Consider the following 72089-nt stretch of genomic DNA (forward strand, 5'->3'; position numbering starts at 1 on the left):
GGTCTTTGGAGCAGAGACAAATTCTGACATTGGACATGGCTGTGAATGTTGAATATGCCATGGATGTTCCTCTTGGTGGTTTCACCAGTTTTTTGATGCTGTACTTTTCCAGACAAGACTCTGAATGAGGTCCAGAAGCACAGGAAGCAGGACGAGGAAGAATTTCAAACATCTCTCCAAGTTTGTTGACTATCTACATTTCATACATGAGTAAACTAAGTTTCAGAGAGAGGTTAAGTAAGTCATTTAAGGTTACTCGGTCAGTTAAGTGGCAAAGTCAAGATTCAAACTCCAAACCTCTCCCTTTTTATTATGTCTCTGAAGTGGAGCTTGGGATAGCCTAGCCTTTCTGGATGGACACCAAACCAGAGTTTTGTGATGGCAGAGGGGTAGAAGTAACTCCTCACGGGCACACTAATATTTGTCCTCAGGGCAATGCATTTGTGAAGTGAATGCTGACAAACTGCAGCTGTAGACTAGTGAGCTCACTTGGAGCAATTACTCAGTGGTTGTCAGGTGAAGTCTAAGTCACCCATAGAATCTAAAGGTAGTGTCTATAGCCTCAGAGCAGGCCAGACCAAGGGCTTCATGTATTTTGTGTCATTAGCTATATGTTTGGTGTGTGCGTGTTTATGCATGTGTATGTGTTGTTAGTGTTATGATTAATTATGAGATTAACCTGATCCTTATTTACTTTGTAATAAACTTAAAACATAGTTTCACAATAGTAAGCACCAAATCCTATTGGCTCTGCATTCAAAACTGACCTGAAATCTGATTACTTCCCACCATCTCCATTATTACCACCTTAGGTAAAGCCACCATCATCTTTGGCCCAGATTACTCTAAGAACTTCCTAACAATTGTCTGTGTCCTCCTACATTCTGTTTTCACCTAGCAGCGGGAGTGCTCCCTCTAAAACCTAAATCAGACTGTCATGTCCCTTATCAAAGCCCTCCAAGGGGCCCCCTTCACATTTGCATTATATGCATCCCATGCAAAGACGATTAAGAGCCTCCAAGCCTCTGAATGGTCAGAATTCTGCCCAGCTTTACATCCTTCTCTTACCACTCTGTGCTCATTCTCTCTGCTCTAGCCACACTGCCTCCTTGCTGTTCTCCATGTACATCAAACATGCTTGCATGTCAGAATCTGCATTTGCTGTTCCCCTAAGTGGAACGCTCTTCCTTCCATGTTTGCTCTCATTCACTCACTCATGTTATTCAGGTCAGAAAAGGCTCCCTTGAGCCCCACTCCTGTCCCCGTCCCACCACACACAAACATTCACTTTCTATCCCTGGCTCAGAATGACTTTTCTTCATAGCGTATAACACTGATGTCATATTGTAGATTTACTTTTTTTTTTTTTTTGCTTTGCTTTGCTTTATTGTATGTCCCCCCCACTAGAATATAAGCTCTAGAGAAGAGGGACACTTTTTGGCTTGTTTATCATTCTGTCTTCTGTGCCTAAAGTGCCAGACACATGAGTTTTACAATATTTTCAATGGATTAATGAATGAATGTAATTTGTTAACAACCTCAGAAGAAAAGATGCACATTTGCTTTGTATCTCTGTCAGTGAGAGAAAAAGTAGTTTATCAGCTCTCCATTACACACTTATTAACAAATATTTAACAAAATTAGACTAAAAATTAGGTACAGATAAGGCAGTCTAGATTTGAGGAACTCTTGCTGGAGGAGGAGACATATAGATAAGTGTTATGACAGAAAGAAGCAAAAGTTACTGTGGAAGTTGGAAAGGTTCTAATCTGGTCAAAAGAGAGGAGAAGCTTAAAGTGAGAGAAAGACGATTAGAATTTCTAGAGGTTTCTGAAGGAAGTGACAGCTCAGCTGAGTGCTAAAGGATCCTTAGGATTTATCTGAAAGAGAGTGTAAGGAATGCTGACCTAAGGGGCAAGAGTAGCTACACATGAAAGTTCAGAGAGAGAGAGATTGAGAGTGAGACAGATAAATAGACAGATAGAATGATTGACTTTAAAGAACTTCAGTTGATCTCATTCATGTCCCATTCATCCTCCAGTGAGAAAGAGGGGAGAGAGGCAGGAGATGGTGCTTTAAGGTGAATACAGACAGGTAGCAGGTTTCTTGGTGAAACAAACAAAAGAAAATCTCTTTTTTCAAAAAGCTTTAGAGAACTGTATATTTACCTGAATCTTTGGAAATTGTTAGAACTGCTTCATGGTTCTATATGCATTTCGAAGGTGAAAACTTGGCCAAAATAGATTCTTCTCATTCTAATGTAGGGAGACGTTTTTTGGAGCACTTTATTTACTCTAGATATGTAAGACAGTTTGAGATTTTAAATTTAAAAATGTCTTTTATTATTAATCTGAGATTAGATATATATAGCCAAGTTCTCAATGACTCCAGAATTTCAGCTGAGTCCCAGAAATTTTGGCTGAGAACGCTAAGGCACGCCTCTCCTGATATCAAGAATACCACGGGATCTTTAAGACCGAAGTTCTGTGTGCATCGTATTGATATAAAAGTCTCATCCTAAAGCCTCCTCTAGCAGACAACACTATACTCCATGAATGTACCTTGTAGTGTGAGGACTAAGTGGGCCTTTTGGGGATTTGAATTTGATTTCAGAGCCTCTTAAGTTTTTTTTGTGTGTTTTTTTTTTTTTTTTGGGCGGTACTCGGGCCTCTCACTGTTGTGGCCTCTCCCGTTGTGGAGCACAGGCTCCGAACGCGCAGGCTCAGCAGCCATGGCTCACGGGCCCAGCCGTTCCGCGGCGCGTGGGATCTTCCCGGACCGGGGCACGAACCCGTGTCCCCTGCATCGGCAGGCGGACTCTCAAACACTGCGCCATCAGGGAAGCCCCAGAGCCTCTAAGTATTTTAACTGATACTCCGACAACTACACGATTCCTTCAGGGCTTCCCTGTTCTACCAGTGAAGGAACTCAACATAAATAATCTATGGACACATTCTGGCTCTTCTGGGTGGATTTGTTAGAATCCTGTTGGAACTTACCCACTTCCAGAGTTGAACTCAAGCCTGCTGAACTGACCTAAAACATTAGTGTTGACCCTTCTGAAAGATCATATTATGTAGCAAAATCTCAGACATTTTTATTATATCCAGTTGGAAAAACAAAAAACAAAACCAAACTCAATGAAAAAAAATTCACCGGGTTGAGTACATTTTTTTTTTTTTTTAACTTCTGGGGAGAAAGCTCTCATAGCCTTTCCAACTGCTTATTCCCTCAGAGTTCATTGTGACCAAATTCATAAAGCTGTTTTCTGGCATTACTGATAATTACATAAGCAGATGTACCACTGAATGCTTTGATCTTAATGGTTGTGAATTAAATAGGGTTGAGCTTTGTCAATACTTTAAGGGGAGGTCTACAAGAAATTTTATAGGTCTGCAGCAGTAAACCTTACTTTTTAATACAGTCATGCTCAAAAGTGACCTGGAGTACAGTGATTGTACCAGAACGCTTTCTGGGTTGTCCAGAAGTTTATTCATGAAGCCATTATCCTTGATATCAATTTTTAAAAGATGATAGTAATCAATTACAGCAATTTTTAATTTAAAAATTTTGGCAATAAATGATACTTGGTGCTTAAGAAACAGATATGCTTAAGAAACAGAGCCTAGGGGCTTCCCTGGTGGTGCAGTGGTTGAGAGTCCGCCTGCCGATGCAGGGGACACGGATTCGTGCCCCGGTCTGGGAAGATCCCACATGCCGCGGAGCGGCTGGGCCCATGAGCCATGGCCGCTAAGCCTGCGCGTCTGGAGCCTGTGCTCTGCAACGGGGGAGGCCACAACAGCGAGAGGCCCGCGTACCCCAAAAAAAAAAAAGAAAAAAGAGAGCCTAATCCAAAGATTTGACTATCATTTCTATGTGAGTAGTCCCCTTCATCTTCATCATCATCATCATCAAAAAACCTTCATATCTGGATCTGTTCTAAATCCTATATTTCCAGCTGTGTACTAGAAATACCAGACTTAGAGCACGGATAGAAAACTCATTATTTTCTCTCCTCCTCTAGGCCAGCTACTGTTTCTCAACTATGTGGCTTCCAACCTAAGAAATAATAAAGCTGTCAGGGTACTACAGATATAAATGAGGTAGTATCTTTGACTCTACAATTCCCTTCATCTCCAAAATCTATTAAGTCATTTCAGTGTGTCATTTCCTTCATACAGTGGCTCTTGAATCTACCTTTTCCTCTCCATTCCAGTGGTCTTGATTCAAACTCTTATTACATTCTGTGGGATGCGGAGGACAAAGACAGTCTCAAAGAGTCTCAGACTCTTCCTAAACAGTCTTATTTCCTCCCCCCACCTCTCTCTCCTGTATACTGCTAAAATTATAGGCTTCCTTAAATCTTGTTTTGTCATGACACCCTTGTCAAAAAATTCTAAAACTCTGTGCCTACCTTTATTTGTCCCCCAGTGATCCTTTATAGCTGTGCCTGCTATTCCCCATTGCTCCGTGGCTCTTATCGTTCATTCCATTCTGGCTCTCGTCTGTTCTCTGTACCACATCCTGGTCATTCTACTAGAACACTTAGCAAGAGTCCTGGAGTGGGAGTCAGGAAGTGTGGGTCCAAGTTCTACTTCTGTGAATTATCTGTGTGAACTTGGGCCTGTCATGCAACCTCCCTGGACTTCAAGTCAAATACTAACCAAAAGGAAGCTGCTATATCAATATCATGGAAAGTAAACACGAAGGCAAAATAATTACTTGTGATTTTGAGAAGCACTGAAAATGATGAAAGCCTAAGTTCATCAAAAAGTTAAAACATTCTCAATTTGTATGTTCATCGTTACCTCAGAAATTTAAATCGAAGATTGACAAAATTGCGAGAAATGTTCACAAAACACCATCAATGTTGGTGATATATCTCTTAGTCTTTGATAACACAAGCTAACTAAGATACTTTTATATCTATGTGTATAGAAGATTTAAACAGCAAAATCAGACAGCATATTCTAATTTACCTATATGGAACATTGCCCCCATCAACTGGATAACAAGCATTCTTTTCAAGTACATATGAAACATATATGAAAACTGACCCTGTGCTGTACCATAAAATTAGCCACAACAAATTTCAAAGGATTGACAGCATAAACAACATATCATCTGATCACAGTGCCATTAACTTAGAGGTTATTAACCCTCTAAAATAGAAAAAGGATTGAAAATTAGAATATATGTTACCAAATATATTCATGAATCAAAGAATAAATGATAAATTTAGAAAATACTGAGCATTTAATAATAATAAATATCCTACTGTCAAAAGCTTTTTATGTATTTGAAGCGGTGTTAGAGGGAAATTACTGGCCTTAGAGAAGAAGTTTCAAAATTAATCAGACAGCATTTTAAGCATTGACATTAAAGAGATAGAACAGCACAATAATAATTAAAAAGTAGAAGAGAGAATGCCAGTCAGCCTGGTTCCTGGTTGTTGGCCCCAGTGGAGCTCGAAGATCACTGGGCTGGCCACTTGCCCCTGGGAGTGGGTTGGGTTGTGGTGTCCTTACAGTGAAACTCGGCACGAAGAAAGCCATGTGGCTGACAGGGTCTAGGTGCTCCGGCTGGCTGTCAGGCCTGTGCCTCTGAGGTGGGAGAGCCGAATTCAGGACATTGGTCCACCACAGACCTCCCGGCTCCATGTAATATCAAATGGCGAAAGCTCTCCCACAGATCTTCATCTCAATGCTAAGACCCAGCTCCACTCAACAACCAGCAAGCTACAGTGCTGGACACCCTATGCCAAACAACTAGCAAGACAGGAACACAATGCCACCCATTAGCAGAGAGGCTGCCTAAAATCATAATAAGGTCACAGACACCCCAAAACACACCACCACATGCGATCCTGCCCACCAGAAGGACAAGATGCAGCCTCATCCACCAGAACACAGGCACTAGTCCCCTATACCAGGAAGCCTACACAACCCACTGAACCAACCTTAGCCACTGGGGGCAAAAACACACAAAAAATGGAAACTACCAACCTGCAGCCTGCGAAAAGGAGACCCCAAACACAGTAAATTAAGCAAAATGAGAAAACAGAGAAATACACAGCAGATGAAGGAGGGAGGTAAAAACCCACCAGACCAAACAAATGAAGAGGAAATACACCATCTATCTGAAAAAGAATTCAGAGTAATGATAGTAAAGATGATCCAAAATCTTGGAAGTAGAATGGAGAAAATGCAAGAAACTTTTAATAAGGAACTAGAAGAACTAAAGAGCAAACCAACAGTGATGAACAATACAATAAATGAAATTAAAAATTCTCTAGAAGCAATCAATAGCAGAATAACTGAGGCATAAGAATGGATAAGTGACCTGGAAGATAAAATAGTGGAAATAACTACTGCAGAGCAGAATAAAGAAAAAAGAATGAAAAGAATTGAGGACAGTCTCAGAGACCTCTGGGACAACATTAAATGCACCAGCATTCGAATTATAGGAGTCCCAGAAGAAGAAGAGAAAAAGAAAGGGACTGAGAAAATATTTGAAGAGATGATAGTTGGAAACTTCCCTAATGCGGGAAAAGAAAGAGTCAGTCAAGTCCAGGAAGCTCACAGAGTCCCATACAGGATAAATGCAAGGATAAACATGCCAAGACACATATTAATCAAAATATCAAAAATTAAATACAAAGAAAAAATATGAAAAGCAGCAAGGCAAAAACAACAAATAACATACAAGGGATTCCCCATAAAGTTAACAGCTGATCTTTCAGCAGAAACTCTGCAAGCCAGAAGGGACTGGCAGGACATACTTAAAGTGATGAAGGAGAAAAACCTACAACCAAGATTACTCTACCCAGCAAGGATATCATTCAGATTTGGCAGAGAAATTAAAACCTTTACAGACAAGCAAAAGCTAAGAGAATTCAGCACCACCAAACCAGCTTTACAACAATGCTAAAGGAACTTTTCTAGGAAGGAAATACAAGAGAAGGAAAAGACCTACAATAGCAAACCCAAAACAATTAAGAAAATGGTAAAAGGAACATACATATCGATAATTACCTTAAACATAAATGAATTAAATGTTCCCACCAAAAGACATAGACTGGCTGACTGGATACGAAAACAAGACCCTTATATATGCTGTCTACAAAAGACCCACTTCAGACCTAGGGGCACATACAGGCTCAAAGTGAGGGGATGGATAAAGATATTCCATGCAAATGGAAATCAAAAGAAAGCTGGAGTAGCAATTCTCATATCAGACAAAATAGACTTTAAAATAAAGACTATTACAAGAGACAGAGAAGGACCTTACATAATGATCAAGGGATCAATCCAAGAAGAAGATATAACAATTATAAAAGTTTATGCACCCAACATAGGAGCACCTCAATACATAAGGCAAATGCTAACAGCCATAAAAGGGGCAATCGACAGTAACACAATCATAGTAGGGGACTTTAACACCCCACTTTCACCAGTAGACAGATCATCCAAAATGAAAATAAATAAGGAAACACAAGCTTTAAATGATACATTAAACAAGATGGACTTAATTGATATTATAGGACATTCCACACAAAAACAACAGAATACACTTCCTTCTCAAGTGCTCATGGAACATTCTCCAGGACAGATCATATCTTGGGTCACAAATCAAGCCTTGTTAAATTTAAGAAAATTGAAATCATATCAAGAATCTTTTCTGACCACAATGCTATGAGACTGGATATCAATTACAGAAAATAATCTGTAAAAATTACAAACATATGGAGGCTAAAAAATACACTACTTAATACCCAAGAGATCACTGAAGAAATCAAAGAGGAAATCAAAAAATACCTAGAAACAAATGACAATAAAAACACGACTACCCAAAACCTATGGGATACAGCAAAAGCAGTTCTAAGAGGGAAGTTTATAGCAATACAATCCTACCTCGAGAAACAAGAAACATCTCAAATAAACAACCTAACCTTACACCTAAAGCAATTAGAGAAAGAAGAACAAAAAAGCCCCAAAGTTAGCAGAAGGAAAGAAATCATAAAGATCAGATCAGAAATAAATTAAAAAGTAATGAAGGAACTGACAGCAAAGATCAATAAGACTAAAAGCTGGTTCTTTGAGAAGATAAACAAAACTGATAAACCATTAGCCAGACTCATCAAGAAAAAAAGGGAGAAGACTCAAATGAATAGAATTAGAAATGAAAAAGGAGAAGTAACAACTGACACTGCAGAAATACAAAGGATCGTGAGAGATTACTACAAGCAACTATATGCCAATAAAATGGACAACCTGGAAGAAATGGACAAATTCTTAGAAAACCACAACCTTCCGAGACTGCACCCAGAATAAATAGAAGGTATAAACAGACCAATCACAAGCACTGAAATTGAGACTGTGATTAAAAATCTTCCAACAAACAAAAGCCCGGGACCAGATGGCTTCACAGGCAAATTCTATCAAACATTTAGAGAAGAAGTAACACCTATCCTTCTCAAACTCTTCCAAAAGATAGCAGAAGCAGGAACATTCCCAAACTCATACTATGAGGCCATCATCACCATGATGCCAAAACCAGACAAAGATGTTACAAAGAAAGAAAACTACAGGCCAATATCACTGATGAACATACATGCAAAAATCCTTAACAAAATACTGGCAAACAGAATCCAACAATACATTAAAAGGATCACACATCATGATCAAGTGGGATTTATCCAAGGGATGCAAGGATTCTTCAGTATACGAAAATCAATCAATGTGATAAACCATATTAACAAATTGAAGGATAAAAATCATATGATCATCTCAATAGATGCAGAAAAAGCTTTTGACAAAATTCAACACCGATTTATGATAAAAACCTTCCAGAAAATAGGCATAGAGGGAGCTTACCTCAACATAATAAAGGCCATATATGACTAGCAGCCAACATTGTTCTCAGTAATGAAAAACTGAAACCATTTCCACTATGATCAGGAACAAGACAAGGTTGCCCATTCTCACCGCTCTTATTCAATATAGTTTTGGAAGTTTTAGCCACAGCAATCAGAGAAGAAAAAGAAATAAAAGGAATCCAAATCAGAAAAGAAGAAGTAAAGCTGTCACTGTTTGCAGATGACATGATACTATACATAGAGAATCCTAAAGACTCTACCAGAAAACTACTAGAGCTAATCAATGAATCCGGTAAAGTAGCAGGATACAAAATTAATGTACAGAAATCTCTTGCATTCCTATACGCTAATGATGAAAAATCTGAAAGAGAAATTAAGGAAACACTCCCATTTACCATTGCAAGGAAAAGAATAAAATACCTTGGAGTAAACCTACCTAAGGAGGCAAAAGACCTGTATGCAGAAAACTATAAGACATTGATGAAATAAATTAAAGATAATACAGACAGATGGAGAGATATACCATGTTCTTGGATGGGAAAAATCAACATTGTCAAAATGACTATACTACCCAAAGCAATCTACAGATTCAATGCAATCCCTATCAAATACCAATGGCATTTTTCACATAAGTTGAACAAAAAAATCCACAATTTGTATGGAAACACAAAAGACTCTGAATAGCCAAAGCAATCTTGAGAAAGAAAAACAAAGCTGGACAAATCAGGCTCCCGGACTTCAAACTATACTACAAAGCTACAGTAATCAAGACAGTATGGAACTGGCACAAAAACAGAAATATAGATTAATGGAACAGGATTGAAAGCCCAGAGATAAACTCACACACATATGGTCACTTTATTTTTGATAAAGGATGCAAAAATATAAAATGGAGAAAAGATAGCCTCTTCAGTAAGTGGTGCTGGGAAACTGGACAGTTGCATGTAAAACAATGAAATTAGAACACTCCCCAACACCATACACAAAAATAAACTCACAGTGGATTAAAGACCTAAATGTAAGGCCAGACACTATAAAACTCTTAGAGGAAAACATAGGCAGAACACTCTATGACATAAGTCACAGCAAGATCCTTTTTGACCCACCTCCTAGAGAAATGGAAATAAAAACAAAAATAAACAAATGGGACCTAATGAAACTTAAAAGCTTTTACACAGCAAAGGAAACCATAAACAATACGAAAAGAAAACCCTCAGAATGGGAGACAATAATTGCAAATGAAGCAACTGACAAAGGATATATCTCCAAAATTTCCAACCAGCTCATGCAGCTCACTATCCAAAAAACAAACAACCCAATCCAAAAATGGGCAGAAGACCTAAATAGACATTTCTCCCAAGAAGATGGACAGATTGCCTACGAACACATGAAAGAATGCTCAACATTACTAATCATTAGTGAAATGCAAATCAAAACTATAATGAGGTATCACCTTGCACCAGTCAAGAATGGCCATCACCAAAAAGTCTACAAACAATAACTGCTGGAGAGGGTGTGGAGAAAAGGGAACCTTCTTGCACTGCTGGTGGGAATGTAAGTTGATACAGCCACTATGGAGAACAGTATTTTTTAAGGAAGTTCCTTAAAAAACTAAAAATAGAAGCACTGTATGACCCAGCAATCCCACTACTGGGCATATACTCTGAGAAAACCATATTTCAGAAAGAGTCATGTACCACAGTCGTCATTGAAGCTGTAATTACAACAGCCAGGACATGAAAGCAACCTAAGTGTCCATCGACAGATGAATGGATAAAGAAGATGTGGCACATATATACAATGGAATGTTACTCAGCCATAAAAAGAAACAAAATTGAGTTTTTTCTAGTGAGGTGGATGGACCTAGAGTCTGTCATACGGAGTGAAGTAAGTCAGAAAGAGAGAAACAAATACCGTATGCTAACACATGTATATGGAATGTAAAGCAAAAAAATGGTTATGAAGAACCTAAGAGGAGGACAGGAATAAAGACACAGATGTAGAGAATGGACCCAAGGACATGGGGAGTGGGAAAGGTAAGTTGTGACGAAGTGAGAGAGTGGCTTGGATTTATATATACTACCAAAATAGATAACTAGTGGGAAGCTGCTGCATAGCAGAGGGAGATCAGCTCAGTGCTTTGTGACCACCTAGAGGGGTGGGATAGGGAGGGTGGGAGGGAGATGTAAGAGGGAGGAGATATGGGGTTATATGTATATGTATAGCTGATTCACTTTGTTAGAAAGAAAAAAAATTAAAAATAAAATTAAAAAAATAAAAAGGAGGAAAATTAATAGTGTGATGATCCAAATAAAAAAATAAATAATCTATAACCTCAGCATCCAGAAATGAGCATTGTTATATTGGAGTTTATTCTTCTAGTCTTTGTTCTATGCATTAGAGAAACATAAACTCTATTCATGTACCTGAATAAGCAAAAATTTTAACGTAATGTGAATATGTATAGCTAAAAGAATAGTCACAAAAGTAAATATCTATGTAACTATCACCCATGTTAAGAAACAGATTATTGCAAACTCCTAGATGACCCTCCTGTGCTCTCTCTGTGGCTATCTTCTCCCCATCTCCAAACATTTCTATTCTGACTTAGAATATTATAGTTTGTTTTGCTTGTTTGTTAAACATCTATTTAAGTGAAATAATATGTATTCTTTTGTGTCTGGCAAATTATTTTGTTCCATGTTATGTTTGTGAGATATATCCACATTATATGTGGGACAGTGGTTTATTCATTTTCATTATTGTGCAATAGTCCATTGAATGAATATGCCACAATTATTTATTCACTCTAGTGTTGATTAGCATTTGAGTTGTTTCCAATGTGAGATTATCTCGAATAGTGCTGTTATGAACGTTCTTGTGTATGTGTACATTTATTTCTCTTTCAAATATGCCTTAAAATGGAATTGGTTAGTAGGACATATATGTATTCAACTTTTAGAACCCACGAGCAGTGTATGAGACTTTTGTGTGTCCCACATTCTCAGCAACACTTAGTGTTACCAGTCTTATTTTAGCTACCCCAGCTGGTATGTGCTGATATATCTTATTGTGGTTTTGGTTTACATTTTCCTGATGTGTCATAACATTGAGCATCTTTTCATTCTGATGCCTTCTTTTGTGTACTAAGTCTCTACAGTATCTTCTCCCAGTCAGTGAGTTACATTTTTGCTCTCTTAAAGTATCCTTTAATAAGTAGAATTTCTTAATTCTAATGTCTTTTTGTTTAGCATTAGTGCCTTATGTGTCCTAGTTAAAAAATTTCTTTACCTCAAAGTACTGAAGATATTCTCCCAATGGTTTCTTCTGGAAGCTTCATTGTTTTATCTTTCACATTTGGATTTACAGTATACTTACTGATTTTTCTATATAATATGAGGAATATTTTCTTTTACAATATCTAGACCCAGAATAATTCATTGGAATGACCATCGTTCCTACACTGTTTTGCACTGCCATCTTTGTCATGAACCAATTCTATTTATATGTAAGGGTGTTAATGGACTATCTATTACATTCTGTTGATCTAGGCATATACCTTGTTGGCAATACCATGCTCTCTTAATTACTGGAGTTTTAAAATAAGTCTCAACATCTGCCAAAGTAATTTAATTCTGTTCTTCAAGTATGTCTTGGCAAACTTTTGCCCTTTAAGTTTTTACTTTATCTTAGAGTTAGTTTGCCAATGTCTACCAAAAGCCCACAACAAAATAACAACAAAAACAGCAACGACGACAGAACTCAACTTCCTGAATTTTGACTGTGAGAGATTTAAATGTAAAGATCAGTTTAAGGAGAATACATATCTTTATTATATCTTCATTATATATTAATATATTTTTTCCTCTGATTATTTAAATCAGGAAGTAGTGAACTACAACCCATGGACTAAATACAGTCCTCTGCCTGTTTTTGAAAATAAAGTTTTATTGGCACACAGCCACACACATTTGTTCACCTATTATCTATTTCTGAATTGGCATTACAGTGTAGAGTTGGGTAGTTCTGACAGAGACCGTCTAGAATGTAAAGGCTAGAATATTTATTACCAGATCCTTTACAGAAATATTTGGTGGCTCCTCACTTGGATACTGCTTATTTTTTTCCATAATGTTTCCTATTTTTCTATGCTTTAGAAATGCTTTACATGCTTTACATATTTCCTTAGGTTATTTCCTAGAAATGTAATGTATCTGAATGCTATTGTAGATGGTGTCACATAAACTTTCATTTTCTATTCATTGATGATTAGAAAAATACCGCTGATTTTTAAACACTGACTTTGTACTCAATCTGTAGGTTCTTTTTGATTTTCTATGTACACAGTCCTATCAGTTTTTTTTCTTCTTTGTTACTTCTCATACATCTTTATAAAATTGGTGACAGCGGGAAGACTTCTTTTGTTACTGATAGCAGATAGAACATGTCACTATTATGTAGGGTGTTTGCTGTAATTTTTTAAAATAACTTTTTATCAGATTAAAGAAGTTTTCTTCTATTGCTAGTTTACAATGAGCTTTTATTATGCATTGTTGTTGAATTTTATTAAATATTTTCTTTGCATATATTTTCTCATATCATATATTAGGTAGTCATATGATTTTATTCCTTTTTCAATTAATGTGGGAAGTTATATTGATAAGTTTTCAAATGATAAACCTCACATTGCTGAAATAAACACAATTGGTTATGAGGTATTATTCTTTCGGTGTTTGTTTGCAAATAGTTCATTTATATATTTTTTTATTTTGCCATTATAATTATTACAGAGTGGGTCATAAGTTACCTTTCTTGTAAGGTTTGATATTAAGGTTATGCTGCCTCCAAAAAGTGAGTTGGAGAGTGTTTTTTTAAATTATTATTATTCTCTTGAAGAGTTTTTTTAAAATTGGCATTACTGCTTCCTTAAATATTTGGTATAATTTATCTATAAGGTCATCTATGTATGGAGTTTTCTAAATGGAAAAAAAATTAATTGAACTAAATTATTTTATAGCTATAAGAACTTCTACTTTCCTTTAAGATATATAAGGTACTGGCAGAACATTGCTTCTTCTGCAACAACTAGAAAAATCTGAATGAATTAAAAATTATATATATATTATATATAAAAGTCATTAGATAATTGTGTAGTGGTCTAGAGGAATCAATTTCCAGAGATTGAAGAGACCTTCTAGATGGGCAAATTTGGCAAACATCTTTCTCTCTGAGGGCTTTTATCAAGTCTGATCATAGGCTGAGGTTTCAAAACAGACAGGCAGACATTGCTGAGGGAAAGAGAAATCAGGAGCTTTTAACAGAGGGATGGCATAGCTACTTGGAAACTGGATGAGTCTTAAATGCATAGCTGTTTACTCCCCACCATTTTTCCCCACAGGATTCTTGTCTAAGGTTGTACAGTAGGGAGACTGGGCTAAAATACCCAATAAACACTATTTCTGTGTCTCAACACTTAGAAGTCAAAGTTCTGCAAGGTGGAGAGGTTTATTAGGAACACAGAATAGCTCACACCTTTGTTTAAAGTGGCAACCCAGCTCTCACCCAGCTCAATTCCTAATTACTTCAAAATGGTCTGCTTGTCACCCTGTCTGCCTGACAAGGGAAAAGGCATGCATTATATACGTATATATATATAATAGTTTGCATCTGCTAATCCCAAACTCCCAGTCCTTCCCTCCCCTACCCCCCTACCCCTTAGTAACCACAAGTCTGTTCTCTATGTCTGTGAGTTTGTTTGTTTCCTAGATAAGTTCATTTGTGTCATATTTTAGATTCCACATATAAGTTATATCATATGGTATTTGTCTTTGATTATTCCTTAGGATAGTTTTGAAAATAGAAATAATTGTTCATTTCTGACCTAGATATCTTTGGGTCCATGATTCAATCTACTACAATATTTATACCAATTGACACTCTTACTAACAATATATTAGAGTTGCTATCTTAACATACCCTCACTAGGATTAACTTCTGTCTTAAAAAACATTTGTAATTTTATAAGTGAAAAATAATATCATGAATTGATTTAATTTATATTTCTTTCATTACTATTTCTTTTAAATATATGTTCATATTTTTTTGGTCACATTTTTTCTTACATTGTCTATTCATCTCTATTGCCTATTTTTCTACTGGATGGATAGAAATGTTCTCAATTAATTTAAATAACTATAGAGAAGTTATATTTAGTCTCCTTTTGCAATAAATACGTTGGTTGATATTAATTTGGTTGACAGTAGTTTGTAAGCAGAGTTGTATTTAAGTGTAATATACTTAAATTTAAATATTTTCCTTTGTGTTTTCTTCCATTATTTGCTTTAATTGTTCATCATCCAAAAGAGATATTTACCTATCTTTTCTTGTAGTTTTTTTTTCATGATTTCATGCATTTTTAAGTAGGAACATCTTTCACACATGTGAATTTGATTTTACACTTTATCTTTAAGATGAGGACCCCTCAGAGGGCAAGGTCCAAATTGTCATCATATTTTTATCTCTAACGTAGAGTACAGTACTTGGAGTGACAGGTACATAATACCTGTAGTTAAATAAATGTATACAGAATGAAGTTGTCTTTGTGTACTTATTTCTTCAACTACTTTTTTTTTCTTTCTTTTTTTTATTATCTTTTATTCTTTATAGAAAAATGTATGACAGTATTGATGTATTATGAAGAGGTGATTAAAAAATAGTCACAAAATGTAAGAAATGTATCAGGTAGTTAATTGTAAAGAATACCATGCTATTTTTCTGAATTTTGTGATGTTTGTGGTATTTCTCAGCCTTTTAAAATTCGTAATTTGTTGTGATGTCTTTTCGACATTCTGAATAGCTACTCATTTTTGTACCCAATTTTTGTATTTGTTACTATGTATTTTTTTTTCTTAAAGAGGGCCTTCCCAAATTATAGAAACTTCAGGCCTCATAAAACCTGATTTACCCCTGTATTCTCCCTTATGCAACATTATCGACTAAGAAAAATTGGTGGAGAATTCTTCCAATTTGTGAGCCAAAGTCCTTGGATCTACAAAGTCAACAAAACTCAAATCACATGAGACTTCTATTTTTAGTAACAGTAGTGCTCCTGTCTCTTTTTTGGGCAGTATAGGAGGAAGGGGAGGAAGACCTACATTTTGGCAGGTGAAACTGCTTAACTGATCCTGACAGTGACAAAGATTGTCAGCCTCTCAGGCTGCGACAGTCTCATCAATCAACCCATGCTTGAACTATTAGCACTGTCAGCTTCCTCTTAAGGGATGACAATTGAAGAGTAACTTCCTCACCCACTGAAACTTCCTCAATCAAAAGAGCAAAACACTTAATCAGAAGGAGGGGCAGGAATGCAACAAGAACTGGCCCCATCTACTTTCAGTCTACAGAGGTTGTACTCATTTTTGCATGACTGTGAAAGAGATCCTCAGCAGAAGCCCTTGACTTGCTGGTACAAGAATTGGGGCAGGGCTTGTGTCCTTTGCCTTGGAAGGGAGTGGCTGTGATGCCAGGAACAAGAAGGTTCCAACAACTTTGCCTATATACTCTCACAAATGATGCCTGATTAAAAACAATAACAATAAACACATGCCCATATTTGTTCGTACATGCATTATCTTTGTAGGATGGGCAAAAATGTATTGCTGGCTGAAGGTATTAGAAATGAAAGCCAGCTATTAAGCTTCACCCTCACCTGGTAATAGGAGGAAGGCTGTAATAGTCTATCTTTTGGGGTTGTGAGGATTATTTAATTCTGAAAGCAGAGTTGAAATTTTTTGACCCTAATGCAAATAGGATAGATGTCTAGAGAATATCATGTGACCCCTGCTATTATGTTTTTAAAAATTACATGATTTGGGACTTCCCTGGTGGCACAGTGGTTAAGAATCCGCCTGCCAGTGCAGAGGACACAGGTTCGAGCCCTGGTCCGGGAGAATCCCACATGCCGTGGAGCGACTAAGCCCGTGTGCCACAACTACTGAAGCCTGTGCTCTAGAGCCCGCGAGCCACAACTACTGAGTCCGTGTGCCACAACTACTGAAGCCCACGCACCTAGAGCCAGTGCTCTGTAACGAGAGAAGCCACCACAATGAGAAGCCTGCGCACCGCAACGAAGAGTAGCCCCCGCTCACCGCAACTAGAAAAAGCCCACGTGCATCAATGAAAACCCAACGCAGTCAAAAAATAAATAATGAAAGAAATTTATTTTTTTAAAATTACATGATTTAAAGAGAAATCACAGTAGAAGCTTCTTAGAGTTCTAGCAACTCAGATGGTGTCATTTCTACAAACATTTACAGAAATCTGTTATTGATGGATTTAAGATTCTTTGTGCTTACATATTCTATTATTTTGAAAGTAAAGGGCTGAAAATCTGCTTCCTAAGTTTCTATTTCTCTTAAAGATCATGCTACCTTTTTGCTATTGGGAGTCTTTTAACTAATATCACTTAGTTTTATTTTTTCTGCTGTAGAAAGAACAGAGATCCCATTTGGGGGTGAAACAAGGGGAAAGCATCTCAGTTGGCCTTTTACTAAATCCTTTTCTCCTTACCTCCACTTCTAAATCACCCAGGGAATTAAAAATATGCCTGTTGGCCACTTAAGTTAATGAAACTGTTAATATCTAATGCAGGAACATTGCCTTTGTGTGCTCTAGATACATATATGAATAGAACTGCTCTGGATGCACACCTGCCCTGAATGTCAGTGTAATCCACGTCAATCAAGGATTGGCTTTAAAATCCTCATTCTCAGAAAACTAAATTAAGACGTCGAAGAGATATGGAACAGGAGCAAGCTGTTTTGGAGGCTAGAGATCAGTCACAAAATTGTCTGATTAAAAAATAAACTCTCAGAAAAATAACAAAAATAAATGAACGCTCAATTGTTCTTTTAAAGAAGTCTATCTTTTGTGTTCAAGGGGGTCCTTGTTGGCCTGCCTTACAACTTTTATGATTTCCTTTAAAGCAAGACCAATGTAAAAGAGGCATTAGCTCCACTCTTTGTTTCTTAAATTATCCCATTTCAGCAATTGGTTATATTAATTATTATTTATGCTTGTTCTAAATCAGTATTTTCAATGGGGATTGATTCTGTTCCCCAGGGAACATTTGAAAGTATTGGAGACATTTTTGTTTGGGGGCTAAGGTGAGGTGGTGCGACTAGCATCTGGTAGATGTGCAGATAGCTTCACCTCTGTTGGCCATCCTATCACAGAGTAATCTAGTTGTGGTTTCAGAGTAATCAGTCAGGTTGGTGTAAAACCTTCCAGAGCTTAGGACAAGTAAGTGTATCTGTAATTTTTATAATTTTCATAAATGGACTAGAGGTCATGATGTCCCCTGTATTTTCTGTTATTCAAAATCTTGTCTACCATCACTAAGTAAATATATGTTGTTTCAATTTGTTGTAGTACCTTATAGATTAAATTCTCAGTATAGAAATCACAGATGCTATTATCTAACAATTTTTTGACAGTCTATTTGGATGACTAGAAGCAATTTGTGGAACTGATAGAAATGCCTGTAGAATAAATAATTAATGTTAGAGGAATTTTGACTAAATTAATGTAAGTATTTATAAGTTGAAGATCATTATTAATTCTGAAAATCACACAGCTACACTCACCCCATTCCATAGCTCTCTCCATTATGCTTAGATCTTGAAAAAAATCTAGTTTATTGGAAATCTGGAACCATTTCTGAGTTTTGCAACTATAGTGGGACTTCAGAGGAAAACTAGAAAGATAATCCTAACACCAGAAATTGGTCCTGTAATAAAGAGACTAAATAAATGAGAATTATTCATCCTGTGAAATTTAACAGTGATATGAAGTCATTTAGAGTATGGAGGACTTTCATAAAGGACAAAAATAAACTAATATCTCTTCCTATAGAAGGCAGAGCAAAAGGAAGTATATGATTTATAAATTAGAAAGAATTATTTCCAAGAGTGAGATGGTCAAATGTTGCAGTGTGTTACTGAAGGAAAAAATTTAAAAATCTTTAGAGTTTTTAAAAACAAGAACATTTAACTTATGTTCAACAGTTTAACCATTCTAATTTCAGCCTGTATTAGTTCTCTACGGTTGCCATAATGGATTACCACAAATTAATTGGCTTTAACCAATAGAAATTTATTTTCTCACAGTTCTGGAGGCCAGAGTATGAAATCAGTATCACTGGGTCAAAAATCAATGTGTGGGTAGGGTCATGCTCCCTCTGGAGGCTCTAGAGAAGAATCCTTTCTTTTCCTCTTGTAGTCAACATCCCTTGGCTTGTGACCACATCATTCTAATCTTTAAGGCTGGTGTCTTCAAATCTATTTTTGCTCTCTTTTCTCATTACCTTTTCGTGTGTGTATGTGTGTGAAATCTCCCTCTGCCTCCATTTTAAAAGGGTGCATGAGATGGCACTTAGGGCCCACCTGGATATTCCAGGATAATTTCTCCATCTCTCATCTCAAAATCCTCAACATAATCACATCTGCAAAGGCCTTTTATCCAAATAAGTTAACATTTATGAGTTCCAGGGATTAGGACTTAATATCATTTGCAGGGGAGGTTTTTGTTTGGTTGGTTTTTGGGTTTCTTTCCTTTTTTTTAGTCTACTACACAAATTGAGGGATAAACCGATTGAGTGCTTCATGAGCCCTTCTAGCATTAGGGTTTTGTAATTCAGAGACTGTGACCTTTGGCAATTTGCTTTACCCCTCCCCTGAGCCTTGGTTTTCTCACTTACAAAGTGAGCCTAATAATGGTATTTAGGCCAGTAAGATTGTTATAAAGATTAAATGACTTAATACAATTAAAGCATTTAGAAGAGTGAGTAGTATATATGAAGTCTCAATACGTGTCAGCTGTCATTACTTGTTGGTACTGTTTGTGTTGATATCATCATTATCATAAAAGAAGGATTAAGTGAGATGATAATTGGGTACTTACTTGGTGGTCTATTATATACTCCATATTTCTTTACTGTTACTTTATTTTGTTTGACAAATTTAATGAAGGTACGTCATGGAAGTAAAGTAGTGACTTGGTGTCTAAAGAATGTATTTGGTCTGCTTTGTGGAGCTTATTGAACTTTGTCTACAATAGGGACAGACTAAATTAACCCCCAAATTGAGATGGTAACTCAGAAATCAAGTCTTTAAAAAGTTCCCATTAATACTAATACCTTCGGAGTAGCAGACATGAACTATATGATCAGAGAAGAAATTATTCTATACTTAAAATATCTGAGTTACCTTTTCAACTTTTTATGGACATACGTAAAATTAGACTGTAACAGAAGCCCCTTCTTGCTAAACTGAGTACCATTGTTATGTAACCTGACTTTATAACATCAGTCTTCATTCAGGTTGACTTTTCTACTTCCAAAACTTTAGACTGTCCATCCCCACACCACCCCCTATCATTACTATAGAATAAGCACATCTAATTTTTTAATAACAAAGCAACATATTGTCTACAAAACATTTTCTAGTTAAAGGTTTTACTAGGTCTTATAAATAGTGACATTCTGTGTTCTCACATACATTTTAGGTATCATAATTTTGAAGAAGGAACTGCTATGTCTACTGAACACACTAATTGGTAGGGTGTAATTTCTTCCAGGGGCTACATTAGGCCAATGACAGAGTCATTGACTGACCAGACTAAAAAACAATATTAATTTGTTTTTTATTATTAATATGTTATGATTTAAAAAATAAAATTTCAATAATGTCAAGGGTACACCAATGGAAACAATACTTTCATTTTTTTCTGTGCATTTCACCAATAAATACCATATGTAGCTTAAGAGAAATGGCCATCTGTAGACTTTTTGCTATTTGAAATACTATTAGGTTAAACAATATGAAATTGCTGTTTTTGTAGGTCAAAAACTGTTGAATATGGTGGTTTCATATAGTACAAAGCAAACTACCCCTGTGAAAAAGGAGCTCAATTTTCCAGCGCTATTAAATGAAAGTGGCTAGATGAAACATTCAGGTATATAGGGAAAAATTTGTATTTTCAAGTTACTTATATTTCTCCAGATAAATATAAACTAAGTCCTGTTTCAGATCCTTTACTTTAGTATCCGCAATTATGGGAACATACATTATTAAAAGAAGGGAAATGAGCAAGAGAAATGCATAGTGGGGAAACTAGGTAAATAGAAAGCAATGAAAAATGCAGATTGTTACAAACTTTGTCATCATTTCTGTTTGACAGTGTTTATGTCTTTAATGTTTATCTTCTTACTCATTTTTATTTCATTTTTATGTGTCTCATAAAATTGGATATCACTCAATGTTTAGCTCTTTGGTGTCTGAGCATGGAAAGCAGATTGCCCTGGCATTTTTATATACTGTAGGAAAAGAAACTCATTTTCATTTATTGAGATTTATTATTTGAATATGTTTTCCAATATAGCAAAGCACACCTACAGAATTTAATGGACATGCATATGCAAGTACACTATTCTGGAATAGCATCAGGTAAAATTTTATACTTCCTGTAGGAGAAAATACAGAGAATCAAATAGATGCACGTCCTTCTCCCCTCCTCCCCTCCACCTTCTTCTTAGTGATCAGTAATATGGTATTATATGGTATAAAATAGAAAGGTATTATATTTTCCATAAAACACTGCAAAACATCTATTCATCACTTTTGGGGCTGGGGGTTGTTCTGGAATTCTAAGTAGCTGAGAAGATGCCAGATCTCTAATAGAAGAGATTATTCTGTTTAGGGAATGTTTGATGACTCAAGGAAGAATAACTTTAGGGAATTAGGCATACAGACCTATTATTATGGGTTTCACAAAGAAGTTAAATTTTATATTCATGTGATGTTTGTTTTTATATTAATTTTTTTATATTCTTGTATCAATGAAGTTTCACTATTAGAAATTTCACATCAAGAAACACATTAGCTTGTCATTGATCACCTCCATGAATTCTTATCATAAGCTTTTGTTCTGTCAGAATTGTCAGATTCTTATGACCTAGTAGGCAATTTCATGTCATACCTTGCATTTGGGGGTGGATGCAAATGAGTAAACTGAGACCACCTTGTAACTTAAAATGCAATCTCACTCTGAGTCAGCATGTGTACTGCATACAATCAAAAATGAATGAAAAAAGGAAATGACTGTGGTTCAGTAACTTATGAAAAATGTTATAGTTTTATTATCAATGTATGTATGCATTTTTTTTACAACACCCATCACTGTAGCACAAGGGTACTCAGATGAAAGATTGGATTTAAGCTCAGAAATAATGGGGAGGAATGTCTATTTTACATTTCTTCCTTAGTGGCTTGACAGATGTGTCAGTGATTAAAAAGATAGAGACAAGAGAATATCAGTTAGCTAGCTAATTTATATGATGCTTTCTGTAGTCAAAAAAACATTGTAGATGTTTTGGGAGAATCAAAAATCTTGACTGGAATGTCCTGCATAATTACATGGGAAGCAGGAAAGTGGGTGGAAATGAAACAAGATTGGTCATGAGTTCATATTTGTTGAACTGGCTGATGGGTACATGAGGGTTCCTTATTCTTATCACTCTACATTTACATGTGTTTGAATTTTCCCATAATAAACACTGTTTTCAAATCCCAGGATTTAACTGTTTCCCAGGAGGAGTTTATACTCTAAATATGGAAATAAGAATGTTCATTGTGCACCTAAACCAGAGGTTCTGCATTTCACAAATATACCTATTTCCATAAAATCTTGATTTCCCCATCATTCTTGAACTAGCTCATAAATTTTCCCAGCAAGTAAACATCCTCAGTGTTTCTAACCCTGCTTTCTGTACATTGTCAGGGTGATTCGTCATGAGAGGTCAAAGGTAATAAAAATCACAAATAAAGAATCAAGAGAGGTACTCTAAGCTATAGACTGAAAAGAACAGAAAGACTGAAAATTTGGATTAAAGTCATTCTGAGTTTCTGGACCCATTTTTCCCTGTAGCAGTTTAAAGCCTACATTGTTCAATAGTCACTAATTTGGAAGCTTAATGTGCTTTATTAGCTTGCCTGGTGAGGTACCTGGAGAACCTAAAAATGAAATGAATGCCTTGAAATCATGTAAGTGTGGTCATGGAGAACTGGAATTGTTCTGGTCACTGCTATGCCTGTCACTGAGGTATTCTTTAACTAGACGTGAACAGCACTGCCAAGAAGTGCTTCCCAGCTTCCATGGTATATCCATAACATTAAGATGTTAAGATTGAACTTGTACATAGTAACTTCCTGTCAATTGAAAATCAAAGGATATACCCAGGTCCCTGTTTCTTTTTGTTACTGATAGGATCTGTCAAAACAAAGTTCTAAGCAAACTTTTTTCATTATGTGTAGCTATAACAGCTTTATTGTTTATCAAGAGAAGGTTATTGATTCCTAAACAACTTATGTTTCAGAGTCAAAAAATACTATGTAAGTCCCTCTAGTAGAGATTGATGATAAAATATTACAAACATGGATGTATATGAAAACATTGTTTAAAGCTTGTTCCATTAACAAAGGCCACATCTCTAAATTAGATTTTGCAGAACTATATTTAGTGGGGCCTGTGTATATTCTTCATTAACTCTTCCTTGACTCTTATCCCACATAGAATTGGCTAATTTTTCCTTTATACCATACTGTATGCTGCAATTCTATTATAGCCCCTAGACTGTTGAGTTGCCGTCTTTGGTTTACATATCTGTCTCCCCCTACTGGACTCTGAATTTGATTGAGACCCAGGGATCCTTTTCAATGCCCAGTACAATGACTAGCTCTTTGTAGGTTTCAGTAAATGTCTGTTTTAAGAGGATGGCTAACTGAATAAATGTCATCGTGGCTAATCATTTGAGTGAACTTGAGCTAATTTCACAAGGTAAGCAAATGTCTTTGACTTTTTCCTATCCCCTTTCTCCCATTTCCCATATCCTTTCACTGGGGGCTGCATATAGAAAAACAGTATTTTGCCCACTGACTTCCAATTTCACATCCTTTCCTTGAACCTCTACATTCTTTATGTTTCTCTGTTTTTCCCAATATACATCTGTTGTGATCAAGGAATCAAATGCTATTGATTATGCACTGCCCCCCCCCAATATTTATTACATTTATTCTAAATCCAGCTCTGTCTTCCATCTTTTCGCTTTGCCTCCTGTCTCCTCCCAACACGCAAAGCCTACTAATTCCTTCTGGAAGAGTCATTTTGTCACACAAGAAAACTAATAGCTTTGATAGCTCTTTTGAGACCACAGTTCTGGATAGTAGGGACATGTTTCTGTGTAGGATGAATAAAACAAAATAGTACCACACATATTGGCAGCCATTGACTTTTGTTAAGCCTTCAATTTGACAAGCACGTTATCCACTAAAATGTCAGTGGTTTTCCTCCTTTGTTATTGAACATTTATCTATCCAATTCTGGTCCAGGAAACTTAGGAGAACAATTGTTTTATAGGATCGGAAGTATCTGGGCAGCTTTTCTTTCTGTTCTCCCTAGAATCATGGAAGGTACAGGAGTGTGACGTGGTGAATAATTTATCGTTAAGTTCATGCTTTTCTAGAGGGCTCTCGAGCAGGTTCAGTTCAGCTTTGAGTTTGGGCAAAGATTCAGGTTGATTATTATCATTCTTTAGGCAAAATTTGCCAATTTCTAACATCCCCAATTACAGGTAATCTTTCCTGTTTTCCACGAAGTAACCAAAATTTCCTTAAAGTCAGGTAGAGCAGGTAGGTAATTAATACTAAAATTAGATCTGACCTGCCAGGAACTTTTTTTATCCAAAGAAGTTTTTATTAGAGGGAATCTATTGACATTGGCAGGTCTGAATAAACATCATCCAAGATTGCTTTTTATTTTGAGCATTTTTTTAAAAAAGACTAAGTTTCTTAAAAGTATGACTATGTTATGACTATCTCAGCCACCAACCTGAGATAAATGTGGGAAGACATCTTTAGCTCCATTTTATAGGTAGAGAAATCAGTTCAGGGGTTTGCTTTTGGTCATACGGACCTGTATGGCCCCAGAAATAGATTGAGTCAGATGATTGTCAGAATAAGACATCTCTTGATAGGAGGTGAATGCCAATTTTTGAGTAAGCTGGTGTTATTTAACATTTACCAGGAAGCAATAGAGATTATGCTCTGAGGAATTTGAGGTCTTAGATTTGTGTATCATTTAGCTCATTACTAATACAACAATCATAAAGAGTATTGTTTCTATTTTGGGAAGGCAGATGTTGAGTCCTCAAAACATGATAGAAAATTCCCTTCAGAAAACAAAATAAGACTATTCAGGAATTTGTATACATCTATTTTTTAAATAATCATTTAGCTAAGTAGTTGTGTCTTGATAAAAGATACCAGGGTCCATCTAATAAATGAGGCTGAATTTTAAAAATAGATTTGAATTTCACGTCTTATATTTTCTCTTTAGAAGACATCTAAGGAGTTGTCTTCTCATCTCATCTACTCTCCCTTAGAAAAGCATAAGGATTCACTTAATTGTACAAAAAATTAGTCTTCAAAATTGAAATGGGCATGGAGCAATAATTTATGATTATGGTATTCTGCCATTAGCCCAGTTGGACGGTTTTATGTATGTGTTATATATTAACTTATTCTTAACTATTACCTTAATAGCACCAGAGGCTTGAAAGGTTTTGAGAGATTATCTTATGGGCTTCCCTCTTTACCTTGAGAATAGGTCCACTGATAACATTTCCATAACCTCCCTTGGTAGCATATCTGATTGTACAATCATCCTCATTGAAGGTATCTTACCCCCATATCAAACATGGATTTTTCATGCTACAGTTAATTCTATTAGCTTCACCATCTCCACTGAGCTTGGAATAGAATATTTCCTCTGTGCATTAGTATCTACTGATTCTTAAGAGAGGTGGTGTGGCATCCTTTGCTCTCAGTGGGAACAAGCTACATTATTACTTCTGGAATGGCATGAACTGGCGTGTATGTTAATACATTTTGTCGTGTTCTGTGTTCATGTACTCAGCGTATGAGTGTGGTGATATATAAGGGATTTTTTTTAAAAGCTACTATAAAACCATTTATAAAGTATGACCTACTTTATTTTAAAACTTAATATCATCTGGTGGTTTCCTATGAGCTGTGGAATGAAACAAAGTAGAGGAAAAGTTGTTCCAAAAATGATGACTGATTTTGATTATGTTCCCTTGTTTCTTTTGGTCTATTGCATTGGGTCAAGGATTTAGGGAGAATGAGGATGTTGAGTCAAATTTTTGGAAAAGAGAGGGTGAGTTCAATTTGTTCCTTCTGAGGGCTTTTTGTCCTGAAGGAATTCACCATGTATAACTTTACAGAGTGTTCTTCTCATCTATTCCACTACCCTCCATCCAACCCTGCTGTCTCTAGAGGTTAATAAACTAGTCTCAAAACTAACACTCAGAGAGCCTCATAGCACCTAAAGAGGTTTGACCAGGTGGGTTGGGGACTGGCCATCAGTTTAGATCTAGATCAGGTCAATAGCAAATGAAGGCTGTTGTCTCTTAACAGCTGTTCAGTGGCCACTGTGAAATGCGGTGCTGGCATCCATCCAGTTTCTGGACAGCTGTCTTCCTCACAAAAAGCATTGCCACAATTGGCATTAATTGGCTCTCTGGCTGGCAGCCTCTGCAGGCAATTCATCGAATCTCCTCCTTTTTTCTACTTTCCTCTTTCTCCTCTCCACCCTCCTCATCTTCCTTCTCTCCATTTCTGCTTTCCCCTCCTCCTGTGTTTTCCCTTTTCTTTTCCTTCTCTGTTTTGCCAGTAGGTGGCTTGGAAGAAAAAAGAGCAGCAGCAGTTCCTGAGGGAAGAATGCATTAACACCTCAGACCGCGCTCTCTGCCAGGGCTTGCAAGGGGACCTAAGAACGGCTGGGCTGTTGGGATAGAATTCTCATACCACCCAGAGCGTCCGCCTTCTCGACCCCAGCCCTAAGCTGCTTTGCTCAAGGTGTGTCAGAGTTTACTCTGGGGTTGTCTGTTTTATCCATTGAGCTTCTCCTTTCATCACAGGGCAGGGAACATGGCTGTGTTTGTAGAATGGATGGGCCCACAGGGAATTTTGAGTGATTCAGTAGTTGTGGTGTAAACCCTTCATTATAACTCACTCTCAGCACAGTCAGGGGTCACTAGATATGGGAGGTTGTACAGTTTGTGATTTCCTTCTCTGGTAAGAGGCGCACTATTTGGGTGGGGGGCAGGGGGTTATATGTACGGCAGTCATATTTCCAAACCCAGAATCAATGCACCTGTCCTGACCAGACATTATTGGATTTATAATATATTTATTAGACAAGTTTTTATTAAAGTAAAATTTAATCTCCATTCAAAAATTATATTTAGCAAATCACTTGAATTGGAAGGAATAAAATTTTATGAAACTAAGACCACTTGAAAATCCACAGCATGAATTCCGTAGTGTTCTTGAATGCCCTTTGCTGCCTTCAGATAACAGTAAGGAAAGAGTAGTGGTAGCTTCCATCCTTGAAATCTCCAGGTGTGCTTTCAGGTTATCCAACTTCATTTTCTTAATCTAAATTTAAGAGTCAAAAAGTGGACCAAAGGAAGCCTTATCACTCATATGCTTATTTTTCCAAACGGAAGGACGCTATGGTAGGACATGCTGCTCTCAAACTATGAAAAGGGAAAAAAATTAAACAATTTTACAGTGGTTCTGTTCTTATTAAAAAGCCTAAAGCATTTTTCTCTAGGCTACCTCTCTTTGGAATTTAAAACCTGTGTACAGCATTGTGTGGGGAAATTCAACCAACATACCACACATTGGTTTGCATTTAACTCATTACAGTGTTACAGTGTTGATTGCTAAGAACACTTACATGACCAAGAAGATATCCAAGCCTTTCAAATGGAACCAGGAGCTTGAATTGGGGCAATATTAAACAAATGTGAAATCCCAGATATCCTTTGGGCAAGGGTTTTCATTCTCAGAGTTACGACCAGGACCAATAAAATAGTCATATAGGAAAAGCATTGAGGTTTAGAGTTGGGAAAAATATCCCAACACCAGCTCTGACTTTACAACCTTGATGATCTACTTTCTCTCATTTACATGATGGGACAAATCATACTCTATCACCTTATGGGTTGTTTTTGTTACTTAATTGGTATAAAATTACTTGAAGATCAAAGTGCTATAAAGTGCTAAATATTATTAATAATTAGAACAAGCAGTTGTGAATCATGTATAAAAAGAGAAATAGCTTTGGAGAAATGTAATTTCTAGATTGGACAGACTGTCTAACAAGTAAAAGAAAGGCTCTCGGTTTTGTGATTTATTTATTCATTCATTTAAAGAAAATGACAGAAGAAATCTGAGAAATGTCACAATCAGATTGGCTATCTGCCAATTTGTTCTTTTTTTAAAAAAAAAACCTCTCAAACACTTCTGACTTTGTAAAAAGAAAAAAATTTTGATTTATAACCATTTGTAGTCTGCACGTGCCTTGAACTTTGCATTTAAAAAGAAGGCATTTTTTCTGATTCTCTACCAATCCTCCTCCTTGTCTTGCCATTTCCAAACATACGCCTCTCATTGAAAGCAAATGACAAGTGAGGGAGAATTGGTTTATAGCTGCCAAGAAATCTCTACCTTAAAGGAGCACTGGTTTAATTCAAACAGGGCAAAATGAATGTCTGAGAAGGGGTGAGATTTTAAGGCTTGGGCGGTGAGTGGAAGTGTCATTTCCTGAGTCCACACCTTCTTCTGTCGTTGTTGGCTGGCACTCCGTCTGGCACCGTAGCTTTCCCATCTATACCAGTTAAAATACCATGTTGCCACCTCCCTTTTTTGTCCTTTTTTTTTCCACAAGGAGAAGATTGCGAGAATGAATGGAGTAAATATATATTATGTATACAAATAATATCCTTTGCTAACAATGTATGCTAGTCATAGGAAAAATATTTTTCTATGTGGTTTATGTTCATTTTTCTAGGCTTTGAAGTCTTCTCTAAAAATTTAGTCCATGGGATGCAAATCCAAAACTTGTCATGGGCTAAACTGATGATAAAAATGAAGGAATCAGGTTTTTAGGACAATAGGGAATGGTGAGGGTTGTGTCAGTGGGGAGGGCCACACCCAAGTCCACCAGGATGCACACAATTCTGGGGTACCCCAGTCATGGTCACAACATATGGTATGTGAATGGTGCCCCTGGTGTGGAGCAATGCATGCCTGGCCCATTTATCCATTCAGGACACCTTCCTTGCACTTACTACATGCCAGGCATGGTTCTAACTGCTGAGAGATAGCAGCGAACAAAGCCGACAGGAAACTCTGGTCTCTCGGAACCGAAAGGCACTCTCATTCAATTATTTTATTAAAGGCAAAAAGCACTGTGCCAAGCAAATAAAATGCATATGCATGCAGAATTTGGCCCATGGGCCCACCAGTTAATGACCCCTACTCTAGGCTTTTAAATTAGTTCTCTGATCTTGCAGGTTTTAACCACAGGGACAAAACACAGAAATGTACTGACCATATATTTGCACCCACTGCTTAACTCATGCTTAATGAGAGCTCCGTGAACACGAAGAAGTCAGCTAATTAATTTTCAATTTACATTCTATATCTCCACCCCAATGTCTGTACTTGCCACTCCTTCTTCCAAGAAAACATAATTCCTAGAGGTGATCTGTTAGGTAAGTGAGGAAGGAAAACTAGAACGGGATGGGGGCCGTGGCATTCTGCCAAAGCATTGTCTGCCTAAGTACCTGTCAGTTTTGGAGGCTAGTGGGAGAGGCAAGCCACTGAGCAATGGTCAGTGTGACTCTTGAGCCAATTCAAAGTCTGCTCTTAACCACCTACAAATTTAATTACATTTTTTTTTTCAAGCAAAAAGAAGGTTCATTAAAGTGTCAGGTCTCTTAGGGGCTAGGTTAACAGAAGCAGGGCAATTGCAGAAATTAAAGAGTTCTCTTATAAAGAATTTATTTCTTATCCTTATGCTTAATGCCACTTAATAAAAATTTTATGTAATCTGCATATAGGCAAAATGGAACTAAAAGAAGGTCTGGTCACCCAGCTACTTTCATGTCTAGAAGATTTTCTTTTTTTTCTTTTTTTCATTGGAAGCTTCAGTAAAACTAAAAAGAAAACTTGTACTAATTTTCAACAAGAAGCTTTAGAAAAATGCTGTGGTGGTACTCAAAGAGTTTAAAAGTTTTCCACCTCACAATTCACTTTGGATTTTCTTAAATAAGGTTATGACTCAAAAATATTTAAAGAGCTTAGGTCACAAATCTGACGGGAGACAGTCATAGTATATAGGTGTAAAGATGGAAGGTAAGCATTCACATCTTCCAAGAAATAGAACAGAGACCATCTATGATTAATCTTCCTCTTTTCTACTCGCCTTGCAGGATCCTTTCTTTCCCAAACCCCTTATAAATAAACAATAACAATAATAATAATCAGAGGAGAGAGAGTTTCCCTGTCAATCTACACATTGTATTAAGTAACTTTCCCCAAAGTTTGGGAGCATTTCCTGAAAACCCTCAAAGGTATTAATATTTTTCCCTCTCTCTCTTTAAATCACAAAGCAAAATTCCACTGTCCCTCTGCCCCCCACCCCACCTCCTAAAAAAAAAAAAAAAAAAAAGTTGCCGAGTTTTGCTTTTCTATTCACTGCAGTCCTGGCCAAAGTAAAGCCCTCTTTCTCAATGACGTCAAGATCTTTACCAAGATTAGGCTTTCATTTCTCTATTGCAGCAATTAGCCAGGGAATGTATAAAAGGCTTCAGGGAGACTCACTGGGCTGCAGAGAGAGGCACTTTGCACCACAGACAGATAGCACGAAGGAAAAGCCAGAGGGAGTGAGGAAAAAGAGAGAAGTCAGTCAGTCGCTCCTGAGGAAGGGAGAGAGTGAGACAGGCTGGGAGAAGGAGAACAGAAAGTGTGTGTAAACGGAGTAAAGAAGGGAAAAAACTACCCTTAAAGCACATTTTAAAAACTCTGGCAATTCTAGAAAGAAACAGGCTACGTTTCTGAACATAGAGACAATGAAAAGCTAAAGAAAATTTTGCAATCTCTGCCACAGTCTCATAGGTGCTTGGAAATGAAAGTAGAACTGCCTGTCTTTAACCGACTCTGAGAGGGGTAACTGGATTAGGGACGGGTACGCCAGTTTTTTTTTTTTTTTTTTAACATCTTAAATCCTGAAAAAAAAAAAAAAAAAGCAGCAGCTCCGAATTGAATGAATTGATGGGCACACTCCAACTGCTGGGCTGGAGAGACTGGACTTGGTCTTGCCATTTCTGCTTCTTTGAAAAAGGAGACAACTTGGGCTTCCTTTTAATTTAGTTTTTCTCCCTCTCCCCCCACCCCCAACCTCCCCCCTCCCCTCCCCCACCCCCTCAATCACCACCCCCCTTTTAAATAAGAGGGTGAAGGGGAACCAGAGCGCACAAGGCAACTGACCCAGGAGGCAGAGAAGATGGGCATCCTCAGCGTAGACTTGCTGATCACACTGCAGATTCTGCCAGTTTTTTTCTCCAACTGCCTCTTCCTGGCGCTCTATGACTCGGTCGTTCTCCTCAAGCACGTGGTGCTGTTGCTGAGCCGCTCCAAGTCCACTCGCGGGGAGTGGAGGCGCATGCTGACCTCAGAGGGGATGCGCTGCATCTGGAAGAGCTTCCTTCTCGATGCCTACAAACAGGTGAGCTGCGCCGAGAGGGGCTTCTCCGCAGGGCGGCCGGGGCAGGGGCTGGAATGTGGGGGGCCGGGTGCCAGCTGGAGCACTGGCGTGAGAACGGTGCAGCCCTATTTGGGGGCCTAGCGGTTATGCTCAAGGTTGCTCCTGTGTCTGCTCTCTACACCTGTCACACACAGTAGATCTGGGGATGACAGGTATTAAGTCACAGTGACTGCGTGACCTGAGAAGGAGTCTTCCTAATAAGGGTCGTTAATGGCTTGCTGTGACTTTGGAGTGGGAGGTATTGGTGCCTGTAGAATAACTTTGAGAAAAGTCAGGAAGTGTTGGGGGAGGGCAGACGGCTGCATTTATTCTGCTCTTGTCACGAACTGGCATTTTTTGCTTGATGAAAGGCTATGTGAGGTGCATTAGGAAAGACAGTTCAATGGGTAGGCATTAAAAAGCAAGAAAAAAAGAAAACACCACTCAAAACTCTCAGGGAGCTGGCAAGATTTCACAAAATAATAACAGCAGGTATCATTTAGCAGAGTGGCTGCTTCGTTTCTGGTAGAAGTAAGAGTTAATGAGAGCAAGCCTGTGTGCACCATCATCTACCTTGATTTGGATTAGAACCTTTTGAAGCAGTTATTAGGCACTGAGTCTGGACTTACTAGATATCTGTTTGAAGAAGAAAGATCTGAGAACTAGCTGTCAAAAATCCAGACTTTGTTAGAGAAACCACATTTGCTTTATTACTCAAAAGTTAAGTAAGTTGTCTTAGAAAGAGCAGATAAATCTATGGTTCATGGCAATCTCAAAGCTCTTATAACTGGTGCCTGGAACACTGTAGCAGTCGCCTCACTTACCTGCAGAAGCTGCGTCCCAGGGGCTGCCCTTTCAAAACCAGAGTGATCTTTGTTTCTAAGTGAAGCATGCTGTTTGGAGATGGTGACGCATCCTCAGCTCGGATCTTCTTAAGGGGCAAAGAGGAAAGGGCACTGGTCCTTTGTCAGTTTGCTGTCTCTCCCTGTGCCCGTGGGACTCCTGAATGTCCCTGGGCTTAGGAAGAATTGACTCATCTGGCAAAAGCTAGTATCAAAGCAGACATTCTTGGTTTTCCCTAACAGTATTGAGAGACCTTGTCCGAGATGCCAGGAAGGGAGTTTGAGAAGAATATGGGAGCTAGTGAAGTGGTGTACTATAGGCAGGCAATACCTCAGAAACAGAGCCGGAAAACTCAGAATAAGAGGGGGAAGGAGAATGAGTCCTCCATAAATAAATACTAGAAAAATAAGTCTAGAGAAGGAACTTATGCTTACCAAGGGGGGTAGGGTGGGCGGGAAGTGTTAGATTGGGAGTTTGGGATTGACATGTACACACTGCTATATTTAAAACAGATAACCAACAAGGACCTACTGGACAGCACAGGGAACTCTGCTCAACACTCTGTAATAACCTGAATGGGAAAATAATTTGAAAAAGAATAGATACACGTATTTGTATAACTGAATCATTTTGCTGTACACCTGAAACTAGCACAATATTGTTAATCAACTGTACTCCAATATAAAATAAAAATTAAAAAAAAAAATCTATGCACCAGGAATGGAAAAGAAGTAATTTCTAGTAGCAAGGAATCCAGAGTAGGATCCTTCCATTGAAAATCAAATAAGTGTTCAAGACGAGAATACTCATGGTGGATTAGGGAAGTGTTCCTACAGTACATGTCTTTGTTATTGAGAGCAACCTGCAGAAGGTTGGCATTTGTTGTCCTAAAGACAGGAACATAGTAAGAGCGCTTCTTAGTAAGTGAAAATTTCTTTATAGTAGTTCGAAACGATGCTCAAAGTTCTAACAGTAAAAACTCACTTTATATTATGTACATGGGGTGAATGGGAGATGTGGGAAGGACATACTGAGATGATCATTTCATTTCCACAAATGCATACGCTGAATGTGAAATGTTCACATTTTGTTCTGGGGGTAGAGAATTTGGAGGAGGGTGGGGTGTGCACGCACAAGTATGTCAGCCATGTTATGAATTAGGAAGTTCCCTCATCTATACCTGTATTTCATAGGTGTTAGGAGATAACAGGGCAATGTCAGTTATTTGGTCTCAGCATATTAAACTCTTACTTTTTGCAAAGACAAGTGACTTCTGCCTATAAAAGAAAAGGCACTGCTTTGGAGAATTTTACCTGTATGCATGTATATTCTCACATAAAATATGGGGGTTGATGTTACCCACAAATATTAAGTGAGGTCGTTTCTCCTATTAAGCAGCTTATTGAAATAAAAAGGGAAAAGGAAACAAATGCCTCTAATAAACTTGATCATTTGTTTATTTTTTCACCAATGTATAGTGTTTCATTGTGTCGCAATATTTCGTTATCCCTACGCTGAGAGACTGAGAAGGATGAGTAATTTGTTTTCCTTTTTGCACACGGTTCGTGTATTCTTCTCCTGTATTGTTTCTGTCTACTGATTTGATTAGTGACCAAGTTCATGACTGACATTATTATGTTTGCTTTTATGACTTATATAATAGCTGCCAGGAGAAGAAGCAACACAAGAACCCATATGTCCAGAGATAAGGCTGGACTGGGTGTGTGATGGATGGAAGCATGGTGAACACAGCTTGCACTGAGTTTAGGTCTCCTTCTGTCTCCAAGTGTAGCAAGGGCGGGCGTTCGCGGCTGTGGTGGCACTTGAGGGTCACTCAGAATCTGTGAAACAGATTGAATCACTTCCCCAAATGCTACTGTCACCTGTGCCACTGCCTTTGGGTGTAGCCCTGTCTAGAGACACACTGGAGGAGTCTCTGTTTGAGACGGCATCACAGTGTTTCACAATCCTGACTTGCGTTATTTTGAGGCTGCCACCCCCAGAAACGGAGTTTTGCAGGGTGAGGCATGTGCACACGCCATACGATGAGGCATGTCATTTCCAATTCTCCCTGTTGTTGAATGGCAGATACTTGGGAAGCTATTTAGAGAAAGTGCAGTAAAAGCGCTGTGCCTGTGTTTGGCTCCTACAAGAGGCAACAAAGAAATGTAAACAAATTAGAACAAAATAAAACAAAAAACCCTTCTTCATTAAAATGTTGAATGGGATTTAAAATTAACTTTATAGGGAAGCCTTTAAAGACAGTTTGGGTTTGGTTAGAGGGAGGTCCATGCAAGATTTGGAGGAAAAAGAAAATCTACTGAATTTTGTGAGAGACTGAGGTGTATAACAGATGTTTATTATTTAAGTTTTCCCTAGTCAGTGTCATTGCATCTAACACTGCATCCTTGTGCTGGTGCTCAAAGACTCAAAAATACAACCAGTAAACAAACTACTCTGTCTGGGAGCCTGGCTCCCACCTAAATGAAGTGTAAAAGTAAACACACAGTATAGATGCTGACAAGCAGTTTAGCTTCTACATGGTCAATATTGCTGTGGCACAGAAAACATATTCATTTGAACATATAATTTTGGTTTTGAAAGGGTCTCTTTAACATTCTCTTCCTCCTCTTCATTCACCTCAGCCTTTTGACACTCGTTTCTACAATGGAAAATGGCTCTTTTAAGAAAGAAACATTCCGAAAAGCACACAAAGAAGGCTACAGCCAGAGCTTGTCCATCACTTGGATAAAACACTGGGAAGTGATAGAGCTTAGAGCTATATTTTTCAAGTTACAAATCAACAAGAGAATAGCTAACAGGGAATTGAACTCAGAGGAAGGAGTAGGTAGCTTATCCTTCAACGCTGATTTATTGGGCCAATTTGAATATAAATGGTTAAAATGCTGCTTAATAATTGTTTGGCCACATTTGTAAGGACATTGATGTAGGCTGGTCATTATTGTCAAAGAATTTGAAATTTCCTGACAGTTAATAAAGCCATTCCAGGGCTTTGGAGAGCAAAAAGGATGTGTAAAAATAATTCTGCCACATACCTACCCCATTTTTATCATCTGCTTTGCTTTCTATCATGAGATTAGGTGATATTTTGTCCAGAAGCCTTTCTCAGGCTGTGGAAGAGAAAAAAAAAACAAGGTTAGTAGTATATGCTCTATTTCCAGCTTCTCCTTGATGAATGGTTCTTTCTTTTTTTTCCCCTTGCCCTGCATTTCACAGTCCACATGCTAAAGCAGCATTATCCTTTTCCCCATGCACTGAAAACTGTCAGCAAAAGGAATCCCATCATCAAGGGAATCAAATATATGTCATATATTTACATTCTTGTTCATATTTATAAATATGGCTATCACAACATTTGAGCTTGGCCCAGAGATGTCTTCTGTTGTAAAAATACAAACCCTTTATTTTCCTCCCTTGTTGGTGTTGTGTTCATGTTGATTATAAAAACATAAGAAAGGACAACCGTAATAGTGCAGATGAGAGAGAGAAAAGTCAGTGATGACGATATTACATTTTACGTATGTCCTTTCTGATCCTTGCAAAATAAAGAGACCCTTTGGGAACATCGGAACTTCAAGACCAATTAGTGGAAATGATGCTTGTGTTTGGGCATTAAATACTGGGCAGGGTTCTCTTTAGAGCGGCTAATGCTGGCAGGGAAAGAGGTACCGACCTAATTACTCTTCCGCAAGAGTAAAAAATGCCTTTTGAATGCCTCTTTGGCAAATATGTCTCATTAAGGACAAAAACCAAACACAAACCCTCTAAGAAGGAGAAATTAAGATGATAGGTAACTTGTGGCCAGGAGACTTTCTGTGCCACTGTGGGAAATTAAAACAAAGTTTGGGAGTACCAGGGGATAACCTGTTTTTGTCGAGCTTCTTTCCTGCAGCCTAAATGTTATTATGGGACCAACTTTATTTTCTTCATCATTCTGGCTTTTTGTCAAGGAATGATTTGCTCCTGAGGAAAGCAAAGATCTTCCATCATTGAAGACAATGGTGGTTCTCCCATTCCATCTCAGCAGGGTGAAAAGCCAAGCAAACCAAGAAACTCTCCATTTGTAACTTTGGTCACAATACGTATTTAATTTTCATGGTGACCGAATAGGAAGACGAGAAATGAACAATAATGTCCTTCTAAAAGATTCTTTTTTTTCAGTTTAAGACAGACTTTCACTTTTTTAATTGTTAAAGTTTTTTTTTCTTTATTGTTGCTAAATTGTCCTCTATCAGCAGTTTTTAGCAAAGATGGACAAATTTTATGATTAGTCTGTGACACTTATAAAAGCAGACTACTGGTCTACTCACATCTGGACTTCCAAAAAATGGGTGTGTGTTTTTCCCTTGTAGTTTTATTAATAGCACTGTTCTTACCTGTGCATTTTCTCTTACCTAGTCATGCTCATTAAAAGGATAATTCTGTTTATGACATTCTAACCTGCAGTCAAGTCCTACGGCTGCTCAACAAAATGAAGAGGATTTGGTTACTTTCATTTTACGCACTGACCAGCTGAGATAATCAAGAACAGATCAACAGCATTAGGTGTCGATCGTGGCGGTACTCTACAGTGGGATCCAGGATTCGCTCTTCTAAATAAGCTGCCTCAGTTAGCTCATCCATCACCCAAATGTGATTGTGTTCAGTGTAGGTTAAGGTTATTATTAAGCCTAAAATTCTTCACTGACCTCTACCTAGGATTATAGCAACAATTAATAGTAACAATAATGTATGTAATAAAAAATTTTAAAGTGTATGTATAAAATTTCCCCCAGTTTAACAAAATACCAACACCTCCCACCACCCCCCTCCCCCAAATACCAAAGAGCATTACGTACTTGGTAACTTTCCTCACTTTTGATTTTAAAGTTAAGATGTTGTACTTGTTCTAAGTTTTCTAAGTTGAACTAGTCTGTTTGTATTTTGAAAAGAATTATGTGGCTGGATGATACATTGTCACTAAGGAGAAGGAGAAGGTGCTTTACCTTTCCAAGAAAATTAATTACAGGTAACAAGAGTGTCACCTGTGACTGAAGTCAGATTAGATTACTCAGTTGAATAATCAGGAATAATGCAAGGATCAACAGTTCAGCTTGGGTGAGAGTCAGGGGCGACAGAGGCCCATTTAACAAGGCAGCACAGTTGCTCAGAATTCTTAAAAATGACTCAGAAATGCAGGTGGATGTTTTTACCTACCAAGAACCTCCAAGTCTGTAGTCCAGAGATGATTTTTCTCCTGTGTATGGGTTGCTCACTTAATGAGAAGTTGCTAAAACAACTAATGGATTCAGACTGATCTGAATGCATTCAGATCGTTATATCACAGTGTGTTACAAAACACAGCACAACGATATTGTTAAAAGCAGCCGTCCTAGAATCATTATTGCTATTTGACGTGGGAAACATCTAACGAGAAGGTGATGGTAACGCTACCTATTACCTAAATCTACAAAGAAGTACAAAAAGAACCCATAGATTTAAAAGTTTATAATACCTTTAAAATGTATATATCTTTAAATTTTAAGTATATTTTAAAACCTCAGAGACAAGTCTAGCTCATATAAAACAGTCCAGCTAAAAGTGGCTTATTCGGTTTCTTCACCTAGTGTCACTTGCAAATTAACCAAGAAAATACAAATAAAACAACTTTCTTCCTGATAGTGACTGAAAACAAATGAACTTATTTAAACCACACCAACAGCTTCCTTTTCTAAGAAAGAAATTTGTTATTCTAAGATTTCTTTTAGAAAACTAACAGTACTTGTTTCAGACCTGCCCTGCTAGGATTTTTCACAAGGGAGAGAAAGGGCTTCTTTACCTCTTCCTCTGCAGTTAAAATGAGTTATGCATTAACATCAGATAGAAGCTTCTGAATAAAAGCCCTTGAGTGCTTTTTTTTTTTTTATCAGTTCGGATTGTTGAGTTTTTAACAATTCACTTCTAAGTGACTTCAATTAACAGCAATGTTATATGTGGTGGTATTTATATGAGGGGAAAAAGTCGATCCAGTTGGAAGTGTTTTATAATGTTAAGGATAGTGTATAAAAATCAACTATACTGTTGTAAGTTGTCCCCAATGTTACTGGCTTTGATTAAAGCATTCTAGGGGAAGATCCAATTGTATTAATTCAAACTGAAGTAATTGGCTCTTTTATGTTGCCTGCTTTTTATTATCAGTTTACAGATTCAAAGACCAGCAAACTTTCTTTCAGTCTGTGTTCAACAATTTAAACTACGTGCAAAGAGGGTACCTGGAACAATTTTCCTCTATACCTCTTCTGCCTGAGTATTTTATAATTCAGAGGAACTTGATAATAAAATGTGTGGTAGAAAAGTAAATGGTTTGTGACTTCTTAGATTAAAAAAGTGAAACCAACAAAAAACACATGTAATATGAGAAATTAAAAGTAGAATTCTGCAGAAAGTAAAATTTTATGTTTTTGTTCACTCATTTGTTTGTTTAATGGAAATGGCGAGGTTCTAGTCAAAAGAACCCCAAAGTATTCAGTAGCCATAGAAGTCTTTGGGAAGGATGTCACACTGAGGAGAGCTCAAATCACTTCTAACAGTAGATATTTTTTTAAACAGAGAATTGGTCAGGAAAATAGTATTCTGTTTCACATTTTTGGGCGGCATCTATAATGGCAAACTACACACCCACAATGATTTATAGTGTACAAAGCTCTTTTCCTGTGTCATCCTCCTATAACCGTATGAGGAAGATAGGGGTTGTTATCACCATTTTACAGATGGGAAAGCTGAAGTACTGAAGAGATTAAATGGGAGTAGCTCTTCTTATAAATGGTGGACCCCCGGTTTTCTAGTTCTGGGCAGGAATAGAGCCCACTGGTACCCTTGTCCATTGGTTGAGCTTAAATGACTTAGTATCAGGCAAGAAAATAAAGGTCTTTTCTGAGTACTTTAGAATTCAGAAGTGGGAATACAGAAAGAGGTACTATGTCCCACAATTCTGATAATTTATTTTAAAGTGGACCATTCACTTTTTACTTTTAAAATGAAGGCAAGGACTTCCCTGGTGGTCCAGTGGTTAAGCCTCCGCAGTTCCATTGCAGGGGGCACGAGTTCGATCCCTGGTTGGGGAACTAAGATCCTGCATGCTGCAGGGCACGGCCAAAAAACAAAAAACCCCACAAAAATGAAGGCAATTAATCATTTGTTGTATATTGTGTGCTAAGCACTGACACAAAATAAGGATAGTAAAGAATACCAGTCTCAACTTAATTATGAAGAGAGTTAACTGCAGCGCCTTCAATCATGAAAATAATTACCTTTAGTGACTATACAGAATGAAAAGGACTTTTATTCTCTTCAGGGCCATTCATTATATTACCTGCCACAATGGCTCTTTACTCAAATCAATATATGTTTACCATATCCTCTGAAGGAAATACCACATTTTATTAGAGCCAGTTGTTTCTATACAGAGTGAATTAAAGTGACAATGTGTTCAATGTGGTATTCTCTCCCTCTTTCTTTTTTTCACCACCAGGTGAAACTGGGTGAAGATGCTCCCAACTCCAGTGTGGTGCATGTCTCCAATCCTGAAGGAGATGACAGCAGTGGAAATGGTGCCCATGAGAAAACAGTTGATGGAGCTGAGTGCCACCTCCTTGACTTTGCCAGCCCTGAGCGCCCACTGGTGGTCAACTTCGGCTCAGCCACTTGACCTCCTTTTACTAACCAGCTGCCAGCCTTCAGCAAACTGGTGGAAGAGTTCTCATCAGTGGCTGACTTCCTGTTGGTCTACATTGATGAGGCTCATCCTTCAGATGGTTGGGCGGTGCCTGGGGATTCTTCTTTGTCTTTTGAGGTGAAGAAGCACCGGAACCAGGAAGACCGATGTGCAGCAGCCCACCAGCTAATGGAGCGTTTCTCCTTGCCGCCCCAGTGCCAAGTTGTGGCTGACCGCATGGACAATAATGCCAATGTCGCTTATGGGGTAGCCTTTGAACGTGTGTGTATTGTGCAGAGACAGAAAATTGCTTATCTGGGAGGAAAGGGCCCCTTCTACTACAACCTTCAAGAAGTCCGGCGTTGGCTGGAGAAGAATTTCAGCAAGAGATGAAAGCTAGATTAGCTGGTTAAAGGTATGATTGTAATAGAGATTTTTTTTTTTAAGTTATGTAAAGACAAGGAAACTAAGAACTGAATCCACTATTTCAACTGAGTCCCATTGTCTCACTGAAAGACAGGAATTTACGTGTCAGAAGAACATAAACCTCTAACATCTCGATACTACTTTCACCACTTAAATGGCTTTTGGCTAAATAGTAGCCCCGTTACTTCTCTTCCTGGTGAAAAGCCCTGAATGAAAAGATCCCAAGATGGAGAGGAAGAAACCTTGTTTCAGCATGTGTTCCTTTCTGCCCTGAAAAAGAAGTGATACCTCTGATTCATGCCTTGGGACCTGAAGAAAAGACTTACCTGAATAACTACCATCCTTGTTACTATATGGGGTATTGCTTAGGCTTTCTTCAGCATGGATAGAGCCCAACTGGATAATTCCCAAATGTTTACTTATAATGAATCTTCAAGCCCAGGCCGTGTGGTTAGGACCTTGGTGTTTAACATGTCACAGTAGTCTCTGATCTTCTAGTTTCTAGCCATGTGGTGCTCTATGCCAGTCTAAATATCCCAGAACTCGCAGCTATATTTGCAGATACCAAGAATGGTCCCTACCTGGAGGGTTAGAATGATCATCTGATCTCTGATGGTTACTTTCTAGGCAGGTGGGGAAAGTGCTAGAAGAAAATCGAATTGACAAGCTAGGAAAAGGAGGCGGCAGAAGGATTAGGAGACTTCATAGTGCTTCACCTTGCAACTGTAGAGAGTGGGACTAATTTGTTAGTCACAGAAACATGGAAACATACACAAAGCTAGAAAAAGAAGAAACTCCACTAAAATAGCATCAAGAATATACGTATGAAATCAATGTATTTATCATATACTCCTAGATTGAGGAGAAGGAGAGATTGAGAGGGAAGAGACGCTTTAATATTTGTATTACTTTTTGAAACATGTTTGTGGTGTGTACATTTTCAGTAGGTGAATTATACCCCATGATGCTGATGAAAGGTAAAACCAGTGGGTCCAGTGGTGCTGGTCTATCCTTCTCCATCCCTACGATTTTGCTCTGGTCCCACTCCTTCTTGGTCTCGGTCTCTATGGCAGTGTTCTCTGAATGCTGAGCTCAGCAGTATATATTTTATATATACACATTCTCAGCTGCTGTGGGATGTAGGTTCCCTGGCCATTCAGCTGCAGCACTGTTTTTCTCCCAAAGTAGCTGAACTATAATGAATGATAGGTGAAAACAAACAAGGTTTCTTCAGGAGCAAAATGGAAGAAGAGTAAGTTTGAGACAATTCCCATCAGTGATTTTGGAGGCTTTGCTATAAGGCAATTCTCAGTACCATGGAATTCCCATTAATATTTGAATTTGGACTTGGGTTTTCCTTTGTTCCTCTTAGCTGAGGTATAGTAATCTAAGGCCTCTATAGTACATTTTTATAATGCTATTTTAATATATACCATATTTCTCTTTAAAATGAAGATACTATAGTTTTACTCATAACTAATATAAGTAATAACTAATATCCTAACCTCCAAAAGAATAGACCAACCAATTTTGTATCTTAATTTTTTTATTGTAAATTTGAGGATGTTATCAAATCACAGTATATGGCCATATTTATATGTACAATCAAAGGTTCCTATGACCATTCCATTAATAATTGAATCATAAAATAAAACTAATAGAAAAAGATATCTAAAATTGAAACTACCTTCCTGAACTAGTTGCCTGAAATGAGAAAAAAGTGGGAACTGAGTGTACAAGAACCAAAAGTCTATTTTTTTTTAATGGAACAACATAATAGTCATATCACTACATAGTTTATTGTTTAGATATTAAAGCACCATTTTAACTGATTATTTTTAACTGCAACATTTAAGTTTCCCACTGTTCTAAATTCTACAAAATGCGCCCACAAAGAAACAAATTTTGAAAATGTGACATTATCTAATGAATTTCTGGAAAATCACATTGAGAATAGATTATTTCTGAGTCCTCAATAGTTAAACTCTGTGACTCAAGGCTTATCGGCGGACCCCACTGATTTTTATCTTCAAAATGGTGTTGAGATTTATGTGGTACCCAGGAGAAGAAAAATGAAGAATTGGTGGCAGCCCACTCACACTGTTGTCCTTAAAATTCCCCTTTGTTCTACATGTACAATAAGGGAACAGGATGTTAGAGATGCTGGTGGGGGGATGAGATTTGGCTAAGGCAGGCAGTGCTAGTCGTCTGGGGAAAAGGATGATGGGAAAACTACCCAGCTGTGATATATTTTTAAAGAAAGAGAAGGTTGTGTGTGTGCAATTCTTCTCCCTGAGGATAGGGCAATGGAGAAGTGAAGCAGCGGAAGTAAACATACAGAGGCATAGGCTGACTATCAGGGACAAAGATATGTTCAGTGGAACATAGAAGAGTTACTGGAAGAAAGGCTTTAGGGGGCCAGAAGAGAAAGTAAATTGACAAAGCTCAGGAATCCTACAATATGTAGAATGGCTTGATGTTATCAGAGTTAGGATAAGCCTATAATTATGTAACTTATTTATCTCATCATGAACTTTTATGATTTCCTGTGGTGTATCTTTTATGAACTTAACAAGAACTCATTATTTGAGATAGAGGAGAATCAATGTTTAGCTGGTATGTTCAGAGAAATTATTAGATTGTCAATACCCACCCTACCTATCCTATCTTTTATAAGGTATGTTTCTTTGAAGAATTGTAGTTCCTATTCTCACAAGGCAAAAATTATAAGTTATATATATATATATAAACTTATACATTATAAGCTTATATATATAAGCATATATATATGATTTCTTCTTTTTAATACTTAAACATTTGCCCCCCACCCCATAGGCTATGTTTACATGGAGCTATCAGTTTAGTCTTTTAAACTGGATTAGCTTGTCCATTGTAGAAATAGTTTCCAAGCAATTTTAGGTATTATTATAACATCTGGATTTGCTCAGACATTTAGTGTTTGAAAGACTTATGTCTTGGAACTATTCAAAACTTACTTTATTTTATTGCTTAGAGAAAACATTAGTGGAATCAAGGATGACTTTCTTGAATGGGCATGACTGAAATGTCTGCATGGTAGGGTAGAAGTGTTTGATACAAATATTAAAATGTAACTGACCTCCTCAGAAGCAGGTTAGTAATGCTGTTCTTGCTTTGTATAGCTAAAGTTACAGTCGTTTAACTCATATGACTTTCGATCTCTGGTCCTTTGTCTTCGCCTTGTTTATAGAATGTACCCCTGATTTTTGGTAACATCAACTTTGAAATGGTCTGTTGATTTAGTTAAGTTCTCCTACCATTAACCAGGAAATGCTGATTCTGTGATCAAGGAGAGAAGAAAGGCCTGCTGTCTTTCATTTTGCCTGAGTGTATTTCACTTTTTGGGCTCTTGAATAAAAATGATGAAATATGGTGAGGTCATGCACGGGTGCTGCCTTGATGCATAAAATACCAGAGAGGTAGGTTAAAGGCAATGTCTACGCCTTTTGGAAAACTCCCAGCTGGATACAAGGTGCCCTCAGCATGCACTATGGGCCATGTCCGCAGCAAGAAGAACGCACTGATGTGCAGGACTTCCTGTTCTGTAAATCATAAGAGGATAAACATGGACTTTTATTCTACCTAATTTCTTATTGATAGTTGGAAGATAAGCTTAATTAGAATCACATGGCCATTGCAAAATGGAAAATGTAGACGCTAACTTCTGTCCCACTGAAGAGTTAATAAAAACCTTTACCAGCACTTAGAGCTTTTCAGAATATACCCAATGTTATGTCTCTGAGCAGTGGAGATTAACAATAAGATTTTTAATTCCAGGAGTTTTTTTTTAAAATGATACTGCCAAAAATCAGAGCTAAAATGTTTTTAGTTATATTACAACCTCCTCTGTACTTCTTCCTTTATCTTAAAAATAGAAGCTAAACCCAGTCTTCCTGTGTAAGTCCAGATGGGGCATAATTACCAACCTCTGCTTGGTGACCCACGCTGTCTTGGTAGTGTCCTGAGGTCCCCTATGAAAGAAGGGGGACAGGGACTTGGAGATCCAGGAAGTTGCTAACTGGGAAGAACTAGGCCCTGAGGGCTTGGTCTACAGATCCTGGAAGATTTGAAAAGAAACTTCTCACCTTTGGAGGAGGGCTGATGAGTGTCATTGAGTGACTTTAGCAAAACATTGGGCCACTTCCTAATGCCTTCTGTTCTGGATAGCACTAGAAGCAAGGTCTCAGACTTAAGATCCAGTTCTGTTCCAAGGTGAGTCTGAACCAATAGAAAGCAAACATGTACAGATCTCCAAACAATACTGCTCGTGCAAGTTGGGGCTCTCTGCCCATCTTGGGCAGCTGCACTAGAACTCCAGGGAGTTCATTTACTATTTGCTGCAGAGACTTCGAAGACCCAGGAGATGTTTAATGAAGTCACTATTTTGGCACAAAACTCCCCTTTTCCCCCAGAAAAGCAAATAGGTGAACACGTAAATGAAAGAAGACCCCAGAGGGGAGTGGCAAAGAAATAAAATTGTTTCAAGACTTCTCCAGACCATGTCACTGGTCGGTGTGGTTTTTGTGTGTGTTAAGATTGGAAGATGTGAAGACATTCGTATCCAGTACTTTATAACCAAAGCAATTAAAAGATATTGGGTAGGGAACGTTGGCCAGTTTTGTTTAAATTTGCGTCACATTATCACCAGACTCTATCACTAGCCCAAGTAATCGGGCGCCCAAACAGGGAGATTGGGATGTGCAGAGGTTACTAGTGTGCAAATGATAACTACTGACGAAAGAGTCATCGACTCAGTTAGTGGTTGGATAGAGTCACATTCGTTTGCCTCTGCCCATCTTTGCCTCCCTATCAAGGAGAATATTCGGGGCATGATGCTATGAGTACTGGGTAAATGTGGTGAGAATGTGTGTGTGTATATCTCTGCTTCTTAGCTGCAGAAACAGAAATGCTTTGGAGATTATCAGTAGAAATCAGTTATTATATTGGTGCTGAGTGGTACATGTGCTTTTAAATTTGTTCTTGTATTTTAATAAACTTTGAATAAAAAGAATAAAGTTACTCTTTGGTTCTGTTTGTTTATTTTTAACTTACTCTCTAGACCTTGCCCCTGGCTGGAATATGTTCATGGTTGACAAGGGAAAGGGAATCCATCATTCTAATATTTATTCCTTGGTATTTGTGGGCAAAATCACCAGCAATGCCAGGTTATTTTAATCTCATGCTGTGCGCCAGAGTCTTCAAGGAAATCAAGACAAGTTAAAAGAAAATCTTCAGATACTTTCCATATTCATGAACAAGTTGCACACAGAATTAATGGAAAGGGGGGCTGTTAAAGAGACTGTGGAGCAAACTTTTACTTTGTTACATTTATACCCCAAGTTTCTAAGTGCAATAAAAAAACTTTCAAGGAAGTTGGTTAAAGCAGTACATATAACACACACTGTATGTATGTATGTGTGTGTGTGTGTGTTTGTGTGTATATATATGCGTGTGTGTATACGTCGTTACATGATCCGTAGTACAATAGTGTGTGATAAAAACATCAACATCTGAAAACATTTATATCAAGCACTTTCCACTATGCGAAGATATAAAGGATAAGAATGGTTTGTGAAGGCAGTGGCCTGTTAATGACAAGGAATATATTTGCAACATGGTTAAATATGTGCATTTTGTTCCCCAAAACAGGTGACTTAACCACAGTATTAGTATCTGAGACTTTTGCTCATATTTCCTACACATAGTAATTAATATTTGTAGTGTCATATAATATTCCAGAATTTTAATGGAAATTTAAAGAATCATTACTTTGATAACTACTGACTGAGTTTCTATTCCTTGCAGGGTGCACCCTGTGCTAGGTGCAATGGGATGTACAAAAGCAGTAAAACTAAACTCACAAAGACGTGACTCACTCAAGGCACCTGTCATGGATTCGTCAAAACTGCAAGTGACAAGGGCTTCCCTGGTGGTGCAGTGGTTGAGAGTCCGCCTGCCGATGCAGGGGACACGGGTTCGTGCCCCGGTCCGGGAAGATCCCACATGCCGCGGAGCGGCTGGGCCCGTGAGCCGTGGCCGCTGAGCCTGCGCGTCCGGAGCCTGTGCTCCGCAACGGGAGAGGCCACAACAGTGAGAGGCCCGCGTACCGCAAAAAAACAAAAACAAAAACAAAAACAAAACTGCAAGTGACAAACTGATGTTAGTCTACAAAAAAAAGTGAATATATTGGCTGATATAACCAAACCTTGCAAATAGTTGGGATGAAACTTACCTCAGGGACAGCAAAATCCAGTGACTTAGAAATCTTCAGTGCTTGCTAGGTCTTTTGTCTCTTCTCTTTTTTGGGTGTCAGCTTTTTCTTTCAGACCAGCTTCTCCTTATGCTGGGTAACCTGGCTGGGGGAAGCTCCTCACTTATTCTAACTATCAGGTGGCTCAGATAGAGTTTGAACCTATCCCGAGGGAAGGACTTGAGCTGGACCAGCTTGTGTAACATGCTCACTCTGTTGTCAAGGGAGTAGTGTCTGTTACCAGAAGGACAGCAAGAAATGCTGAGAATATACAAGGTATCAGAAATTAATTCAATGGCTACTATTTTTAACTTCCCTAAAAATGAGGGGCACCTCAATAAGTGATCCGATAGGTACAACATTAAAAACAAGTTCAGAGAAAGGATAGAGCTCTCAGGGGAGACTTTGTGGAGTTTAAAAGGACTTGAATTGACCTAGGAGGATGGGCAAGATTTAGATGGAGAAGAAGATGAATGTCTCCCATTTAATCAGTATGTATTTACAGAGTGTCTATTAGTTGGGACTAAGAAGGCCAAAGCAGTCATAAAGACACTAAAATATGTCGATGATTTTTAGAGGGGAGAATTCAATCCAATTCATAAAAATTGAGAGAACTGAGGATAGGAGATACGTTTTGTATTTCTTTGTATTTCTTCCTCTTTGGGCTGAGCAGACAGTTAAATAACCAACAATAAAGTCACCAATGAATGTTTGGGCACCTGTTGTCGTAAATAAAGCACTAGTCATCAAAACATCAAAACCTACCTTCGGTGGGTATATATACAAATGGTATAAAATATGGTTTCCCATACTGTCAGTGTTTATAGTCTGGCTGGTAAATGAAAAATCTAAGCATCATAGTATCTAATGTATAATCTTCAAATATACTGAACTGTAAAACCTTGAAGTTTTGCCATTTAACTCCATCTAGAAGGACTTGTAGAAGGAACTGGAGAAAAAGAAACATAGAAAAGGGTGTTTTAAAAATAAGGGCGTCTTCCAGCCAGCATTGAGCCCTGAAATATATTCCAGGAGAATTTGTAATAAAATTCCTTAGTATAATAATGTGTTGCATTGGGGCATTTTGCAAAGGCATTCACAATCCTTTCCCAGTTTTCTTTCCCAGTTTTCACAGGGGTGAGGATTCACTGTGGTTTAGTCATCTTGGTCAAGATGTGGCCTAGATTTATGCAAGAGACAAAAGGAAGATCTGCTAGAGTAGAATAAATTCCCAACATACACTAGTGAAAAAAATTGAAAACTTAATCAGGAAAATGCAGGGTCTGTTATTATGAAATTAATGAGCTGTCCTGGGTGAGCCTGCACATCTAGACTTTGGGAATTCATGGTTCTACCTTCAGGAACCAAGACTGGCTAGAGCCCTGATCCCCTTGGAGCCCAAACTGACACTTGTACAATGTAGCTTAAATACCCAGGGGTGACAATTCTGGGTCTTGCAGTTGCCTAGGTCTTCTAGAATAGTGGCAGAGATTTCAGGTACCTCTTGATAAATGGTAGCCATTTTAACTGGCCCAAACCAGGGAGAGTGGACTGAAAGAATGCTAGGGATCCAGGAACCCACCCATTCCCATTCCTGCTTCATAAAAGGGAGTTTGGGGATGTCCCTTGCGTTCCAGTGGTTGGGACTCCACGCTTCCACTGCAGGGAGCTGGGGTTCCCTCCCTGGTCGGGGAACTAGGATCCCGCATGCCATGCAGCGCGGCCAAAAAAAAAAAGTTAGAAAAGGGAGTTTAACTTCTGTTTCCTCTCCTGGCTTTGCTGTCCCCTTCTTATTTCTCCTCTCCTTCCAAAAAAAATAAGAACTTTAGCCTAATGCCATGATTATGGATATGGGATGGAATGGAGTGAATTGTGTTGTTGATTTAGTCTAGGTAATTGAGGCAAAAAATCTTGATTCATATATTTTAGACAACACATGTGAGGCAGTTTAGGCAATTTAATAACATGTGTACAGACCACAGGCCTAGGTGTCCTCATAGGCCACTCCTGTAGGAGGTGGCATCCCCAATAAATGCTGCAGGATGTCTATTCATCAGGTGTTCCTACTTCAGCCACCAAGTTTTCATTGCCTTTTGTGTTTCTATTTATCTATACCTGATAGGTTGCCCTTGCTACCGTAATTGTTTGAGGTTTAGGTGCTCTACCAAATTCTACTGGGAGGGGTGCACTGTAAATGTCTGGCATAGGAAAGTTTCTTTAAAGTGAAGAAAATCCTAAGGGAAAGTTTAGGAATTTCCACCCTCTGATGGTACTAGGGGACCATAATCCCCCATTTCCAACAGTCATCACCCTATAGAGACAAACCTCCCTTGCTTTTGTAATGGCTGCACTTTCCTTCATCAAACCCCACACTAATTTTTTTTTTTTTTTGGTCAACTCCACTACTTACTCTACCCATTTAAGTGTGCTCCCTATTATACTTGAAGGATGTATAAGTAGAGGCTGTATGTTGTAATGACTGAAATCCCCTAAATTTATTCTTTACCACTATTTCTTATGGAAAAATTTCCTTGGGCCTATGTATTCTCAGTTTGTGCACATTTCTGAAAAGCATCTCCCTTGGGTATAACCGGGGAATGCCTACTCATGTTTTGTTAAGTTCTAAGTTCTGGCCTGCATGCACTTCTTCCATTGTTCTGGTGCTCAGGGCTTCCATACAGATGGTGAGTGTTATCAGGCCCACATTTTAGTTGCACCTTCAGAAGATTTGTCATTTCCTGTTACAGGTGGACACTTCTATGGATATCTATAATACACATTGGTAGTAATCTATGTAGTTCATCCCATGGCATAAAATGGTTACCTTCTAAACAATAGAGAAAAAAGAATTCCCTTGTTTAGTGAAGACGAGAGATAGGTTGGATCCCTATTGAATTATCAATTCAATTGTGACCAGATAGAGTAGACCAGGCGTGTTCCTACTGGGTGTGTCATAATTATGGAAGAGACATTAAGAAATTATCCAGGGTAAAGGTTATTTCTGTTTCTTGATGATTCAGGTACATCTAGTTACACCCGTAGCCCAGAAACACCAAACGTGTTTGTATGCTGGTTTTGTGTGGAGCTGGAAGGCCTCCAAGTAACGTGCAAGTGGCAATAATCCCTTGAGTGTTGTGTTGCTTCACTGACTTCTTAGTCATTCTTTGGAAATATTCTTTGGAGTCCTCTAAAGTCACCAGTGACCTCCTTCTAATCTAGACAAGTCCACAGGTAATTTTTTTCCCATCCTCACTCTCTGTATTTCACAGCATGTGGCCCTTCTAAACTCTTATAGCTTCTTTCTTTTTTATTCTTCTCTCTTCCCATTTAGTCTATTAAAAGTGGATGTTCCTATAGGATTATTCCTATCCTGTTTTTCTCTTGTAGACTTTCTAAAATAAGGAGAGAAGACATGTCATTGCGAATTGCACTAGTTAGCATTAGGTCTGCCTGTGCGTTAGGAGCAGAGACCTAAAATAATAATGACTTAAACAAGACAGAAGCTAATTGTTCTCTCTCATGCAAAAATCCTGAGGTAGGAAATCTGCAGGAGGTAAGGAAGCTGTGTTCCATGAAGTCTTGAGAGATCTAGGCTTCTTCTAGCTTTCTGCTCCACCCTCATGATGTCTTATTGTTCTTATATACCCATATCCCAGGCAGAAGGGCAAAAAGGAAGAGAAAAAAAGGGGGGGGGGTAAAGTATGGGTGTATCAGCTATCTTTTAAGGAGATTCTTAGAAACATTTTTATGGACATTTCCACTTATACCCCATTGGCCAGAACTTTTGTCACAAGATGACCCTACCTGCAAAGAAGGTTAGAAAATGTCTTTATTTTGGACAGCCATGTGCCCACCTGAAATTTTTTTTACTGTAGAAGAAGGAGAAAACATATCTGTAAATACATTCTCCTATGTTTTCTTCTAGCATTTTAAATATTTGCTTTTCATAAGTATGTGATTATCTACCTGGAGCTAATTTTGTCTATGATATTAGGTAAGAAATCTAATTTGGCTTTACTTTCCTAACAGATAATTAATTATTACAGCATCTTTATATTTTTTTTCTTCCAATGGTCTATAATGCCAGTTCTGACAAGTTTCCAAATATGCATGGGCCCGTCCCAAAGTACTCTAGTCTGAATTTTCCTCATCTATTTGTTGTTCTCTAAACCAATACTTTATTACATCTTTTTTATTATTATATTGAACTATGAGAAGTTAGCAATATTAGTTTTTGCCCTATAAAAATGTCCATTTCATATGATTCAAAACTAACACTATAGTTTCATAAAAAGCTTTGTTATTACAAATTCCTTCCCCGACTTTCCTCATACATACTTGTCTTCCTGAGGAGCATCTTGGTTATTTTTGGCACTTTGCTCTTTGATATAAATTTTAGAATCAATTTTCCAAGTTCCAAGAAAGAACATTTTTAGCACTTCAATTAAAAGTTTGTTGCATTTCTAATTATTTTTTGGGATAATTGACATTTAGGTGGTATTGCATCTTTCTATACATGAACATGATATATCTTTCCATTGGTTTACGTATTCTTTTTGTTTTTCAATGAAATTTTCTCAATAAATGTCTCACACATATTCTGAAATGTTATTTTGGTGCAATATTTTGGTTCTTTTTTTTTCAAATTACTATCATTTCATACACAGGTATTCATTTATATTTACTTGCATATTTACCAGTTCATTTGCTTGCCAATCCTTCTTGACTATCAGGTCTACCTCGTGAAATGAGTTTCTTTTCTCCTAAAGTTCATTCTTTAAAACTTCTTTTAGCGATGGTGCATTTGTAGTAGACTTTTTATCTTTATTTTCTTTTTATTTAAAAATATCCTTTTTCACTCTTGTTCTTCAGGCAGGGATATAATTATACATAACTTTTGGAGATATTATTCTACTGGTGTTTCCAATATTGCTGCTGAGAGTCTGTGAACAGTCTGTTACCAATTTTTATGCACTTTTCCCTTCCTCTGGCTACATTTTAGATTTTCTCTTTGACAATAGTGTTTTGAAATTTTACAATCATGTAGTAAAATGGAAATTTCCTGGTATTTACTCTTATTAGTATTATTGTGCTTCCTGAATTGAAGATGCATGTCTTTCAGAGAGTCAAAAAAATTCAAAGCCATCAATTCTTTGAATATCAATTCTCTTCATTTCTTTATTTTTTCCTCTGTTAATTCCACATAGGTGTATGTGTGTTCTTATTCTATTCTCCAAGGCTTTTATACTTTTTTCAACTTTCAAAGGTGCTGCATTTTTTTCTTTTTTTTGAATTTTTCAGATCTGTCTTATGATTTTCTTATGATTTCTTCAGTTCTCTCTGCAGTTGTGTCTAATCTGTTGTTTAACCAATCCACTGAGTTTTGAAGTTCAAAATTCATGTTACTAATGTATGAAAGTTCTTTTGAGTCCTTTTCCAAATGTTCCTTGGTATTTCTTGAAAGTACCATGTTCTATATTCTTATTTTTAATTCTCTCTTTACCCTCAAAACTTTTAAATCATATTTTAAGATAATTTGTACCTGATTATTCCAACATTTGAAGACCATGGGCTGTTTTTCTCTGACTTGTTGTTAGTGCGTTGTTTACCTGTGTTTTTGATAATTTTACTTTATATTCTTCTTTTTGCTGATATTAATTTATGGCGTTTCTGAGGAATCTAAGTTAAGGGAATTATTTCTCTAGACAGGATTTGTGTTTCCTTCTGTCAGGTGTCCTGGGCCACTAATAACCTAGAAGCCCTTAAAAATTAATTTTGCTTGCAGTTTACTAGAATACAAAGGTAACATGTGTTCAAGTTCCTACCCCACGTGAGGGCAGGCTTGTCATTATGAATTTCCAATGCAGACTCATTTTTCCTTTCTACCAAGACCTAAGGCAAACTGGTTCCTCTGTTGCTCTCTTTCCCAGTGGATGAATCTTTTTCTGGCTCACATTTTTACTGAGTGAATATCCCTTCAAGTAACCCAACTTTCTGTAGGAGTCTCAGATTTGACTTATTACTGTGACCCAGACTGAGGTCTTCTCACCTTTCTTGGTCTTGGCCATCTAGATTTCTGCTGTCAGGAGATGCCCATAGGCAATCTGTGACTTTAACACTTGCTTACACTCAGTTTCAGGCTTTTAGGCTTTTTTTTTTTTTTTTTTTTTTTTTTTTTTTGCGGTATGCGGGCCTCTCGCTGTTGTGGCCTCTCCGTTTGCGGAGCACGGGCTCCGGACGCGCAGGCCCAGCGGCCATGGCTCACGGGCCTAGCCGCGTGTGGGATCCTCCCGCACCGGGGCCCGAACCCATGTCCCCTGAATCTGCAGGCGGACTCTCAACCACTGCGCCACCAGGGAAGCCCTAGGCTTCTTTTTTTAAACCTGTGAATTTCTCTTACTCTTTTGTTGCTCATCTATGCCTTACAGTCTGTTTGTTTTATTTTATCCAGAATTTCTCAGGGTTTGTAGTAGAAGGTCTTTCTGGAATATGTAGCTGATCCTATTGCTGAAAGCAGAACTTGATGCTATTCATTTCTATGGAATGTTATCCATTCTAATCATTATTATCATCAATTCTATGCTAATGACAGTGAATCCCAAATCTATGTCTTCAGACCTAAACTCTCATCTGCTTTCTATTTCCTTTAGGCATTTTTAAATATGAAGTAGAAACTTGAGTATTTTATCAGCTGTTAAAGCTCAAGGTGTTCAAGGTGGAAGTTATCTTATTCAACAAACTGCTTCTCCCATCAAACATTGCTACTTGGGCTTCGCCGGTGGCGTAGTGGTTGGGAGTCCGCCTGCCAATGCAGGGGACACGGGTTCGTGCCCCGGTCCGGGAGGATCCCACATGCCGCGGAGCGGCTGGGTCCGTGAGCCGTGGTCGCTGGGCTTGCGCGTCCGGATCCTGTGCTCCGCGACGGGAGAGGCCACAGCAGTGAGAGGCCCACGTACCGCAAAAAAAAAAAAAAAAAAAATTGCTACTTTGTTATTTTAACAAGTCAACATTATTCCTAGCTTTTAGCCTGTAAACCTTGAAAATACTAGAAATGATTATTGCACCTTCATACCCTTTATGCAATCTGTCACTGTTTCCTCTCTTTGACCCAATATCTATATCATAAATTATCATTTTAAATCCCTACTCAGAATACAAGATCTAAGCACCTCATTTAAGATTAATTTGATATAATTTTAATGCATCTAGTATCTATTGATCATCTGCTTTGTGAAAGGTAGTATGCAAGCTGCTACAGATGATACATAAGAATTTCTATTTTTGAGCCAGTGCAGCATATGGTATTTTAACAATTAAAAATGATTTTCAAGTATAAAAAAATGCTACTGGTATTCTATCAAATGAAAAAGAAAAAATGTTTTCACTTTTGTAAATAAGGACATCTGTAGTTAGACCAAAATACATTTGAATGGTGAAATTAGGATTCAAATTTATATCATTTTTCATATTTTTTGCATAGATTTTCTACAATTACCTGGGATTATTTTTATAGTAACAAAAAAAGCAAACAAATGCTGTCAAGAGCTTGGCTGGAGCCGTGTTTGGAGGACTTGGATACCAGGTTAAGGGGTTTGGAAAGGTTCTTGGCCAATGGGGAGCCACTGAAGCTTTTTAAGAAGGGAATTAATGTGAACAGATTTGTATTTTGAGAAGATTAAGACAGAAGTCTTGTTATTGTTTAGATTGGATTCAAGTGGAAGAATGACCGGAATTTATTGTTATGGTCTAGACAGGAAGTAATAAGGGCCAGAACTACATCTCTGAAGCAGGGATAGGAAAGAGGAGAGACATTTGATCTAATAGAGAGGAAGGTCAAGGGGACTTGATGACAGCATTAATTGTTAGAGAGTTCAGGAAAGAGAGAAACTGAAGAGATATAGAGTCAAAGTTATTGGGAGAACAATGCTGCTCTTAGCAGGGATAGGATAGTGAAGGGAAGAAGGAAGAGGAAAAAGTGTTGAATTTGATTTCAAATGTGTTAAATCTCTGTTGTTGAAGAGACATCACATCTTTGGGATTTTATGGAATAATGGCTGCACTCCACCTAAAATACTCTTTTGGAGCTGTGATGGTCTCATTGAACGATCCTTCCCTTCCTTGACAGCACATGAGCAGAAATCCAGACACTCGCAGCTCCCTGTGGCTAATGACCCGTAGAAGCTCCTGCTGCCTTCCCTGCTTTGAGTTTAGAGGCATAATTCTAGACTCAATGTCAAAGACTTCACCTGGGTCAAAGCATGCCTGGGTGATTTCTGACATTCTTGGCCAGCCAGCACTGCTCTTGGACCATGGCAGCTAAGGCCTCTGACCTTGGCTCAGCACTTTATAGGGTCAACCTCTCAAATAGGGTGCGCTCCCTACACTAGACCTCTCCTCAGTTCTGTACTGCTCTGGGAACCTGAGATGCTGAAGGCAGTTCTCAGTGCTTACTCAGTCCTCTTCCCCAGTCTGTCCTCCCAAGAGTGAACTACACTGTTGTTCTTTTTCTCTTGACCCCAAAGTAGCCAAAGGGATAATTGCTTTGGAGGAGGAATATGGATTGAGGTGGGTGTTCACTCCATGTGGCTAAGGCTCTTTGTGGTGAAAGATGGAGGCAGATGTGGAAAAGAAGACGAGTGGGCCATGGTATGGGTTCTTCATTTGTACTTTTGCAGTGACTTACACAATCTAACTGGCACAAGGCAAGCACAAGGCAACTGAAAGACATTTACAGTCTAGGACTATATTAATATTTTGGTTACTGGTGATAATATGCTGAGTGTACTGGCTGGTAAGGGGAAAATCAGGCACAGATTTTTTATAAGGCATTTTTTTTCTAAACCACAATTAGACGCCCCCTTGAAGAGTTTTCTTTTCCCTTTATGACTCACAGAAGGCTGAAATCACTATTTCCTATTGAGGGGAAACACAAGAAAAGGGAGGAGATGTATCACACTTTGGTCTACCCTGGTTTTGTGCTTTATTGGCCTGGCTCTTAAATAAAGGAGACCATTTCCCGCATTTTTCTCCTTAATCCATGCATCCTTGGCACCATTAATAAGCCCCAAACTACTCTTGAAGAGTAGATTTAGCCACTTAAATGATTGCATCTCTGTCTTCATCCCCTTTTTTAAAACTCTGCCTTTACACTGAGCCCTACTGCCTTCTTTTATCATGTAGCCCTGAATTTAATGGTCATACCTGATAGGATCAAAGGAGAGGCACCTGAGCCAATGTTCCTAGGTGTTAAAAATGAGTGATGGTGGATTTCCTAAGACGTTATGTTGGACCATATGCAACCAAAGGAGGCCAGTCAAGATAAAGAGGAGACACAGAGAGGCCAAAAGGCAGATGCCCATGCTGTCCAAGAGAAACAAATAAGGTGCCCCACTCCTGGACTTCCCAGTTCCAGTTATTATACTTTTGTGGCCCTGCTCTTTCTCTTCTCTCAGCTGCCTGTAAAACTTCTTGTGTATAAGCTTTTGTATAAGCTAGCTAGGTGTCTATTCCTTGTAACAAATATCACAAAGACTGTTACGTCAACTATACCTGGGAGAACTTAACCCTTTATTCTTAAGATTCAATGGTTGGCTCTACTGGATTTGGTCATGTTGACCATTTATCTCTCATATAAGTTTGCTGGGGCATGAGACATTAGTCCCCCCTTCTTAGTTTATTCTAGATGCTATACTGAATTAAGAGGCCAGTGAGTAAAGTTTCTATATACATTTCTTTTACCCTACTCATCATACATTACTCAAAGAATGTTCCTGACTTTGCAAGAAACTCCTCCCAGGGAAGGCAAGAAAATAAATTTAGCTTCATTCTCAACCCAATCATTTGGCAAAGCTATTATAACATTGGACATGTGAAGAGTATGCCAGAGCTATCTCACTGACCTCTGGTCTCAAAACTCAGTTGATCCTCACTGTAGACAGTCACAGGTTATGAAAGGCATGAAACAATCTCTTTTATCCAGTGCCTCCTCTTCCATTGCTCTGATTTCTAGGGACCCCTGGGCTGTACTGCCTGGATTGCCCAGAAGAGAGTCTCTGCATATCAGCCATGGATTATATGCAGTCCACTGTGGAATTACACTTAGCGGAGAATACGGTTGACAGGCTCTCTCCAACCTGCAACCCAAATAATTTTGGCTCACATTCCAAAATGTTGCATAAAACCCTCACAGCAAATATGTAGGTAAAAGGAAAAAGGGAGTTATAGCTTCAAATTTTATAAGGCATTTCATTTTACAAAATGCTTTTACCACATAGGCTTACTTGTTCTCAGAAAGCTCTATGAAGTAGATACTATTATATCTGTAGTTTTTACTGATGAGCACACAAATCTCAGAAAAGTTAATTTCTTTGATAAATGGCAGAGGTAGAACTTGATCTGTAAGTCTGCATTTTTTTTTTACACCCTGCTAGCATTCATTTCTTCACTCAACAAACAAACATTTCTTGAGTACCTACCTGGATTGTACACTGTACTTAGCACTGGGCACACAGTGGTGAACTTCTCTGTCCATCCTGGGAGATCAGAAAAGACTTTGCAGTAGGAGTGGCGTCCAAGACGAGAAGGAAAGCAGCGGTAGATGTTATTCAGTCAAAGTGGGAGGGCTGGGAGCATTCCAGGCAGACCAAATTTTTATCTCTAAACTATCCCAATGGACCTGAAAAGTAGAAACTAGGCAAGGAAGCTGAGAACTAAATGTCCACAATTGTGTAATCTCATATTTAAACATGAAGAGATATGTATCCGTTAGATTTCCTCTTTCCTTTAAATGTCTTGTCACGACCTTCTCAAGACCCAAAGTTTAACACTTTCACAATGACCTTTGATTTGTTTTCACTAACAAATGATTACCATCACTTGGCAATCTTGTTTGTTGTCACTATCTCAATGATAATTAAAAATAGAATTTTGACTATGTCTCTTTCACAAGAACAGTGAGGCTGCCTCCTCTTTTGAAGCTGCCCTTTACAAAGGCTGGCCTGCTTTTTCAAAAGCCAAATGGTATAGGGGGCTCACACTCCAACCATTAGAAAGAGGGCAGCTGGCTGCAGGAGCAAGGCCTATTCCTGGATATTCCATGGGGTGTTTATGCAGGTGGGAAACACTTCCAACCAGTTAAGCAAAGTCCTGACTCCTTTTACTACACACAGGACATCTCTCTATGTGACAAGGACTAACAAAGCCACAGGCAGGGCCAAACTGACAGCCTGGTTTGGATGTGTTAGAAAGGTGACTTTGCCAGCCCTCAGATTGACAGTTGTCAGAAAAGAGGAAAGGATAGAATCCTTGCTAAATCATTAAATCTTTGGAGCATAGTTCCATCATCTTCCTAATGAATCCCATATTCCACTGGCTTTGAGGAGAGTCAACACCCAAGCAACATAATAAACATTGCATTTGGAAGCAGGAGACTATTCACAGGGGTGAGGTAACAAGATAGTTTACAATAAAACACTGAGAACAACAGCACTAGAAAGAAAGAGAGTAGGGAACAGTGCAAGAGCAGGGCATAAAACTGGCCTGGATTAGATAACATATAACATGTACAAGGAGATAAACCCAGGACACTTACATAGGCAGTCAAGGGACTTGGTTAAAACTCTGTGTCCAATCATCCCTGAGATAGTTATTTCTAAGTGAATTCATTGCAAGTAGCTAGGATGGCAATTCATGAGGGGAAGACTCACTACAAGGTCCGTAATTATGGGCTATTTGAAGGACAAGGGATGTGGGCAGACCCCTGCTGCTGGCTGAATGGCTCAGAAGGCTTGATTTCAGTATGAATGAATAAATTTATAAGTGAATAAATTAAGGTATCAGGAAACACTTTTAGTATGACTCTTGCAGAATTATTATTACTATTAAAACTAATAAGACTCCGTCCTTCCTTTGAAGGAGTTCACAGCTTAGAAGGGAAGACATTTAAATTAAGGTACATTGTAGTGATTTAGAGTGCTCTGGTAGAGATTTGCATGGAGTGCTGAGACAGTACAGAAGGGACTATCTCTGCCTGGGAGAGTTAGGGGAAGCTTCCTGGTGGCGGAGACATTTGATCTAGATCCTGATGGATGAATAAGAGTTTGCCAGGATAAAGAAGAATGGAAGCACATTCCAGGACAAGGGAATTAACTGTTCCCTCACATACCTGTCTGTACAACCTCCTGTTAAAATCATACATGTTATTTGAGAAAGCTCACCCTTGTCATTGTCAACGGTAAATGTATCATATTAGAAATAAAAGCCCTGAGGATAGAGAACAGTGTGCTCCAAAAGAAATAAAATGTAAGCCACAAATGAAAGCCACAAATGTAACCTTAAAATTTATAATAACCACATTTTAAAAAAGAGCAAAGGGAAACAGTTTTATTTTATTAATATATTTTATTTAACCTAATATATCCAAAACATTTTCATTTCAACATGTAATCAATATAAAAACACCAGGGTGATATTTTACATTCTTTTTCTGTATTAAATCTTTGAAATCTGTTTTGTGTTTTATACTTCATAGCATACTTCAATTCAGGCTAACTACATTTCAAATGCTCTATAGACACATGTGGCTCGCTGCTACTATACTGGACACAGCTTAGAAAACCAGCTTGTTCATTTTGCAGGTTGGGATGCCCGCAGGGAGGGCAAACCTAGAATGAGTCACAGAGGAGACCAGGGGAGTATAGAGGCTGAGGTGCTCAGCAGGGGCCCGATGACTAGCTTTGTTTGCTTCCTAATTTCATCCAAAACTGGTCAGCAAGGTCAGGGATGGTGTCTGCTACTCCACCCGCAGAAAGTATGTCCAAGTCAAGTTTTCCTGGGAAAACTCTCATTTTGCCTTCCCTTTTTAATTTGATTTTAAAAGCCCACAGGCTATTCTTCTCAGTACCTAATAATGTCTTTTCCAGCTCTCTTAGGAAACAGGGCCCTGAAATTTCTCTCACGTATTAGCCCCAATGGACTCTGTCTCTGTTCCATGGAAACCTTGACCTCACGGATCGTCTCATCATGGCCAGAGGCAAGTAGTACTGTCTGCAGCACCAGGAGCAGGGGGCAAGGGCAAGTTCAACTTCCCTGAAATAATATGCTGCCATTTCTACCCATAGAGACCAGTCGTAAGCAGTGCTCAAAACTACATCAACTCTGGCCAAGGCATAAGAGAGAACAGGTCCTTGACGTTCTTGGACCCCATTGTCCAGAACGGCCAAGGGAGCCACAGTCACTGTAGACTTTCCTCTTATGTCCCAGCGTCCTGCTCCTGACTGACCCCCTGGCTTACAGCCAAGCTTCTGGCCCTCCTATGTTACCAATTCTTAAAATGAACCAAGAGATAGGATGCCACTGCACTGGACCTGGTTGTTTTCTCTAAGGAAAGTTTCCAAATATACTTTTACTCCTATAAGTTCAGGGGGGAGCTACTTTGGATAAGGCTGTAGCTGCAGGATCTGTAATTGAGACAGTAGGGACCACGAGAAATTAATCAGTAGAAGAGATGCCATTTGGTATGAGTCCTGTGCTACTCCTCACTGTTTGTGAGAGTTGGCTCTGTTGTGCATGGATGCCAAAGGGCTATTTGGAAGAAATAAGCCATTTCTATTCATCCTTTTTTGGCAGTAGATAACTCAGGATCTCTTTGAAACTTGCTGGGAGTGGTTAAAAGGCATGTACTCTAGGAAGATGCCATATATCTTTTAATGGAAAGCCATGGCAAGTTAGAATGGAAGTACTAAGTAGTTTTTGTTTGGACTGTATCATCTGCAGCATCAGTTATTATTGTTGTTGTTTTCTCCAGTTTTGCTCCTTTCTTTTTTTTTTTTTTTTTGCTCCTTTCTTGAGTCTTATATATTTTAATTATGTAATTTTGTTTACATTCTCTCTACTAAAAGGCTTTTAGGCAGCCTAGTCCATCAGAAGACAATGTGTGTGCATGTGTGTGCATATATGCCAGTTCAGCCATTTGAGTACAGGTAAATAGATAAGACAAGTCATTACTTAAATCATTATAGCCTGGGTCATTACCCACAATACCATCTGCTGGTATTTTCTCAAGCCTTCTTCTATTAAAGAGCCATTAAATTACTTCTTGTGGGAAGCTTATAAATCAGCCAATATGACAGATAGATAGGGCACCAAGTAACTTTGGTTTTTTTGTTGTTTTTTTTTTTTTTCGGTACGCGGGCCTCTCACTGCTGCGGCCTCTCCCTTTGCGGAGCACAGGCTCCGGACGCGCCGGCCCAGCGGCCATGGCCCACAGGCCCAGCCGCTCCGCGGAATGTGGGACCCTCCCGGACCGGGGCACGAACCCGCGTCCCCTGCATTGGCAGGCAGACTCTCAACCACTGCGCCACCAGGGAAGCCCATAACTTTGTTTTAATTGTCTCTGCTACCATCCAGTGTCACTCAGTCTATTTATTCATTGATAGCACTTGAATTAAAGATACCCTAAATCTGATCTTGTCAATGGATGAGGGTTGGGGATGGAGATAGGACTGCAGTCCTGGAATAAGAGACTGAATTCCACATGGTTCTATTTATACAGTGCAATCGATAACGTAATTTTAAATATGTACCTCCCTCTGGTGGAAAATAATTTGTTTGTTAATAATTTGAGAAAGTAAACAGAAGTGGAGAGGATTTTGCATTTATACTTGCTGATGATACATTATACTCATAGAATCTCAGTTGAAACACATTGTTACCCCAGAGTTGGGGGCCTGTGTTGGTTTTGGTATGTATCAATGTATATTACATATATGGAGTTTAATCCTCTGCTGTCTAAGCCTTCCATACCATTTGCTATCAGTCCTGTTTTAGTCCTTACTGCCTGTGGGAGTTGCCTGTGTTGTGTAAAGATGCCTTGGGGATAGTTGGGGCTGGTCCAGCCAAGGGCCAACTTAAGGGCTTTGTTCTTTATTGCTGGAGCCAGAGAAGGGTTCTCACTCAGGATCAAAAGATGCTGAGACCAGGGGACTTGTCTCAATCAAAAAGAGTAAGAATAGGGCTTCCCTGGTGGCACAGTGGTTGAGAATCCTGCCAATGCAGGGGACGCGGGTTCGAGCCCTGGTCTGGGAGGATCCCACATGCCGCGGAGCAACTGGGCCTGTAAGCCACAACTACTGAGCCTGCGCGTCTGGAGCTTGTGCTCCGCAACAAGAGAGGCCGCGACAGTGAGAGGCCCATGCACCGCGATGAAGAGTGGCCCCCACTCGCCGCAACTAAAGAAAGCCCTCGCACAGAAACGAAGATCCAACACAGCCAAAAAAGTAAAAATAAATAAATAAAATATTTTTTTAAAAAAAAAGAGTAAGTACCAAATTTCAAAGGAGAATGAAAATGAACACTAAATCTGGAGAAGTCAAAGTTGGAGGCCAAAGTTGAAGTGTAGAGTCAAGAATTTGGAACTAGGAAGATGATATCAAACCACCCAACTACATGCAAGATTTGGACAACAAAGCCTTGTTTACCTGACTCCACAGTTCTTCGTATAACACCATACTTCCTCCTATTAATAACTAGATGTTAGACTTTGGTCATGTTATTGAACCTCCTGTTTCATAGGTAAAAACACAGCCTCACAAGATGGTTATACTTGTGAATAAGTTCTGAAAACATTATGCATACACAAGTCATTATCATCAGATAATCAGCCACTTCCCAGGAATACTCAGAACCGTACTTCAAAAAAGAAAAAAAAGCTATGTCTTTGCATGGTTCACATAGTCTACACATCCATCTGAGTAGACAGAAATCTATATTAGTGGGCTCTTTCATTTACATATTACTGAATTTTGATGGAATGTTTTCCAAGGAATCAAAGAGTTAATTGATTGAATTGACTGGTTGTTAATTAAATCAAAGCAGCTGAACCAACTTTGTATAGACACATCAGAAACATTCCTTTCTGATGATCCTGGTTCCTCCAGAGTTTTAGGGCCTGCAGTAAGGAAAATCTTATGACAATCAAGTTTGCTTTGGCTCTTCGTGGGTGAGCAATGCATGTGTCATGAAGTTCACCAGGGAGGCTGTAATGGTTCTACCCACTGGGCAGCTTCTGAGATTTGCTTATCTTCTCTGGCTCCACTAAAGACCACATATAAAACTTCATTGAACGTTGTTCAATATTTAAAATGCAGTTGATTTATTTCCTCTACTGCTGGGTGGAGGCTAAATTTTCCTTCCTATGAAATATTAGTATAACTTTTGGATATTTTCATGGATATTGAGAATTGTGTAACAGATCATGTCTCTGTTTTTGCTTTAATTTTCAGGAAGTTCTGAGAACATTTTGGCTGACATATAGCTATGTGTGTGTATATATATATATATATATATATGCCAAAATACGATATATATTTGCTTATATATGCATATAGCATATATATTTGATTACATGCTTAGATATTTGTGTTCAATCCCTCCCTTTCTTTAATTCCTGTTTTTATTTGTGTTTTTTCCTAATATTAGTTTTAAAAATATTATGACATTAATTTCCTAAAAACGGACTCAAGCCCTATGTGATATACAGACATTTAAACAGATAAACAACTAATAAACATTTACAATCGTGTTAAACTGTATACATAAGACCCTAGTACATCTACATGAAGAGTAAGATAGTCATGTAGTACTTCATTTTGTCTGCTGGGTTACAGAAACATCAAAATAAAAATAATTTTTCTCCTTTTCTGTCTGTTAGCAGAATCCTACTTGTCCTTCATGACCCAGCTCAAGTTCTGCTTTCTTCATGAAGTCTTCTTGGCTGTTCTAACCAAATGACTCTCTTTTTGGAATTTCCATAGCACTTTGAGCTCACAGGGCACAGTTTAACATTCAGTTATGCTGCCTTTTTATTTTTCCTTCATTGTTTCTGCTCCAGCCACACTGGGCCTGCTTATTATCTCTTGATTCTGCCTGGTGCTTTCCCAACCATGACTTTGTTCCTGCTGCTTCCATCTGTCTGGAATGGTCTCTCCTGCCCTTTTCATATCAAATTCTACATACTTACCAGCCTCCAGGTCAAATAAGCTTGTCCCACAAAGCCTGCACAGCCCAGGACAGCCAGGGACATCTCTAAATTAATAGTGCCTACCATCTATCTTATTGAAATTATCTTTATAGATATTTTGGGGTATCTTCTATATGGTTCTTATAAACCAATATTGTAATGATTTAAATTTCAAATTTAACTTGGGAAACTATGGGAAATATACAGATGTTACTAAGAGTCACTTCTATTTCTACACCCTATGGCAGTGGTTCTCCAAATTAGCTGTGAACCAGAATCACCTGTAACATTAAATAAATACAGATATATAGGCCCTAATCTAGATCAGTGATTGATGATTTCTGGGGTTTGACCTGGATATCCATTTTATTTTGTTGCATGGCCAAATCTAAGAACCATTGGTCTATGAGGATACTTCTGGAGAATAACTTGGAAGAGTTTATAAAGTCTCTGAATGCCTAAGTTTAGACCTTGATAGAAAGTGTTAAAGAAATCAGTCACTCCATAAGACAGCACTGCATGCCAGTGCTTAGAGAAAAAGTTTAACTCTTAACAAAATGACAGTTTCTTAACATTCTGCTGGACATTATGACCTTTTTAAAAGTATGTTTACCATCTCTTTCATGTCTTACTTTATAGTCTGAGTCTTTTCTCTTATTTTTTTACAACAAAAATGAATAATGAAATCTATACTGCAATTACCTGAGTGATCACCTGGGGAATTTAGGACTTATCCTTATCCAAACTTATATTACTATACCTAAGACCAGTCTTAGTCTGTACCTTTGGTTGTAAGTGATAAAATAGTAAATCAAATGAGTTTAAGCAAAAATAGCAATCTGTTAGATGGGTGTTTACTACCTACAATAGAAACAGTCTGGCTGTTCATCAAAGCATTGTTCCTCTCCTATGGGCACTCAGCTGCACTTGTTTCCCATCCTCTCTGCAGTTGGGCATTCCTGTGTGACTGGGTTCTGTCATTGGAATATGGGCAGAAGTGATGTGTACCACTTCTGGATCTGGTCCATGAATCCCTCTTCTGTAATATTCCGTTTGCTTTTCCCCTTTAGTTCCTGAGTGGAGAAGTCTCCAAGGACAGAGAGAGGTGATGCATGAGATGGAAAGCACCTGAGTCATCACTCAAAGAAAAGCCACCTAATGGAGGTACACAACCATTGAGGACTATGTGAGTGAGATAAAAAATATCTTGTGTTAAGCCACTAAAATTTTGGAATGGTATTAACCATTGAGTACACTGGGGTAAGGAATGTGAGAGAGATCATGTACCATAATTTTTACCTGTAAGGGAGAGATTTATTGGAATTTAGAGACAAGTAGGAAAGAACACAGAAAAGAGGCACTCCCCAGAGTGCCTCTTATCCAAAGAGACATTGGAAAAGACTCAAAAGGGTAATATGCAGGCCTGGCTCATTATCTTTTGGGCCTCAAATTCAGGAAGGTTTTCAACCTCCTTTGAGGGGAAAGGGAGATAACTCTCTATTAATATTTTGATAGGGCTTAGGACCCTGCAACTCTGCCTTGAGTCTGCTAAAAAAATACAGACTGTTACAGTGACTTTTAGATATCCAGACCAAAGGATGTGTATTTTACTCTTATAAATTATTAATTTTTTACTTATTTGTGCCTTGGCTGCCATCGAGAATAAGTGCCTTGTGAACTTTCTAACACTCTTTTTGACTCTGCAGTCTTATCTCAATGTGTCTAATATGTTTTCTCATTGATGGCTTATTGACTTGTCACTTCCTCCTCTCTTCATCCCCAAGTTTTATTTGGATGAACAAATTCAGATTAGAAATTCCATTAAATTACTGAGAGAAGGCACACCATTGTTTCAGAGGAAGCCTAAATTAGGAATGCCTTTCTTTTCTGGACTACGTCATACTTGCTTCTTTGGATTGTATTGAGATAGGAATTTAAAAATATTAATAATCATATGCTGATCAAAGAGGTTTAAATATTCCTCACTCCCTGTCAAATACTCTACAATATCAAGGAATGCGGGAATATTACCTGCTCTAATTTTAGCCATTTGTTGAAGGTGGGAATCTTCAATAGTCAAAACACTCCCATACCCTAGAACTCAAGAAGGAATATAAGCAATGATAAGTGAATCCAACTGCATTACAAATGAACCACGTAACCACAATAAAGAGGATGGGGAAGAAAAAAGCTAAATAACCTTGGAAAGCACTATTTCAACTGGATACTGTAAGGCTGAAGATTAAAAGGAGCTACATACAATTCTTGTGCTTTAGTTAGTAAATTTGTTGTTTACAGAGATATGGATTAGCAATTCTGCAACTTCTTTATTTGTATTCTAGGATTGAATAAGTAAGTGAATACAATGATATGATAATGAAATCCAAGTTTTTTGCCAGAGAAAGAACTTGCAAATAAGTAAAAAGGGAAGGCTAAAGAGAACCCTGTGCTACTGGAGTGGAATCAGAGATATCTGATTATAAACTCAGTTATATTTGAGTGTAAACTCAAGATTTTTAATCTACATAGAAATAGATATATATGTATGTATGGTTTGGAATACATTCATATATTTTCTGCCTCTGCCACTGAGAGAGCCTAGAAGTAATGACACCCCAGTAGCAAAAAGAACGCCTACCCCCCAGATCTTGGTTTCTAACACTACTCACCAGTTAGAGGATCCATACTCCTCAGAGCAATGTCTGACTTAGGGCTGGGGTCAGGAAAGTACATGATGAACCTGAAACATTTTATGATGCCAGAAAGTAAGAAGTGCTCAAAAACAGATGGTTTCATCTCAAAGAGTCAACCTGAAGGAGTTCCAAACACATTTGAGACAGTTTGTGTAAAGAAAGATAATAATGGCAATGGCTTAAAATATGTATACTAAAATAAATATCCATGAGCCCATACAAACATAAACAATTAAATAAGTGGTGGAGAAAGGACAGTTCTTTAAGTTGAATTCCAATTAATAAATTAGGAAGTCATAGTGGAAATAAGTGTCTGAGAAACTGTCAAAGCAAGGGGAGCCTAAGGAGACATGGTAACTAAACGTAATCTGGCATCCTGAATGGGATTCTGGAATAAGAAAGGATGGTAGGTAGAACTGAGAAAAAATGAGTAAACTATGCACTTTAGTTGATCACAATGGATCAGTATTGGCTCATTAATTACAACAAATATATTACTGTAAGCTGTTAGTAATAGGGAAACTAGGTGTGGGGTATATGTGTATTCTAAAACTGTTCAAGAATAAAAGTTTAAAAGTCACCATTTGGTTCATACCATAGTAATAATTGTTGCAGTCAAGTATCATCAATGGATGTTAAAGTTAAGGGGCAAAATATGAAGAGAAATAGGATGTTTGTGTAGTTTCAAAGTATCTCAGTGTAAAATGCCTATTAATTACAAGGGGAAAATAAATAACTTTATAGTGGAATAACCTAGAAGATACCACCTCATCCCAATGATCAAAAGCAACACCAGTAATGAAACTTATTGACAACCTGTGCCTCCTCTTATGATGCAATGCGGTGCTTCTCAAGTTTTAATATTTATACAAATCACCTAGGGAACTTGTTAAACATGAAGATTTTGTTTGAGGAGGGATGGGGCTTGAGATCCTGAATTTCTAATAAGATCCCTGGTGATCTGATAATGCTGTCAAGGGGACCACACTTTGTGAATCAAGGCCTGTAGGAAAACCCTGTAAGCTTTTCAGCAATGGGGGAGTTGGGTGGCAGGAGAGTGTTCTCATCCCTTTTATAACCCTCCTCCAGATTTTCCTTTACCTTTTTTGAGATTTCTTTCTCCAGTGCCTTTTTAGCATCATAAATATCCAAAGCTCAGATAAGTATTATTTCTAAGCAAAAAGCTTTAAGTGGGGGATTTACATGTGACAAGAGTTTTCCTTTCTTGGAGCAGATATGTACCCCATCTGTTTTGGAAGAGGCAAGAGATCTAAGCATACTTTACTTAGAAGCAATTGGCGATGGGCTCCACCTGTTAATATTATCTGGTATCTATGAGTAGAAAACTTTGTTGCATCATGAACGGAAAAGGCACCATTTAGGGAATGATCCTGAAGGTTCACAAATACCACAAAAGATCAAGTAGTGCATTAATACCAAGGCTGAAGAGATTTCCAGTGGCACAGGGCAAGTCTATAATGGAAGATAGGTATCACTGTGCATCATTTATTGGTATTGGTTCAAATGGAATTTTGTATCCTCATAGAATTCTGCATTTGGTTGCTGTTCAGGCTTCTCAGTAGCCAGTGAGGTTCCTGCTGGCCTGGCCAACATCCCTAACCTTCCCATTTCAGAGTCTGCAGCTGCCTAATGATATAGAACTAAAGGGCTCTCTTCAGCAGCATGATTTGAAACGGCACTTGAGCCATTTTGTTCTTGGCCTTAGTTGCTGGACTGGAAAGATCCTCAATTGTAAGGAAACATGAGTAGCTTTGCTCCCTGGTGTGATTGCATTTTATGTGTCAGGGTCATATATGAATTCATGAGAGCTGAGCTAATCTCATCTAAGAAAATGAAATTGGGGTGGGAGAGGGTCCAGGTGTCAAGATTTTGGTCAGCCCCCGAAGAGGTTCCCTCTCAGCCTGCTGCTGGCACCAAGTCGAAAGTGCCTGGAAATAATTTGTATTTTTTTTTGCCCCAGGACACTTTTTCTGGCTCCATGCAACAGTCTCTACTTCCAATCCCTTTCCTCTCAGCGGGCTTTCCTACCATGTTCTTTCATCTTTGAATCAATGATCAATATGGAAAATTTGCCTGGCTTTTAGTTCAGCCCTGTCCCCTCACCACTCCCCTATAGTGTTATCTCTCCAGTTATCTTACCTGACTTTGTGTCTTACAATCCACAGACGAGCAATCTTTCACCTCTCACATAATCTACCAGAACCTCTTAAGGCAGGTGATGCCTTCAAATTTCTAAGGGATAGTCATATCTAACTTAGGATTCTATTCTAAGTCAAACTTGTAACCACTTTCCTCCCCAAAGTAAGTATTATTTTTTATAAGGAGTTTCTTGGAAAACTGCTGAAGATATGATGCACCAAGGTAAAGAACAAACCAAAAATACAAATAGTTGAGATCCTGGAAACATGGAAACCAACACAGGAGAGGACTAAAAGGAATAGTCAACATAGTGATCAAGTGAGATTCCCCAGGATGGCAGCTGTGAAACTGTCGAGAATGACAGTCCAGATTGGAACAAGAAGGTAGAGAGCCCGAGGAGAAATTAAGGTGAACTCTATTGGAATTTTGGAGAGGGGCAAAATATGTGTGGGGGAAAGGGAAAACATGTAAAAAGATCAGTGTTCATCTTCCACTTAATAACATGGGAAAGATAGGCAAGAGCCCTATATACATGCTTTGGAAACATGAAGAAGAGAAGAACAGCTAAAGGAGTTACAAGGGTTTGCCTCTGAGGATGAGACCAGGAAAAGAGCGCAAAGGGATGTCTATTTTTGTTGAAAGTCTTAGAAAACATATTATTCATACCCACACATATATATATGAAAACGTCAGATGTTAATTGTTTTTTCAAATAAGTGGATGGAGTGATTTACTTCGAGGGATAAGTAACCCTGATAATGGTCTTATGAGTCAGGTGACTGAAGTCATTCAATTCGAAAGCCACTTATTTAAGCATGTGCTGTGTGCCAGATGCTATAGGGACGAGGATGAATAACATATCATTTCCACCCTCAAGGACCTCACAATCTAGGCCAAAGAGGACATGCACACAAGTACTGTGATGCAGAATATGATAAGAAATATTGCAAATAATGCTCTAGGGAGTATGGAAGAAGTAGCAATGACGTCAGAGTGGCTGGATTCGGGGAGGATGCAAGCAGATTTGCATGGGAATGGCCTTGCCCGATATCTTGGGTGAGCTAGTTTGTTTTCTAGTTCTTGTTCCTCTTTTTTCATCGGAAGAGAAATCAAATGATAAGGAAGCTCTTCCTTAATTCTAAATATTCTTTGGGTTAGGAGAGATTTGGGCCTCTGGAGATAGGAAAAGGGGAAGAGCAATACAGATGAAGAAGGAATTGTAAGAGAGTTGCAGAAATAGGGCACAAAGGGTGTGTGGGGAGAATGACAAGTATTATATGTGAGTATAACGTGCATGAAACAGATTTGGCCTACAGTCAGTGGAGAGCAGTGAACGCTCAGAGGAAACTGATCTATTTAACCAAAAGAAATGAATGAGATTCTGAAAGTAAACTGGTCCATAGAGGGTCCTGTATAAGAGTTGGGGCTGTCTTTGTATTTCCAGTGCCTAGTTAGTATCTGACATGAAGTAAGCAAGTCAAGTTAATAGAATGGAATCATTCCATTGAGGTTAAGTGCAAAGGTGCCATATTCCCTGAAGGATTATCACTAATGATACTAGTAACACAAATGCAGATGATTCACATTTATTGAATATTTAACATGTGCCCCATTGAAGTAAACACTTCATTGAAGGAGCACGGGCTTCTGTAGGTGTTTGGTATTATTAGTAGGTTCATTTTATAGATAAGTAAAACTGAGACTTAGAGAAGTTAAGTGACCTTTGGATTTTGAAACAGATGCCATTCTTCTCTTCATTTTAAATTATGTAGGTGTTTAGATCATCCAGTTATGAAATTATGTAATATTTTTAAAGGATTATGATACTGTGGTACTGCTTTATTTGATCCTACAAGGAGCTCAAATTGTTTCATTTCATTTAAAGTTGGCCACAAAATTACATAAATATGATCCCAATTTTGATTTGAAATAATACATATAACTGGAAGAAAATAAATTTCATCAAATCTAAGATGGCATCAGCAATATTATTCAGCATTATTTCATATACCAGTAAGATATAAAATAAACTGCTAATGAAATTATAATATGCCACCAATTGTAAGGCAAATGCCATTTCAGAAAAGTTACAGTGTGAGAAAATGTCCATCTTATAATGAATTAAATATACCGGTTATAGGGTAGTGAAATTATAGGTGGTTTAATTTCTCTTTTTTACAATATATGTATGTTTCTAAAATTTCAGCATTACTTTTATACCAAAAGAAGTTAATTTTTTAAGTGTTGGAAACATTTAGAACATCCTCACAACCAGGAATATAGATATATAATATAGATAGTAAACATCAATATAGCTTATACTATTCTTATTTTTTGAATTAAAGTCAGTAAAAGCTTTGTGATTGACATGTGTGAGAATAAATTCCCTAAAACAGACTGCTGTCAAACTGTTTAAAAGGGAAAGAGGATTTCCTGCAAAATATGCTGGAGTAAAGACATGTTTATTCTAATTCCTACCGCTACCCCTTGCCAGAAACCTAATGAACACAAAAACTTAAATTTGGAAATATAATATCTTACTTGTATTAAAACTTGGAAATGACTAAAATTCCCAATTACAATCTATGAATTGTAATCATCCATCAAGTATAGTAGGACTTGGATCAAATAGAAGGAATCTATTGAAAGCCAGTATTCATCTCTCTGAGCCTTAAGCAGAGTATAGATTCCTCTCAAAGTAAGTAAGGGTCCTGATAGATCCATGTGATTATCTTTTTTAGTTGGGACAATAAGGAGTAAGGGTGTGAAGGATCCTGAGAACAATGAACATGATTGCTGGGCATGTACTGCTGACCAAAGAGAAACAGTAAATCATCAGATAAAAGGCCTTCGTGATGAGGTGCTTCCCTGCAAGTCACATAGACTCATCTGAGTGATCTGCTGCAGAAAGATCTCCCCACAACAGAGGACAGAGCAGATCTGGTGAAAAAAAGTGCAGAAATGACAAGCCAGTTAATGCAGGTCAAACAACTGCCCATTCCCATACTGTTCTGAATGATAAGCAGAAGGGATCAAAATAGAAACTTGGCACAAATGCTACAAAAACAAAAAGATGAAAGATACCTAATTTATATTAAAGGGCAGATGAAGGTACATTTTAGAAAAACATAAACTTCCTAGGAAATAGAAGAAAATTCTAGCCAAATACTCTTTATACCCTCAAGGAATTAGAGAGACAAGGAAATATTTTGAAAAAAAAATTGAGATAAAAGTAATTAAAAGAGACAGCAAGACAATATTAGGAGAGAGAAGGGGTACTGACAAAGCTCAGGAAGAAGGTTAAGGAAAAAATACACTATTGCATAAATAGAAACTGC

General features: G+C 38.1%; 1 protein-coding gene across 1 annotated transcript; it reads left to right on the forward strand.

Annotated features, from left to right (window-relative positions):
• The first annotated feature begins 31335 nt into the window (after positions 1–31335).
• Positions 31336–43301, forward strand: DIO2 (iodothyronine deiodinase 2). Its single transcript, XM_082649329.1, has 2 exons — positions 31336–31591; positions 39984–43301. Exons 1-2 carry the CDS (start codon positions 31370–31372, stop codon positions 40557–40559), a joined length of 798 nt encoding a protein of 265 aa, XP_082505455.1. The 5' UTR covers positions 31336–31369; the 3' UTR covers positions 40560–43301.
• Positions 43302–72089: the final 28788 nt, after the last annotated feature.

Source organism: Grampus griseus (genome assembly GCF_964374135.1).
Source record: "Grampus griseus genome assembly, chromosome: 2".
In the NCBI taxonomy this organism is placed as follows: domain Eukaryota; kingdom Metazoa; phylum Chordata; class Mammalia; order Artiodactyla; family Delphinidae; genus Grampus; species Grampus griseus.